Source organism: Cygnus olor, chromosome 14 (assembly GCF_009769625.2).
Source record: "Cygnus olor isolate bCygOlo1 chromosome 14, bCygOlo1.pri.v2, whole genome shotgun sequence".
Taxonomy (NCBI): domain Eukaryota; kingdom Metazoa; phylum Chordata; class Aves; order Anseriformes; family Anatidae; genus Cygnus; species Cygnus olor.
The window spans coordinates 627564-697176 of NC_049182.1; the positions used below are offsets into that span (position 1 = coordinate 627564).

Sequence of the window (69613 nt, forward strand, 5' to 3'; positions counted from 1 at the left end):
TAGATCCTGGAGGGCAGGGAGAGGGGGTGCCACTTACATGCTGCTACAAATTATAGATCTGATGCTAACAGCTTGTCCTCCTACCACCCACCACCCAGGCACGCTGAGCGGCTGTGGTGGCTGTGAGGGGAGGCGAGCGGCAGCCCCCGCTGCCCCCTGCCCCGGCGGCAGGGACGAAGGTGCCGTCCCAAGGCACTGCCCTGGCCTTGCTCGCGCTGCTGCGCCCCGTCCTCGGGCAGCGGCACCGGGGCTGTGGTGTGGCTGCCGCACGGGCAGTCCTGTGCTGACGGAGAGAAGCTGCTGCACGTTTAGCAATTGGACATAACGAGGCGGTGTGAATCTGCAGGATCTGTGCAGCGTGGGGCCCTGCAGAGAGCAGAGCAGAGGCCACCCCGAGGTTTTCCACCCCCCATACCGTCCGCCTGTGCTGCAGTGCCGCCGAGGCAGCGCGGGGGACACAGGGTGCTGCTGCCCACACAGCGACATGGGAAGCGCGGCTCAGCCCGGTGTGCCACAGCTGATGGAGGAGCACCAAACACCGAGGAGCTGCCTGCACCGGTCAAGAAGAGTGTTTTAGAGCGCTGGTCATTAATCTTAGGGCAAGTCAAATGATGTCATTTGTACCTAATAGCCTTTAACAGGTTTGCTGCTGGGTAACATGAAGCCTTCAGCCCATCCAAAAGTAGCTGGAGCAGAGCGGTGCCTATCTAGAAATGGAGAAGTATTCTTAAGTGAAGCTCGGATGCTGATTTTCCTTAGGATAGGCTGCTACACACCCGTTGAACCGGCGTTAGCAGCAGCAGGTGGTGCATGGGCACCATCCCGCGCCCCTGGCCCTGGCCCCCTGCAGCCAGTTCCCCGCACGGGGCCGAGGGCAGGGCCGGCCTGGCTCAGGTCTGTGGTCCTTCTTTCCCTGCAGTGCACTGAAGGACCACAAAATGCACAGCACTAAATCCTGCTTCACTGGGATTCGCCCAATGAGGTCTGAATCTGCAGGGATGCAATTTCCATTTTTTAAGACAAGAAGAAATAAATGTTCTCGAGTAGCAATAGACCTGAGCACCAGCCTAATAGGCCTTTGAACATTGCTGTGAGTACTACTCAGCTGCTCTTCACACAGGTCTGACCACAGAAAATGTCAGGCTTCAGTTACCTAATTAAATACAGATGCAAATAGCAACGCTACTTGCAACGATACATCTCCTTTTAGTGTTCCCAGGTGCTTCTGGCCAGCAGGAAGGCAGCAACTGCCGCAGCCCAGCCAGGGAGGCAAGCTGGGTTATAAATGTACAGTGAGCACCAGTGTTGGGTGTGGAGTGTGGGGGTGAGGCTCTAGCAGCCTGTGCAGAAATAAATCTGCTGAAAATGTGCTTGTGCCTTGCTGAATTAAGGAGCAACCAGTCCAGCTATTTGCTGCCTCTTCACTGGGTCGTGCTGTGACTGGGGGCTGGCAGCTGGGCTTTGCCTTCCTAACAGCCCCTGCCTGAGCAGTGCTGCTTGTGGGAGGAGGTTTGGGGAGTGGGAGCTGAGCATGGCAGGGTTTTGGGAGCAGGGCTGCTCTGTGGGGGTGCACCGGTGTGTGCCCCCGGGAGAGCCCGGGGGCTGCGCCACAGTCCTGCTGCAGGCTGGTGTTAGCTGTGTGCTCACCTCCCATGCGAGGTGGTGATAACAGGAACTGCGGCTCCGTGTCACCACCTTTCTGGGAATGCTCACTGGGAGGTAACAAGTTCTGTTGTTTGTTGTGTGCGCTTTTTTTTTTTCCCCCTGGATTCCAGCCTCATGCAGATCAGTTCACGCTGCTCCCAGGAGGCAGCCTAGGGAGGTTTGCTTCTCAAGGTAGAACTCAAGCCCTGGGAATTTCCCTCTTTGAAGCACTTTTTCCTGGTTTTTGTTTCCTTGTGACTTCAAGATTTTTATGCTTACTCAGGACTCTTCCCTCACCTGCCTATGCACAGTCTCTCGGGCTGAGGTGGGTGCTCAGCGAGCTGACTTTCATCCGGAGCCTGCACGGCTCCTGGAGGTGCCAGGCATCCTCCGCTCCTGTTGACTTCAGCCTCCAGGAATGCGTGGCAGGCCCTGCCTTGCATGTCAGCCAGGAAGCGGCCAGCCAGGTGAGGCGTTCCTGGCTTGTTTTCCTAGAAAAATGGAGTCTTGTGGATTGGCGGTGTATGAGAATGTGGGTATGTGTAGCTGTGCCTGTCTGTGCACCCCCACACCTTGTGAAGCCAGTTTAGTGGGGAGGAAAAGCACCCAGAATTTTAAATATCCAGTAACTTCTACGAACGTGGGAGGCTGGGCCCAAAATGGAGACCCTGTTAGCCCCTTCATGGTAGGAATGATGCAACGTGACCTCGTGAATCTACTTTGACTTGAAAAGCAGGCGTCAGCCTCAGCAATGTCTTCTTCAGGCTGGTGGTGCGACGGTCTGCTCTCAGCCACCACCTTCACCAAGCACCTGCTGCGGCACTGCAGACGGTGCAAGATCCCTGTAGGCACCATCGCTTCCGAAGCAGTCCAACATCAGCGTCCTGTCCGAAGGGTGAGTCGCCTCTCCCCATGCCTGGCCCACCTGCCTGGCCCCTCACACCTCATCCTTGCGGGCGGTCCCCAGTTTGTGCTGGCAGACGGTGCATTTAAAAGGGAAGTAACTTGTCACCTTGAGTTTATGAGATCAGAAATATGAGGATACTTTTCCCCTGGGGTGAGAAGAGAGATGGAGGCAGGCTGCTGGGCAGTCTTCTTGTGTGGCAACGAGCTGTGGCAGCTATTCTGCGTGGTGCTGGGTCCTTGTGGCTGGCAGCTCAACGCAGCGAGTCCTGTACAGCCGATGCTGCTATGGGGAAGCTGTGCTCAGTCTGTTCAGCAGGGGATGGAAAAAAACACATTTTGCAATGAGTGATGAAATTAAGCTCCGTCTGTCAGGGCAGGTGCAGCGGTTGCAGTGCTGCTTGCCGTGCCCTTCTGGGAATGCCAAGCCCTGCTGTGCCCGGCTGCCACGTGGCGCTGGGAGAAGTCCCTGCTCACTGGTGCTGTGCCGCCAGCCATCGCACTGCTGCTGGTCCCTCTGCAACCTGGGGACAGCGGGGAGCAGCTAAAGGGAGCCTGGGGGTTGGAATGAGCTGCGAGCACATGAGCTCGTGGCTCTCAGGCCAAGAGCTGAGAACCAGCCTCGGCTGGGTAGCCCACGCTTCTGTGCAGGGCTCTGGCGCTGCTGCTGCTGCTGCTCGCCGTCTGCTTTTCTGCTTTCACAGGGGCTTATCTCAAAGCCTGAGCTGTTGGCTAACAGGCATTCTGCGCCCACCAGCTAAAGGAAGAGAGAGGCTGTGGCTGCTCTCTATAAGTATGTCAGGAGGTAAATCTACCAAAGGAGAAGTGCTGTTACACTGAAGGGCTGTGTTTGTGCAAGCACAAATGTGCACAATTGGCTGCAAACAAACCTAGTCAAGAAACCATAATGCTCCAAACCATGCAGTGAGCAAGGGTCTGTAACAGCCTCTGACAAAGCCGCAGGGGCCAGAGCCTGCAGACGTTCCTGCCTGCTCAGCTCCCCACGACACGGTGCTGCGGTACGGCGGCAGCACAGGCACCACGGGGGTGGCACGGGCTGCAGCTCCCTGGGGTCAGGAGCCCCCCAGGAGCAAGGTCTGGGGCCGGCCCTGGCCGGGCAGGCTGCCTGCTCCATGCCGCCTGCTGGGTGCCTGGGGACGGGCTGCCCCTGCTGTGGGGAAACGCAGAGCAGCAGAAAGGAGGAAAGCTTCCTTCTTCTGCTAACAGACAATTATGGTTAATGTGGCATGCTGATATTTCCTCGTATTCACCACCACATTTACTGTGGTAATGCCACTATCTCCTCACCATTAGGTCTCACAACTGCTTTGTGATTCCTTCCCTTTCCCTTTGTGCATCCAGAAGGTGTCTAAGTGCTGGTGAGTTCTTCCCAGCATTTATATAAAAAAATATATTTCCATAGGCTAGCAGCAAGTAGCTCTGTTTGTGACTTCATGCAGTATCTTTTCTCTCCTGCTTTTACTTCATCTCGTCAGCGCACACACACAGAGCCCTCTTCAACTCCATTAAATTATTGGCTAAAATTATCTTCTTGACCTGCTGATCTGAACCTTTCTGCTTGCTTCTCCCACACTGAAACAAGTTTAATGCTTGTGTCCTTTCAAGCTTCTACCTTGCTCCTTTGCTTCCTTCGTATCTGACCTGCCCTCTGCTCCGTGACCGCCTGCTCCATGGCCCTCTAGCCTCTCTTTGTGTCTGCCAAAGCTGGCTCAGGCCCTTTTGTGTCCCCTCTCCTCCACCTTACTTTAAGGAGCCGTTGCTGTGCTTAGAGTAATGCGACCAGTGGGGCAGGGCTGCGGCATTCCGGCGCTGCAGCGGCTGAAGCCATGACACCTTTCCACATCCCTACGTGTTGCCTACCCGGTGCTTGCACGAGGATGGGCACTGCAGTGCTTGCTGTAAGGAAGTAAAAATGAGCAAAGCACAACAAAACATTTTTCAGCGAAATGTGCAGGTGGAAACATGTCTTCACACGGTTACAGGGCAGTTCGCTATTGCTTTTCTATCTGTCCTAGTTTGTACATACCCTGCTTTGTTGCAATAGATCTAAAACAGCGTGTTGCGCTCCTTAGGGCAAGGGCCGTCCATCTCTTTGTTCTGCAAAGCCTCCAGCACGCTTCCAACAATCAGTTAATATTTCTTGACGTGGAGAGGAGGATGAAGACAGGGTGCATGCTTGAAAGGCAGATGTCATTAAAATCCAGTGGAAAAAAGGCTAAAGTAAAGCTTAGTGCAGTGATAACCTAGATCATGAAACAATGATTTCACTGTTGTATGCAAAATCGCTATTATATTTTTGGTGAGGGCTGACTGGCTGTGAGAAACGAGCCCGGGCTGACGCCTGAGAGCAGAGCGAGTGCTGCTGCTGGCAGGGCTGCGGCAGGCGGGCAGCGTCCCGCTGAGCTCCGGCCCATCCTCACCCTGCTCCCCAGCTCCGTGCTGAGCGCTGCCCACCCTGAGCGCGCTGCGGTGCTCCCCTGCGGGAGGGAGACTGCTGCGGCTTCAAAACCTCTGCCTGGAAAGCCCCTGCTCGGCACACGCCGGGTGGGAAGGTTGGCCCGGGCTGGGGAGCGCAGCCCCGGCAGCCGCAGGTGGCTTGTAGCCAGAGGAAAGCTGTCTGATACTGCTCCAGAGGATGGGATTGTTCTAACACGAAAATTATAGGGCCATGGCAGGTTTGTTGTGTTGTGACAGCACCTGTAAGTAACTGTGTGTACTGGAAGCCACTTTGCTCGTCTACCAAATGTAGCTTGTGACTGTGGTGCTCTCATTGCTGCTTTCAACTTCTTTTCCTGTTTGATTGTTCCCTTAATCAAAAGAAAATGAACACCAATTAAGCTACCTTACAAAGTGTGATTTGTGTCAATTAAGACTGCTGGTGTACCTTTGAAAAGCAGTGATGCTGAGGCCTGGTTCACGTAGGACATGTAAGAGAAAGGGGTGGATCAAGCTTCTCGAGTAAATGCAGTAAGAGCTGAGTTTGATTAATGCAAATCAAAGTTTTCTTATAAAGTGAGATCCTCCTGTCTGAGATAGGACGGCAGCCGGACATGAACATTACAAAAACGTTTTGGAAATGAGAAGGGTGTATCTGGGACTGTGTGTTTACATGGGCAAGTTCACGCAGGTTCTCTTGGCAGAACACACAGCTTGTGCGTGCCCCTACATGAAGCTTCCAGCAGCCCGAGGAACCTGCACGGGCAGCGCCTGCCCCAGCAGAGCCGCTTTCGGCACAGGAAGGCAGGCGGGCTGCGTGGAAGGGCTGTCGCAGGAGGCTTCTTCCAGGGGCCAAGTGTGTGCTCCGCGTTTTAACAACAAACATGCTTCTGAACTACCTGCCTAGCATTTCCTGAACAGGAATTTAATGAAGCATTGGCATTTGAAAGAAGAGAGGTTTAAAATATTGCTGTGTATACTTGATAAAACTAGGTATTAGAAGACCTTTACAAGCCAGCCAGCACTCGCTTTATGGGTGCATTTTGCACCAAGCGCGCTCTTCATTCTTCCCCTCAAAAGGCAAGGGGCACGGTGACCGAGCACCTCCTTCAGCAGCAGGGTGTCAGCAGCGGGCAGGGGGCTCCTGTGCGCTCAGATGGCAGGTGCGCGTGGGGCGGCACGCTGCTGCACGGGCACCGAGGAACTGCAGCACCCGTGGGGCGCTGGAGGAGGAGGCTGAGGAACTGTGAACCCTGTGAGGCGCTGGAGGAGGCCGTCTGCCCGCAGCATGGCTCAGACCTACCTGCCCAGCAGCTGGGCCCCCGCAGCCCTGTGCTGCATTTGTCCCCTGGGAGAGAAGCGACCAAACGGGGCAGCCGCGGTCGGGTGCTCCTGGTGCGCGTGCAAGGGGCTGCACGGAGCAGGGGCTGGGCCGCTGGCCTCTCTCAGGAGGCGGCTGGCTTTCAGAAATTAAAAGCGAACCAGAACGGTCAAAAGGCCTGGAAAGCCGGCAAGAATTACAAATAGGGATTGAAAGCTAAAGAGAGAGAAAATCTTAATTAGATCTCCACCAACCTGTAGAGAAACACATTTGGATTAAAATGAAATGGAGCTTTGTACTCTCAGGGTTTCTGAGCAAGAATGGAAGAGGAATTATTCACAATTGCTATTTGTGAAGCTGGATTGCTTTTTCTGTGAACTTGTCTTTTTAAATTTTCACCTTGTCAGAAAATGTTGAAAAGCTGCTGGGATGCTGTATTTGGGATAGTTCTTATCACAGGACACGGCAGAAACATTTCCATGGCTGCAGAACACAGGCAGGGTTTCCTATTTAATCCTCTCCTCCCCAAGGTAACTCCATTTCTCATTTCGTAGGCCAGCCTGTCCACCTTTCAGTAGAGTTCAGCAAAACTTGCCTTCTATTTCACCACCACAGATATTTTCTCTTTGTGAATATCTATCAATATTTAATACAGTGGTGTCGGTTTTGCCGTAAGATGAGAGGAACTACTAGAAGCCTTGAATTATACATGGTGTGTCTGGGGGAAGCTGAGGAGAGTTTTCTTTTGGACCCAAAGCTCTTTCAGTTGATCTCCAGGACCTGCGACTTGAAATCGTAATCATGGATGAGCACCAGAAGAAGCTCAGCCAAAGGCACGAGGGAAGGCCCCGCAAAGTGAGGTTCAAAATATCATCAGCCTACAGCGGTCGAGTGCTAAAACAAGTCTACGAGGACGGGCAGGAGCTGGAGCCCCCAGCCAAAGAGCAGTCTCGGCGTTTCCTCCGGCACAGCTTTGAGCCAGGGAACCGTCCCTGCGCGGCGGGGGACGCGGCAGAAGGCAGGCTGTGCCCGCCAGCCAAGCTGAGTGCCCAGCGGATCAGCATATTCAAAGAGGATAAGAAATACAGCCTCGCCAGCACCTCGCCTCTCTTCAGCGACTGCCCCTCGAGTGACGGCCACTGCAGGGTGAGTAACGCCCAGCCTTGGCTGCTGCCTGTTTTGTAGAGTAAGATGCAGCATTTCCATGTGTTTCAATATCTATGCAGAGTAATCCTAATGCATCGAGAGCAGTCAAAAGTAAGGTGGATATTATCTTAATTAGTTATATTTTAAACATAGAAGTTGCATGACTTGAGCTGGCAAAAAGGTTCGTGCCCCTGGCAGCCTACCAGTGAGCCTCAGAGCGAGTCATGCGCATCCTCTGGAAACTCAGAATTACCCTCCACCCGCTTTGAAAACCCCGGCTTAGTTTCACTGGATATGTTATTAACATATAATTAACACCACTGATATAGAAGTGTCCTTTTAGCTGTAATAAAAAGCAAGTACATGTGTAATATATGTTAAATTGATTCACATACAGGGATTACGTTCATTTTCTTGCCCTGTCAAATTAGACTTATGTTATTTTTTACTGCTATTTGGTTTTATCAAACCTCTACATACCAGCCAAACAACCCATATAATAATGGTGGTGTATCAGTACTGTTGATAACAACCATGTTACCCTGAAACACAAACTCCAAATGAAGTGCACTATTGATATATTGATATAATCAGCAGATTTGTGAAATTCAAGGTGAGTCTGCTCATAAAAAAATGATAAAAAGGAAGACAGCAAAAGGTAGCTAGCTTGTTCAATCAATATATCAGCCCTTTCCCTGGTAGACACCTCATTTCAAATCCAGTTCAGATTGAACAATGAGCAGTTGTTATTCAGAGACTGGTCTGTCCTTTGCCCAGGACACACCTTGCACACACCATCCCAGTCCTACACTGGCTGTTTGGTGGTATCGCCCCAGTTGCTAGCAGAAAGGTCAAGAATTAAGAATGTCTCCAGGGAGAAATTTGAGTACACCAACAGCTGAAACATACAGAAAGTTGTACTGTCACCTGCTGTGGTCTCTTGAATAGTCACTTTGACCACAACTAAAGGGACTTGGGAGTGCTTTAGAAAGCATTTTATGTCTTAGTTTAAACATATTAAAAGTCTATTGGTGCTAATCAAGGTTTCAAAGTTGCATGTAGGAACACCAGACTGCTGGTACTTGAACTACACTTAGTTGATACACCGGGCATCTATAACCGAAAATATCAAACCACTATGAATGTCTTTTGCCCAAAGACAGAGCACTTATGTGATCCTATCTCTACCATTAATTTGTTCTGCATTCTTGGGTAATACTCATCTCTATTCCCTAGTCTCCCTAACCATAAGTACTTTGAGTAATCGTGCTATCCAATATCTGTTTTGTTTTGTATCAACATGCACTCAGTATTTGGAGACACCACGTCTGCATAAGAAATACAAGGTGTTTAAAGCCTTCTGCAAACGGGCAGGGTTTGAGCTTGCTGCCCCTCCATGCTTCTGCTGGTACAAAGCAGCAGGTGCCCGGTTGCCAGCAGAGCCATCAACCAACCTGCATTGGATGATGTGAGTCTGTCACGGCATTTTCTTAGGAGAGCATCTCCTTTTGCATCGCTTCTTGACACTTATACAGAGCGAAATATGAAGAGTGTGTAAAAAAAATAGGCTATGGTAACTGCCGTATGATACCTGGTAAAATGCTAAGGGAAAGAGGGACCAGGTAAGCAAAATGCTGCTTTCAAAATGTGTTTGACCAGACCGAGGTTAGTTTAAAAATCATTAGAAAAGAATGCAAATTCGAGTGTCCCCATGAATGGTTATTTACACTGGCTGTTAGGAACAAAATTTTGCATTAGAAAATCAGATTATTTTTTTAAATCATCTGACCGCTTTGCCAGCATTAATAAATGACAAAGAGAAGTTTTCTTTTAAATCTGAAAAACCCTACCTATTCCAGTGACATTCAGTTGAATGTCACAGTCAGGATGGGGAAAGCTTTCCGGGATGTAAGGTCTCACTTCAACCCATCTGCAAGAAAGGAAGAGTGCACAGTCCTAAGGGCAGTGGAGCTGGCATGTAGAGAAAAGCCACCTCTGCAGTTCCAGGTGATGGTTACCTCTTTGGTAGCATTCGGTAGGGTTTGGAAGCTTTGACCCAAAGCCTGGGTGTGAGCTGGCAGCCCAGTCTGTCTGTCTTTCCCTCTCTCCTCCCCTGTGTGCACCGTGCTCTGGAGGGCTGTGGGAAGCTGGCCTGTGGGGCAGAGCCAGGCTAGGGGAGGCCAGGCAGGAGGGATATTCTTCTGGGAACCCAGGGATCGTCACTGTTTGCAGAGCATATTCATACAGGTGAGACATTGATTAAGATCCTTCTACAGGCTTCCCCAATCATAGATTTTGGCAAGATCATCATCTACACAAATAACCTGAAAATCGTCCGTGCACCAATGGACCAGAAAGAGCTCATGAGAAGAATCGTCCAGACTGAGGGAATAAATGACTGGGCCTTCATATACCAGGAAAGGAAAGGCAGAATTGGCACTGGACATAAAAAAGAGGTGGAGAAAAAGGTTGCCTGCAACCAGTACATGCAGGTAAGTGATAATGGAAGTTGCTTTTGTTCCCCAAGGCTTTTGGGTCTAGCAGTCCCAGTCAAACAGCTCAATATTCCCATCCAAGCCCCATCTATGTCTGTATCTGACACTTCAACTAAATTTGGATTAAAAGCATCACTTTGTTCCTCTTCCAGCATGGAGATAACTAATCAGTGCTGCAGCACAGTTTGCACTCTGGGGACAGCTGCTCTGTTTCCAGCGTCCTCATGTCTCCCACTTGATGTTTCCCTCGGAGATCGCTGACATTTATGTAGTTTGGCTTAGGTCCATCTTTCTTCACTCTCTCCCAGTGGAATAAGAGCAGGCCTGAGTTTCTCCAGCCTGACAAGGCTAAACACAGCTGCCGTGTGGCTGAGACTGCCTGGGGCTAAAATTTTAATATCAGCTGAAATAGGATTGTGTCTTCCCCGTATTTTCTCACGGGTTAGTCTTTGTTGGTCAGAATCCCAATTAGTCTGACCATAATTTGATCCCACAAAACAATGCTGTCATGCAGGGTAAATACCAAGCATTACAAATTTACCAACCTGAAACCAACCTCCTGTGCATAATGCAGGTTGCCTTGGATGCTCTGCAGCCATGAGCCTTGCTTGGGGCTCACTTATAAAGTCCCCGCGAAAACTGAGAACAACCCTGAGAAGCTAAGCAGCAATTTTTTCCTTTGTCAGTATTGAAATAAACATAATTTTCAGAAAGAGGGCTTTAACATAAAAGCCAAGATTCATCTCATCTACTGGCAGAATTGCCTGTCTGAGATATTTGGGAACAAAGAGTAAAATCTGAAAGTACCAAGACTGTGGATTTTTTTTTCCAGAATAGTTTTGGATTCTTTATGCACTGGTAATAGAAATATTCAATAATATGACCAAACCACAGGAAGGTTGTTCTCCTGAGAAGTCAACTAATTTGGCCTATCAAATTACCATGTAGGCACGATGTAAAGCATACCTAGCACTAACTCCCATTATCTTAGTTAAGGCCTCGTTCTGTTCTGCTGGGTAAGGCAGCACCGCTGCGCAGGAATGATGTGGGCCACTGAACTGACACCGAAATGGTGAACCTGTGCCCGGGTATGTTCTTCCTGGTGCAGATATTTAATCACTTCTGGGCTCTGTGGAAGTAGTGAATTTTAAGCTGAGATTTGAAAGAGGCTGGCAGCTCTGGAGCAAGTTGCAGGCACAAGGGGAAGCCTGAAAGAAGCCACGCGTGTGTCAGTGCTGGGGGACTGGCGGGGGCACAGGGTGAGGAGCAATGCACGAGGAAAGGAAGCGTGGCTTAACACAGAGCTGGTAAAACGGCCACATTAAGAAATGACAGGAAGATGGGGGAGCTATGCAGGCCCTTGCAAGAGGAGAAAAGCTGAATTTCGAGGTATTGTATTTCAAACTCAGGCATGTTAACTTCTCATTTTGTAGAAGTATCCACAAATTGTCCGCGGACACACAGGAGCCTTTACCTTGGAGATCTTGCTATAGAGAACCAAATGCTATTGGCAGAGTGGCATGTCAGGAACCATGATTACTTTAAAGACCAGAGGAGAGAATTTCCTGCTTTCAGCTGTTACTGACTTTGATGTCTGATATTGAGTACAGATTTTGTTCATGATCTTTCTGTTGCAGGAAGGCGATGCTGAACACACTTGTTCCCAGTGTAAAGGATCAGGCTCTGCTCCTTGCTCGCTGTGCCATGGAAGCAAGTTTTCAATGCTAGCAAACAGATTCAGAGAGTCCTACAGGGCTCTCCGATGCCCAGCTTGCAATGAAAGCGGCCTGCAGCCCTGCCAGATCTGTGCTGCATGACCAGAGCTGCAGCAGTCTACAAGCACCGCACCGATATTTTGTTGAGAACTTTGAATTATTTCATCTTCAAGCAGCCTTGCTCTAATAGAAAGATTTTTAAAGATGAGAAAGGCGCCTTATACACGTCTCACCGTAAATGCGAACACAGCACCTCTGCTACCAACTGTTCCTCTTGTTTGTTGCACACATCTGTTCAACTTTTTAATCAGCCCAGACCCCGTTTTGCAAACATGCTGCTTGTAGCCCTGTGGCGTGAACATATCCAGGCTGCTACATGACACGATCTGCGCTTAGATGTAAAGAACCTGTGTAAATGTCTCCTGCATCAGGAGCTCGGCCTAGATCTGCTGGCACTGCCCGTCAATGCTGTTGGGAGCCCAGCACAGACGGATCCCCGCCAGCAGGCACTGTGGTAGCACAACGAAAAGCAGCAGCAGAAGGCGCAGCTTGGGCACATCGTTAACAGTCAGGGTGTGAAGTCTGTTTGTATGACAGCGGGGAAGAAGCAGAGTGGTGCCTCCTCTGGGTTTTAATTTGCTGAACATTTTAACATTACACCATCTTTTGTGATTAACTCTGAACTTGCCTTGCAGTGTCACAAGTGTTTCCTGAAGACTTTGCTGATTCTTACATCTGCTTTAACGGACACGATGATTCCTGTGGGGTCTGATTTATGGGGGGAAACTGAAAACTCTTCCCAAATCTGGAGCTATAAAAATGCACAGTAATTTATTATTATAAATAGAAGTTAATGAGTTTTTAGCCTACTTATGAGGAAGTGCTGAACTAAAATTCCCCTCTCCAATGCTCAGCACTTTTCAGCATCAGGCTGGTGGTGAGCAGGATTTCTGTTGCTTAATATTAATCCCATGTTGTAATCTGCAAGAGGTAAACTCTAATTAGTTGAGGTGAAGCAATGATGCTGAATACTTTGCAGGCTGCCACTGGTGGTGCAGAACACAAGGGCTTCAAAAGGTGGAGGCTAACAGGGGAAATGTTTTTTTTTTTTTTTACTTCCCATAGCCTTAAATCATTACATTTCATATTCATGAGTAATGGTAATGCAGCCTTAACTCGCATATTACCTCTGAGACTGACGAGTTAAGAGACTGCTCGCACATTCTTCGTGCTGAGGTTGCAAGCCTAGGCAGGGTAGTTTATGGCCAAGTTTCTACTTCTCTGTGGTAGGCTATAAAATTTCTCCCCAATACTTAAATTACTAGAAATAATGCCCTTATAGCTCTTAGACTTCCATATGTCTCCTACCGAAATTTTTCAGTGGGTACCAAGGGCTTAATTAAAAATAAATATAAATATAGCAGATACTTGATTTGCTTCATTTATCACACCAGGATCTGCAATATGCATAAATGTGGCCCTTTGGGTATTAACTGAGGTCAGATGAGACCTCAGAAATCAGGAATTGATGTCAGGCAGCTCTCCCCCTGCAAGCTGGCTCGTTTGATCTCAGTCTGTCGGTCTCATTTAAAAGTTTGCCAGCTTAAGATAAGAAAGAAGCAACTAGGCAAAGCTGTTGCCCGATACTTGAATGTTTACAGTAAAACTAGATGCAAATACGCATTTACGAAGTCAGTATTTATTGTCCTCCAGCAATTACATCGCTCCTCGGCCACCAGCACTCCTCCCGGCCGCACCAGCGCGGCGGAGGCCCGGGGGCAGGTGCCGGCGCGGGCCGGGCTGGCCGGTTTTCCAATAAACGCTCTGATTCCACGCGGGGCTGTTTGATCGCTCCTGGGGCTGCTGTGGGCGCCCCCGGCTCCCCGCAGCACACCGCCCCCGGCACCGCAAAGCCTGCCCGCGGCGGGGCCCGGCGGCTGCCCCGGGGCCGGGCCCGCAAGATGGTGGCGGCGCGGGGCGGGCCCTGCGGCGGGCCCGCGGGCGGGGCAGGAAGGGGCGGCCGGGCCGGGCCCCGCCATGGGGGTGACGGTGGAGGTGCACCGCGTGTACCGGTACCCCTTCGAGCAGGTGGTGGCCAGCTACCTCCGCAAGGTAACCGCGGCCGCCCCGGCCCCGCCTCCCCGCCTGCCGCCGGGGCTGCAGCGCCTCACGGCGGCGGCGGCGGGGCCGGCAGCGGGCAGCGGGGTGTGCCCGGCCCCGCCTCGCTGCTCGGGGCGCCGCCGCGGGGCTGCTCCGCGTGTCGGCGGCGCTCCCCGCGGCCCTCGGGGCTCGGCTGCCCCGAGGGGCCCGGCGGTGCGGGGCTGTGCGAGCCGGGGGCTCGGCCGGGAGACCCGCGCTGGGTTCTGCCCCGGCCCCCGTCACAGCTCGGGGCGATACGCGCGGGCCTTGGCCTAGCGGGGCAGTGCGTTCGGGAGGGTTTGCAGTGAGAGTGTTTTGCAGCGGGGAAGGCTGCGTTAGTGCAGGTAGGTAGCGTTCCCATGTGGGATCCGTCCTCCTACATTTTCCTTTTGAATGCTGCTGTCTCAGACCCAGCCTCCGAGCTGTGCATCAAAACTGCCCTTTCTGCTGGTGTTTTCCTTGAACAATAGCACAGAAATAGGGATGAGGTGTAATCTTTATTAAAAACTGGTGCTGGGCTTTTGCCCTCTGGCTGCGACCAGTTCTTAGGAACACCGAGGTGAAAAACAGAGCAGGCCCCATGACGTTTGGTTTGGCCGCGGGTGTTTAAACATTAACGATAGAAGTGAGCGGCGGTGTAGCACGGGGTGTTTCCTTGGCACAGAGCCCCGAACTTGTGAACGTTTTTGTCAAGACAAGATGTTTAAACAAATGCTGACTTTGGGCTGAATTCACCCTTGTTGCAGCCGACGTACAGGCGAGGAAGGACGTACCTGTGCTGTGGGCAGATGCCGGTTCCCTGTTGCCCGCTGGCAGAGGCCAGGGTCTGGCGGAGCCGATGCCGAAGGGAGCCCAGAGCGTGTCCATCCCTGGCGGAGCAGAGCCCACGCGCCCCGCAGCAGAGGCAGCCCCGGCGCGTCAGCGGTGGGTGACGGCCGGCAGCACGCTCCTCGCTGGCACGGCGGGCAGAGAGCGCCTCTTGCTAAGGAACTTTGCATGGGAAATTGTCAGGCCCTTAACAATGGGATCGGTTTTATGGGTTGTGGTTGGAGTACAAAGCTTTTCATCCAAGAAATAACAAGCTTTTTTTGCTGAAAGCTTTTGAAGACTGCATTGAAACTTGCTGGGGTCACCAGGCTTTTGCAAGTGGTCTCGGTGGGGTCGGTTTCCTGTCTTCATTGCCAGTTTCACGGGATAATGACTGACAAGATACATAAATCTCTAAAAGATGTGGTGGCATGTTTTTGTTTCAATTGACTGCCTCTTTTTTTTTGGTGTTCAGCTCATTATAAAAGGGAACTGAATCCCTGTAGTGGTGTCTTGGCCTGTAATGAGAACCAAATATGTTTTATGTGGAACTCTTACAAAGGAAAAAATTCAAAATTTCTTCGCAGGCTGAAATGCCAGAATTTTGAGTAAAAATGCTTTGTCTGGACTCTTTCTCTTCTGTTTCTCTTAATCATCTACAGATGTTCTTTTCTTGTCCTAGTACAGGACTTTAGAAAGATGCATTTAAGGTTTCCTTCAAAAAAAGAAAAAAAATGGCAAAAAAAAATTTTTTTTTTTGTTTTTGCCCTGCTGCAGAAAGCCTGAGCTATATATTTGGCAAGCTTGGGTAGTCAAATTTACTAACCATGTAGTTTAGACTGCCACACTATGGCTGACTAATGGATGTGCTTTGAAATATTAATTCGAAAGCTTTGAATGAACTTGGAAAAGAAAAGGCAGGAGGCATCTTTTGCTGGTTTTCATGAGTGTTTGGGAGGTAGCCGTCAGAAGAGAAGCAGAGTTCGTGCTTTTCATTGTGAAAGATACAAACCAGAGTAAAAATACACATAGAAATTGTATTCGGTAGTATATGTCTATATGACTTAAGAAGGGCAGTTGGAGATGAACACTGAGGCTAATTATCAACACCAGAGGCGTAGAGCAGAGGTTAAAATAATCCTCGTTTGTATGTGCCAGCAAAGTGCATCACTTGCTTTTAACCAGGAATTCAGTATGATTGAAGGATTGTCATAGTTACTCATAAATCCCATAGTTAAAGTTGATTTTCAGTGCTCCCGATCCTGTTCTTTCTGTCAAGGTCCTGCAAGTTGAGCCGCTGAGTGTTGTTATGTTGCAGAACAGGGTGGGAAGGTGCAACGGGGCTTGCTCTCAGAGGAGACCACAGTCAGGGTTCTTCAAGGGCACGTTTGTGTCAAGTCATCTCCTGGCTCACAGAAGTCCCATGTATTGCCTGTACTGGGGCATTTTCTGTATTGACTGCATCTTACAACCTCTCTCGATTGATCACAGAAGTCACGAAGATCACTCAGACTATGGAAGGAGTTGGTGTGTTTTGTTCCTCACCCCCCTCAATCCTCTTCCCCCTTACACACCTTTCAGGTTAGGTTTAAAGCTCTGCTGCACTCCGCAGTAAAGTTTTCACCCAGCTTCTCTGAAAGTGTGCCCTTACTGCAGAATGTTTCCTCCACTTTGATTAAGAAATCAGTGGTCATCAGACGGACAGCCTTCTACATCAGATACTGAGGTATATATTTGGATGTCAGTTCACAAGTACACTGGAAAACATTCTGCCTATGTCATGTATTTCTTGAGAAACAGGATCCAGGTCCTGCAGCTCACGGCAGTCGTGGAGCACTGCTGGGCTCCATGGACGATGCTGCCCACATTTCCAAGCCCTGCCGTAGCTCCTGATGGGGAAGGGCAGGTAGTGGCCCAGCTCCATCCCTCTTCAGGGACGTGCTGAGTGAGGTGGACACACGGTGGTCCGCAACGACATCTTTCTGTTGTGTTACACCTTTTGGACACCTACAGCGTAGATGAGGGAAAATCCCACTGGAAAGGTGTGAAAGAAGTTAAAGCCACAACTTCCGATGTGCCTGGGTTCTCATGCCCAGTGTCCAAGGCAGAAATGCGGCGTTCCTGGACTGGCAGGGAAGGGCGCGCTTACTGTGCCTCTGTAGGGTGCGGGGCCCGGGAGCTGTGCTCTGCTCTGCCGCAGGGGCCGCTTGGTCGTGGAGACCTCACCTCGGACTGAGCCCACGAACAGTAAATCAGACTCAGTTCAAGTGTGACAGATTGATTTGTATTTGAAATAAATGTATCCGTATGTGAAAGGCTTATGCATTTATTGATTTTTATCGCAGTAAGTAATCTACGCAGTGGGTTTGCTACATTTTTTTTTAATTCACGTTTATTCACAACCACCACCTTTCCAACCCAGTAATAAAGTGAAGGAATGTGGAAAGGTTTAGCTGATTTTGCAGTGTCACCAGTTCATTTCCTTGGTGTTGAAAAAGAATCAGAATATTTATGAATTTAAATATTATTATTTTTTGCAAGTCTTTGAAGCTGTCATTTTGATTTATGTGGGCTCCATTTGATCTTGCATGTAAAACCAGCCCTTCATTGCTTTGAAATATTTCATTTTTATACAAATCATTATGTGTAACCTGCAGTGATTTCTCTCTGCTGCTAAACACAGTGCTGCTTTTAAAGGTCTGCTATTTCCCTCAAATAACTTCTAAGAAACATCACTGTGGTTAGAAACTGCTGCTTTTGATAAATGATCTTATGCATTCCAGTTAGGAAAGGCATGTAGGGTCTTAATTCCCTGGATTCGGAGTGATGACTAATGGAATCAATTCTGTTTGTTGTTACTTATAGAAAACAATCGATACATTTGCAGGAAGACTGAGTAAGGGCACAGGAATTACTCCGTTTTTAATTGGCAGTTTTTTGCAAATGGGGAATGGAAAGCTTCAATTTCAGTAAGCAGTGAAATGTGGCAATAACTGTGGTAACTGCTCAGGTACCGTGCTGGAAATGCGGAGGGATTTTCTGGATATGGGACTCAGCTTCTGAAATGCTGTTCGCGGGTGCCACGTTTGTAGCTCTAAGTCTCTAAAATGGACTCGGCATCTTTGAGAAACACTCATGACTGGCAGCCACAGCTAAAAAAGAAAAAAAAAGGCTTTTTAAAGACACTGACGAAGTCAGCTTCACGGTTTCTGCTGCTGATGATTTGTTTGGGGTCTCTTTAGAACGACGGAGGGACGGACGTCTCTGAAATAAGCAAATCGGGAGTCTCCCTCCTCGGAGGTGTTCGGGGCCTGTCTGGAAGTGGTCCTGGGTGGCCCAGCCTGAGACCCCCCCGGGGTCCCCGCCAACCTCAACCCTTAAGGCGTTCGGAAGTCACTGGAAGGCAATTTACTGAGGGAACTCGTTGGAACTACCTGTATGTGCGGCGTGGATACGCAGCGGGGTTCCAAAGCCCGAGGAGCGGTGGTGGTCTCTGTAGCGATGGCAGCGCCGGGGCCGTGCCCGGGGGGCGGCCTGTGGCCCCGCGGGGCTGGAGGGAGCCCTCAGCGCGGGGCCGGGCCGGGCACGGTGCTGGGGTGCTGGGAGCAGCCCTGTGAGGAGCGGGTACGGCAGGGCTGGGGCTCGCTGTGCTCCGCTGCCCTCAGCTGTAAGTCCGCGGGGAGAGGAAACCTCGCAGGGAGGCTGGGGCTGGCTGGCAGGTCTGCTCCCGTGCGTGGCAGGCTCGCCGAGACGTTACATCTGCTTGTGGACTTCTAATGTTATTTCCTTTTCTGAGCCGTGTAGGAGATTGAGTCTATTTCTGTTTAAGTACTTGTGTAATAGAGCCTGCTATTTAGTGAAAGATTTATGTAAATGGTTCTCTGTTTCACACGATTGGGCCTTACGGAGTGTAAGTTACGTTGATAATGCAATTATGCCAGTACTGCCATTTCAAAGCAGCGTGTTGTAGGGAAGACTCCAACTTCTGTGTAGAACAGGACTTGAAAACCTTGCGCTTTTAAAGTCAACTTTTGTTCTGCAGCGAGAAGAAGCAGGAGAGCTGGGCTGTAGAGCAGCCTCTTCTGGAGTTGTCAACCTTTTTAGCTCAGAACCGAAGATTTCTTTTATGTCAGAATTTTGGAGCACCTGTTGTTACGCATTGTAATTGCATTACCCAAACTGATTTGGTCTTAAAATGCAATTTCTCCACCTTTTCTAAAGCTCCCTATTATGTTCAATGCTGATTTTAATTTGATGTTCAGTATTTCTCCAGCCTGGCATTTTTATTACCATGGATGCTACGGTAACTTTTGAGTATTATTTGAGTTCAATAAATTTTCTTGTGCTTTGAATTTTAGATTTTGTTTTTGACATAAGTGTTGGTTGCTTTGTGTAGTGGAAGTAAGGTCCTTGTAGCCCTGTCTGTCTCGTTTCTATCCAGAGGGGTTTTATAAGTTCCAAGATAACCGTACATCCTTCGCAGTCCTGGTCTTGTGCATCCATTCCTTGCATAGCATACTGCCCTGCAGGCAACCTGCACAATTTTGGCATAATTCCCGTGCGCTGGGGTCCCGGACTGAGAATCTCTGGGGGCAGCTGTGAGGAAGGTGAGGCCGCGGCGATGCCCTTGGTCCTGCACCCAAGTGCCGGTGCCCGGGCGCTCGGCACGCTGCCTCTGCTGCCTCGTGCTCCTGGAGCTGTCGTGCTGCCGAGAGGCGTGCAGGGTGCGAGGGAGGTGTCTGTGTGCGGCGTGTGGCACCAGCTGGAGCCTCCCCTTCAGGCGTTTTTATCCTAGCAGTGTTGTGGGTTTTCTCTTCTGTTCTAATCTTACTAAGCTAGTCTTACTAAATTCTTCCTAATTTGAATGGAGTCTGCAGACTGTTAATGTGAAGCAGCTTGTACCTGCTGAGAGAAGCTATGAGACTGCTTTTGGCTCTACGAGTGACGTTAGCCGTTTGCTGTTAGCCACGTGGCGAGCAGTAATGTTTACCCTGTGCATTTTTATCCCAGTACCCCAGTCCCATGGATAAGCACGTCATGGCTGTAGAAACAGTGGAAGAGAAAACAGGTAAGCTGCCTGACTTTTCTTAAAAAGCTAACTAACGCTTCTCATAACCTTCAGTGTTAATTTTTTAATAGCTTTATTTCAGTAGATGCTGGGCACTGCGCACAGCCAGCACATCCAGCATGCAGGAATCCTAGGCATAAGTGAGACTGAGAAAATATTTAACCTGCCCCCAAAAGCATGCGTTTTAGCTGGATTAAGCATTTGGATTTTTAGCTTATTCTGAGGCTGGCAGAGATGACTTGCCTACTTTTTCTGCAGTACATTCTTCTGCTGTGCGGTTCCCTGGCACTTCTGTGACGATTTCCACCCGCAGTGCTCTGCAGACCAGATGTAAGGCTGCTGGAACTGAGCACGGTGAACGCTGGGGTCAGGCCTCAGGCGCTCCGCAGGCATTTCGCTGCCTCGCTTTGCAGGTTCCTGCCCCTGGGGACGCGTCGCTGTCCCACCGCGCGGCGAGGCGGTTCCAGGACCCAGCGACCTGCGCAGTGGCCCCGTAGGGTGCTGAGAGCCGGTGCACCCGGACCCTCAGTCTGCCGCTTATCAGGGTTCCTGGAATACCAAAAGTTAGACGTTACCACTTCCCAGTCGTATTGACAGGAAAACAAATGTGCTCAGGTCGGAGCATGGTTACCAGATAAAGTCCAGTGGTACTGCATGGGGCTGTTTCCCAGTTGCTGAGGTTGCAAGATCTGTTTGCAGTTAGGCGCTTAAAGTAACGTGCCTGTGAAGAAGTATTAAACTGTTATGCCACCACGTGGGAATCAAATACTGTAGGACTTAGCATAGTAATTATTCCCTTCTTCTAAATACTGGATAAGGGATTGAATTCTTATTTGGAATGAAGTAAGAACTTGTCGACTCTTAAGTCTTACTACCAAATGCTTGTTGGTGCTGTTTGTCATACATTTGGAGATGTCTTCTGTCTTGCAGCTCAGGGTTAATGGTGGCCCTTAGTGAGGTTGCTCTGAGATTAAAGAAAACAGAAAATTAGTGCTGCCGTGGCATTTTTTTCAAAGGGAGTAAACCACTCGTCTTGGAGAATGCTTTTCTGTTCTCTGTTGCATGGAGATGCTTCGTGTTATTTATGTGATGTGTTTGTTCCAGTCCTGAGAACCAAACCCCATGAAGTTTTCATTTCACAGACCCAACCAAACGCTGTTTGAGAACACACTCTTTTATCTCTGACAAGTCTTTAACCTGGGCTGCCTGCCAGTTGGGTTCTCGTGTGGTACTATCCTGAGGTTTCTGTTCTTGATCTGGGTCATTAAATATTAAAAGGCAAAGTGGTTCTAAAAGCCAGCCATTTTTTGAGATAGTAAATAACTGTAATTTGTTTCCTAATAGATAGTTTTGTCCTTGTCGCTGGTCCAATTCAATACAAAAATAAATGTGTAACGAGGCACGGCTGCTCTGTAAGTCTTGCGTGCAGTACGTTTGCCCGGAGAATGAGCTTGAGAATATAAATCGGGGCGTGGGTAGGAATAAAGGGAAGCTTCAGTCCGCACGTTGGCCCGGCAGCTCAGGGGCCCGAGCGCCTCCCTCGCCCCAGCCATCAGTCGGTGTGCGGCAGGGCAGGGCAGGGCAGGGCGCAGCGGCAGCGCCTGGGGCTCCCTGCGGCCACCGGGACGGGGCCCTGAAGGCTGGCACCGGCACCGGGACGGGCCCTGAAGGCTGGCACCAGCGCTGGGATGGGGCCCTGAAGGCTGGCACCAGCCCGGCGCTGCGTGCTGCGGGGCTTGGCCACCCGGGAGCATCGGCACGGGTGCAGGGAGATGTTTGTGCCACGCGCTGGGTGAGGGCGCCTGGGTGCAGCGCTGGGTGCAGATGCCCTCCTGAGGCAGTGCCCGTAGCAGCCTTGCTTACAGCCCTGTCTGGCAAGCAGCAGGCGTACTCGGTTATACTTAAAAAATAAATAAGTAAATAAATAAAAATCCTACTGCATTGTTAATTTGCCAGCATTTCTGCTTGCACATTTGCTGTCTGTGAAGTCTCACAACTACTTTTTTTTTTGAAAAATGGTAATATCTGCTGCTGTAACTCTTCCCTTCTGACTGACTTTTATCAACAGATTTGTCTACAGGGATTATTTACCGGAGGAGAATTGCAACGTGCAAGAATGTGATTCCTGAAATCCTGAGAAAGGTAACTACTTGGAGAAGTTCAGTCAGGTTGTGAAACCTTAATACCTGCCTGTGGTTTATCTTGTTTAACGGGATCACCTTTCTTAATGATATTTTCTTTTTGTTAGAAAAGTTACTTTTAAAGAGAAGTTGAGAGAAAAAGGTTCCCTAAGAACAGATGTAACTTGAATGGACAAAATTGTAGCCTTGAGTACAGGAAGATGTAAATGGTGCTGGTGGTTACCTTACAGGTGGCAACGGGCTTTTAACTTCCCTACCTGGAAAAAGTAAACCCACTTTAAACTGTCACCTGGGCCTCGGTGAAAGTGCAGCTGTTCCCCCGCCTCCCCAAGCAATAATCCTATTGCTGCCAGCTGTCCCGATCCTTGTGTGGTAGATGGTATTTTTGTAAAAGCCCAGTCTCCCAGAACTCAGGAGAAAACTGCATCCGCAACAGAACTCAGAAACTGCACCCGAAGCCTCAGTGAGAAGAAGGCAGCTAATAATAAACACCGGGCAATATTTCGGTGCTGAGCTCATGTTGGATGTCTGATCCATGACTTGGGCCGCACTGGGCTGTAGTCTCTTACAAAAAGCCACTCTGTAAGGGAATCCGGAGGGAATTAAAACAACACTCAATGTGCCTCTAGTGTGTTACAAGTTAAACGTGGCATCGTAGTGTCCCTATAGAGAGGATAAGATGCAAGTCCTTAAAGGCTGTAGGAAGCGTAAGGACCTGGGGTGTGCAGTCCCGTGGTGTTTCGCTCCTGTGCCTGTTGAGTAGCGGTCCTTTCTGCACAGTTCGTGGGAGAGGACTAACCTCGATTTATTATTTGTTTGTTGCAGAGTATCTCGCAGCATACAGCCTGTACACAGAAAAGTATATTTATGTTTACGCGTGGGTAAATAAGTGTTTTTCAAGGCCTGCATGCTTCAAAGTATACATACCTATTTTTTCCTGATACTCTGAAGACTCTGTATGTTTCTGCCTCTAAACTTGTGTTTGTCTTTTCCAAGCCTCACCCGCCAAGGAGAACATATCATTGCCCTATACATGCAGAATGTAAAATAAACCGATGGTGAGATTTCCTTCCCTTCCGCAGCCCACGTTGCCAGATAAAAGTCTCGCCGGTTGACGATTGGGCTCTGGAGGAGGCGGCTGGGCAGGGCAGGGCGCCGGCTCGCAGCGCTTTGGGAGCCTGGGGCCGGCTGGGGCAGGGCTGCCCAGGGGCGTCGCGCCGCCGGCCGGGGTGTGCAGGGGGGCAGCGCCCGTGGCCCCCCCGTGTCCCCATGGCCCCCGGGGGGCGGCTCGCAGGTAACCCCGCGGAAGTGGGCTCTGTCACCCCGGCTGTGAGTGAGCCGTCGGCAGCAGGGCAGGAGACACGAACGGTCAGGTAACTCAGTGCTGAGTAGTCCTGCAAGTCCGGCTGGGGGCTGAGCAGTCCCCAGGAATTTTGGAGCGTTTGCATGGCCTTCAGCGGGTGCTGAGGAGGTTGGCTCTGCTCGTCAGGGTGAGCCAGAGCTGATGTCCCCTCCTCAGTAATCCTCAGTCTTACCCTCTGAGGCTATGAGCGTATGCCAAGTACTGAGAAGTGCTTCTACCCTCTCAAAACACTTTTTTTTTTTTTTTCTTTTTTTTCCAAAGCTCCAATTCTTCTACTTCCAGGTCAGTGCCTTAAAAGTGCCCGACATCTACCTGGAAGAGGAATCTTGGCTTAATATGCAGAAAAGAAATATGTCTATGAAAACTCACTGTCTCACATGGACACAGTATGCGTCCCTGAGCGAGGAGTCTGTCTTCAGAGAGAGCTTGGAAAACCCGAATTGGTGAGTGCCTGCGTGCCTGCTCCAGGCTGCTGTGGTCCCCTGGCCCTGAAAGTGTTTTCTGTTGCCTTTTGAATGCTTAGAAGGGTCTGAATAACAATTCTTTGGTGACTCTTGACTGTGTTTAAAGCAGCTACTATAAATGTTCTGTGGCTTTCCGCTGGCTTCTTCAGATGCTGGGTTAGGTTCTCTGGCCAGAGCACAAATAATCGTCGGAAATTAATTTTCCATGTGCTCCTCTGCAGTCATAGAAGGCTGCCCCGCTGTTTCTGCACAGCAGGCACAGCCAGAGCATTCACTTTGCTCTCATGTCTACCAGCAGATGCTTGGCTAGCAGTTTAAAAATTATCAGCTACCTCCTGCTTGCCAGTTGTTGGCATGGAGCATTCTTGCTCCCAGACAATTTTTTTTCTCTGGTGTTTGGCCTGCCATGACCCAAAGATGTAAGCTGGCATGGGACTTTGCCTGGGAGAAAGACAGAATTGTGTTTGTGCTGAGTGGAGCACAGAAATGTCTTAATGCATGTTTATGACGAGGTAGGAGTGGAATTTCTAATTCCTGCAACAGTGAAATGAGCAGGTATGTAATACATGCAACTGTCTTTAAAAATAGATCTGTTTCTAGCTGATGTCAACCCCATTAGTTTTTACTGTGCTCTGGTGTCCACTGTAATTAGTCATTACTTCTGCCTTGTGATGTTCCCTGGGAAGTGTGGCAGGGTTGTCCAGCAAGGTCTGCCTGGCTTCTGAAAGCTCTAAGGATGCTTAAGAAAAAAAACACAACTTCAGACAAAATTCAGTTTTGGGGGGTTCAAGCATTTTTGAAAGCCCAGTGCTGGGACTTTGCTGTTCAAGGATATGTTCCTCTTGCTTTTAAATCATGCGGTTTCAGAAGTTTGCTGATCTCCCCTGTCCTTGCACTGCAGCCTTACAGAGGGATAGAGCCTGTCCCACAGCTTCCTCTGGGGAAGACGGACGTTTCTCTGCACCAGCACTGCCTTGCAGCTATAGGTGTTGGTGCTGCTGGTGCAGGAACTCGGGCTGCCTCAGCCGGTCAGAGCCCCCCGCCCTGTTTTCAGGCCTGTTCCAGGTTAGGAAGGATGCTGTCCTCGGCGTGTTGCTGCCTCTGCAGGCTCGTGCAGGAGAGCTGCCCCCAGAGGCAGGCGCTGCTGCTTGCTCTGACCGTGAGGCGCCCTGGCACTCGGGAAAGTGGAGAAGTTTAAACGGGGTTGTGTAGCTGGGCTGCCAGCAGCACGGTGCAGCCTCAGCAGTGACGCAGCCTCTTCCCTGCCTGCTGGGCGAAGCTGCCCCTGGAGGCAGGCTGTGCGCTGCTGCAGGGCCCCCCGGCCCCCCGCAGTGCTGCCCCTCCTTGGGCATCGGATGTGACCAGCGCTGGCTGGCGAAACGGGCGGGTCTGCCATGGGAGTGCCAGCTGCGTGCGTGCCTACAGCGATGGTTACGTTGCGTGTGATGCGTGAGCGGTGCCCTGCAGCACGGATCGGGGTTAAAGATCTCCCGTACAAAAGCTCCCTCTCGTGAAGGGCCAGGCACTGGATGTAACTTCTAATTTAGTTTTGAAAGCCATGCAGGCTTTGGAGACCCTCCTTGACACTACCTGAACAATATCGCTAGACTTTTTGTACTAAAGGCGCTTTAATTAAACTCCCATCACGAAAACAATTAGACCAAATTTGCCGTACTTAACTAGTCAATAATTTAGTAGTTGGGTCTCATTAATAGACTTCACCCTGTGACTGTGTTGTAACGATGCAGCATTGCCAGCTGTGTGCTACAGAAATCAATCTGAGATCAATATTTTCCTTGAGCTGCCCTTTTTGGTCTCCGAGAATGGTGAAACAGCAAAATTAATAAGTCAATCCCGGCCAGCATAGCCGGGCTCAGGGGCGCCCAGTATTCACTGCTGATGTGCGTCCTGTGCCTGGGGGGAGGCTTCTCATCTGCACCAGCTCCTTCACTTGAGCTCCGTGCACTTTTCTTCTTGATGGCTTGCGTATATAAAAAGTGGTTGTAGCCTGCTGGGGGCGTCGGCGGTGCCGGGCTCACGCGAGTGCTTCTGTGGCGGGAGTGGGAAGTTGTTCACGTCGGACCTCTTCCCGCTGTTATCACTGCCTCTGTCCAGCTCGATGTCCCGAGGACCCGTAGAGTCACACAAGCTTTGTTTGCTGTTTCTGAGGTGGCCTCCCGTGAATTAGAAGCCTGCGCTCCGTTGCCCGTAGGTTAAAGCGCCTTGCTGGTTCAGTCCTGCCTCACGCGAGGCGCGTGTCGGCCGGAGCTCGCTGGCGCTGCTGCTCCCCGGCACTTGCAGCAGCTCCCGTCTCGAGCTGCTCCGGGAGCCGTGCTGCCCGCGACTGGCACGCACCTCGTGCTGCCCCGTGCGTGTGCCTCCGAGATCCTTGTACAAAGTGGGGGGGGACGGGGTGATGCCTTGCTTGGGAATCGAGACAAAAACGTTCTAAAGGAGGTTTATGTTTAGTGTTTACTAAGTAGGCAGAGAAATAAGTTGCTGTTATGTTCCCGTTTTGTAGGACAGACTTCACACAAAAAGGCAGAATATCGGTTACGGGGGCCGGTTTGCTCAACCGTGTGTTGGAAGCTTTCGCTCAGTCATTCTTAAAGCAAGGCGTGAAGAAGGTAGGTTTATCTACTGCCTGAACCTCTTCCTGGAGTTACATTCTAAATGTTTTCAAAGCACTGCATTGTCTGGGATTAAAACTAAATTGGTGTTTTAAGCCTGGATTCCTTACATCTTTTAATTGTTGAAAAAATATTTGACCTTTTCTTTTGTCTACAGAGAACAAGCAGAACAAAAACGGATTTAGTTTTATTATGGTAATAGTTTTATTTCAAATACATTTTAAAGCATGGTATATATGTCTGTATCAATTTCTGTAATTCATTCTTATTCCTGATTTCCCCTAGGCATTGAAACAGTTTTTCTTCCTAATGTCTTATTGTACCAGCTAATACTGTAATAATAATTTGCAGTTCTGTAGCACCTTCACGCTGAAATAGTCAAAAATAGGCAACATGAATTTATATCATGTCACACATTTTTCTCCAGTAACATTAGATATTTTTTTTTTGGCAGCTTGATGTATTTACAATAGCCACAGTCAATCTCCCTGTAGCAGTTCTGTATACTTCAATAGTTCTGTCTTTCAGCAAGAATTATGAAAGAGGATAAAAGCTATCCAGTAGTGCATCCCAGAGGAATTAGTGTTCAAAGGCCTCAGTTTCTGGGAGCTGTGTCATATTGAGAAACTGGTTTTAACGGCAGTGTCTCCTGTAGCGCTCACTGGGAAATGCAGTTACATGGAAGTCCTGGTTTTGGATATTTGTGACTTGGATAGGTTTGGGGGTTCAGGTTGTGATGAATAAAATGTTTAAAATTTGTACCTGCTGAAAAAGGAGCAAGAGAAGTAGCTGAAAGGAGTATTTAGTTAAACCTTTTTGATGTAAAGATGAGATTTTTTTTTTTTTTTTTGCCTCCCACACAGTTTGTATATTATTTCAGATGAGTGAAAGCATATGCTTGAGCCTGAAAACATGGCAGTTTCACAGCTGGGCTTATGAATCTTATGTGTGCGAGACCATAATGAACCTACACTTACCGTTATCCCATTGTCATTAGTTTTTAAGTTATCTAATGGAGAAATTTGTTGTTCAGGTATACTTAGAAGTCCAAAATCAGATCATGCCTTATGCCATTCTTCAATTTTTCATGGGGACCGAGCGGTTAGTACTGGTAAAAGTTCTATTTTAAAAATGTATTTATTTTTATTTTTGATTTTAATGTGTCCGTACCGGCGTCCTGTCTTTCCTCCCTTTGGTTCAGTGGGTATGCGAGCACGCAGCGTGGGCAGCAGCCTCAGCCCTTCCCCGAGCATCGCTGGGAGACTCCTCGCTGGCAGTGCGCTGGGCAGGCAGCTCAGCCTCTCCCTCCTGGTTTTGGAGTCTGTGCCCCAAGAGCTGTGGATGGAAATGTAGTTCAAATCACAGCATGACCATTTGTTCATTTGCTTATTCTTGATAACAGTAAGATCCCTGTTGTTGCTTTTTAAAGTGGGGGGGAAAAAAAAAAAAGGAAAAGCAGACAACTGTGCTGGTGTAAGCAATGAAGCAATAGCTGGGTAATGAAACCCGTCCTGCAAGCTTAGGGCAGTGCAGAGCTAGCAGATGAGACAAACTAGCTCACAGTATATCTCAATGCCGCATTAGAAATCCTTTAACAATTTTGGCTATGTCTGCAGAGCTCTGAAAAACACAAACGGGTGTCTGGTACACATGTACGGACTTGCCTGTATTTGTTTTTTTTCTCTGTAACTTCGGTCTCTCTGTGGCAACAGCTGTGTGTATGCATTTCATTTCCTTTAAGCTGCTAGATAGGGTTTCTTTTGTGGCTTGGCCATAGAGTAATTTTGAGATGCATTTTACCCAAATGTAATAAACGGCAACGCAAAGGTATTATATAAAGGTATAAAAGAAATGTCGCGTGAGTGACAACGCTTGATAAACGTTCTCTGGGCTTCCATTGTGGCTGGTTTACTTCTTATCTTCGGAGCCCGGTCTACATCCTTCCTAACGGTCTGATCAAACAGGTGCTTTTCTTGCACCTGGTACGCTTGGTTGGGAAAGGTAAGGATGTTGCTTCCAAAGCCAAACCATTATTCCTGCTTTAGCTCCTCAATCCGGACAGCAGTGCGCTTCTCCATCCCTGTGATGGAGTAAGGGTGTAAGAAAGCAGTGGGAGGCAGCAACCAGTGTGGGGCAGAGGAAATGGAGAAGGGAGTGAGCTACCTGGAGAGCAGGAGAAAATTGTGTAGTAATCTTAAACTTTGTGAATGAATACAAGAAAACAAATATATTCACACAATCGGTGTTAAATGTCTCTGTGTTATAGAATGAGAGGAAAAGTTAGGATTAATAGAGCTATTCTTGGACGTGAAAGGCAGTGATCTTTTTAATCATTGTGTTTGTTACTGACATGGGTCTATTCTGTAGTGGTTTTTTTTAAGGCATGATAGAACAACCGTGATGTTACTTTATTCCAACTGTGAACAAAACAAACAAAAAAGATAAAATTCCCCTTCCCTGCTTTTGTTTGTAGAAGTCATGGTGTGTTTTGGTGGAAATTGCAGCATTTATGCTTTTTTTTTTTCTTGCCTGTTCAGAAAAACTATTAATGAATGATACGCACCCAGATAATGGCCAATAAACCTTTCCTCCTGAATAATTTAAATGTCTGAGCAGATATGCCAGTAAACCCCAGCTGCCAGGACAGCCTGTTCTGGGTCTGTTGGCGCGGGTTCTGGCTCCCTTTGGAAAGGGAATCGCTCTGCAGCGGGCGAGTAAAGGCTGGAGGAAGCTTCAGGCCAGGGGGGGTGCTGGAGACCAGCAGTCAGCTGGTGCGTGTGTGCGCGAGGGTTCGAAGCTTAAAACACGACCTGATCATCCCATTTTTCTCTAAGTTATGATGATCTCTGCTAGTGTTAAGCAGTACCAACGGCAAAATTAGGAGTGATTTTAAGGCTGCATAATGAAGGAGCATGTCTAGCAATACATTTTTGTTATATTGATATATGTTTTATCCATTGCCTCTTAAATGTTGCAACATTTCTGTCATTTTCACTTTTTGATTTCTTTTTTATATTCCTTTTCCATTACTCAAATATGTAAGGGGTACAAAGTAAAGAAAGGCTGTAACGTACTGTTTGGTAAATGGAGCTGAGCTCAAATAACAATATTTAACTGAAACATGTTTTGTCATGGTTACAACAAGAATGCAAGGTATTAGGTGCTCTTTTCAGAGGCAGCAGAACATTTTCTGTTAGTCTGTTAAAACGTTACCCTGCTTTTGTGCTGGGAATGGAAATGGGCTGTGCGCCCGTGTGTATTGCCTTCACATTAAAACAAGCCACTTACACTTTCCTGCATATCGCTTAACCTCTTGCTTAAAACTGAGTGTTTGTAGGTGTGGAGCACATTACAGACATAACGTGTGCTCTCTGTCCCAACCAGCTGGGGTTCCAGTTTGGCTCGTGGCATATATCTGGATACAAACATAAGCTTTTCAAAAGGTCCGTGGTGCGGCAAGCTCCTCAGACTGCCATTTCAGGTTGCCCTAGCTATGCTGTCACCCAGCTGCTGTGTCTCTGTGCCCGCTTTGCTGTGCAGCGTGCTGTCGGCAGTGGCAGGGCGGCCCTTGCTGGAGCAGTCACCCAGAGGCTGGGCTGGAGTCCGCAGCGCTCCGGCTGCGTGGGTGCTTCGGGCTGCTGCTGGGATCCGTGGCAAAGCACGGAGATGCTTACAGCGCGTTGGCTTCTCAGAGCAGAGGAGTACCTCCACCTTTGAAAAATGGAACTACTTTATGGCTTGTCAATCAAAGAAGCTTTTAAGCTGTAGCTGTAGAGGTGCAGAGTTTAATGGGTAGGCAATGTTTGCTCTGCATTTCGAGAGCATCATTGCACTCTAAGTAGTGTAAATTTAGCTCCTTTAAGCCTGATCTCCTGGGGCTGAGATTTAAGTGTTTGAACTTTAGTTGAAAGGAATATATTGATTAAGCTTTGATTTAGTCATTCCTTGCCGAAAAGATACTCGGTAATGAGTTGTACCTGCCCTTTTGTATTTTTATTCATTTAATGGATTCCCCTCTCATTGCCCTTTTCTTCCTCAACACTTTTCTGCCTAAAAGTCTGCAGTGCTACGAGGAGAAATAAAAGAAAAAGCAGTTGTCACACTGTGAACATAATTGACTCAATAAATAACATTTTTAAATTCCCTAGGCAAACCTCAGTCCTCACGTATGTCAATTAGTGCTTTATTCTGCAAACAGTGGCATGTCTGGTTTAGACTGATAGGCTAAGGTAGTCAGCTCACTGCCTTCTACAGAGAGTAGCCATGGAAGAGGAACTGGTTTTTGTAGATAGATCTTGTCCGTCTGTTATGGAGATGTGGAAAGAAGTTCTCCTGACCTGTTTGTTAAAGTTAATTGTCTTTTTTTGTTTTCTGTCATGATGGCTCCAACTGAGAACCCCCTTTTCATTTATCTTGGTAAACAAAGAACATCCTAGGGTAAGCCTTAGTCCCACTCAGGTTATAGCTAAACTCCAGGCTTGCTTCTTGTGTCTGCAAGATCTGACCAAACATTAGAAGCAGGGCTGGCAAATGATTGTAATTGTCGTACAAGGCACGGGGGAGGGAGGGATGTTTTAGATTTTCTTCTCTACAGTGACTGATTTTGCTTTTCCACCAGATGCGAAGCTGCTTTTTCTCACTTTGTACTGAACCTTGAACTTGAATTCATTTCAAAATAGGGAAGAACTTTGTTGTGGAGCAGTTTCTAGCCCTGATATGGGAAGAGCACTTGGTACCATCAAAGCTTCCCCCAGATTTTTAGGTGGCTGCTCTGTTGCCAGCACTGTAGTATACCCAAACAGTTGTTGCTGGTTGGTAAGCACCTCGGGCTAATCTGCATTGCACCACCCCACTCCAACAAACAAACAAACAAAAATCCGAGATTCAACCTAAACTTTGCTTTAATAACAGCTTAATGTTTGACAGTTCCTCTTCCATTCACAGATCAGTCCTTTAGAAGAAACATTCGCTCTCGTGGTCCTCTGATGGTGTTTTTGACTGTGTTCAGTATTTCTTTCCTGCATTATAGAAATACTCATATGTAGAGCTTTGATTCTCGTGTACCCGATCACTTGCAAAGAATACAAGTGACAGTATTTCCATTTTAAAGGAATTTCTCATTCTCATTCCTAACTGAGTGCCCTGGCTTCATGCTGCCTTGCCTTGGAAAAATGTGGAAGCTGCAAAGAGTCTTTTGTCTTCTCCAGGTTCGTGTCTGAGAAGTCTGCGTTGTAAGTGCTGTTTGTGCTACATTGAGCTAGTACAGGATCATAAAACACAATTCATTTTAGGGTTTTACTGGTATATTGTGGGGCCGTTCTTTCTAATGTATGAAATAGTTATATTGTGTGTAAAGTTGGCATTTATTTGTGCTTTTTTTCAGGGTATTAAAATAATGGAGACACTTCTTCAGGAGCAGTGTGGTTGATTGCATTCTTTATGAGCTATTGTAAGTGCAGCATCCATCTACAGATGAGGAAAATTGTTCAAAGCTTGTGATAGCTATTGCACATTGTGGTCTTTGTAATTCTACAAATAAACATTTTTTTTTTGTCCATTATAAATAGCAGGCAATTTTTATGGAATTTTCAAGAAAAATAGTGATCTACTACTGTGTTAGGCTTAACATAATTCAGAAACTTTGGAATAGTATTCATTAAGATGACTCTTGTGTTCGGTCTTTTGTCCTCTCCGCTCTGTGAATATATGAGTGTGGAAGTCTTGGTAAAATAAGATGTTGTTTCTATCTAAAGATTTCCTCCTGAAAAGTAGTATCTTCAAGGTTTATCCGTGGAGGGAAAGTTTGGTCAACTCTTTAAGTAGCTTCAGAACAAGAGCAAATGGCTGTTGATTACCTACTAATAAATGTTCTAAAACCTATTTTCTCTGCTTTTGCAGGAGAAAATGCATCTGTGTAGTTTCCTTGGAACAGCGTATCTTCATTGCCATCGGAATTCTGTGGCTGTTATCTGAACTTTGCTGGTGCCATTTTATTGAGGAAAGAGAATTTAATGTGCATAGGAGAAAAAGACTGTAGACTGCAAACCTGTTACAGAAGACTAAGGAATCATACTATTTAAGGGAATGTTGATCTTGAAAATCATGGAGAAACAAACGCAAGCTTGGAAGCAGCAGCATCTTGTGAATTTGTTCTACAATCTCTAGAGACTAAGCCTTCGATAAGGGAACGCAGAACAATAAAATAAAATAGCCCTTGTTGCTATGAAGAGACCCTTGTCTCGTCAACCAGTTGCTTTGCATCTTATCAAGGGAGGTGCAAGCACGCCCCGTGTGCTGTTTATTTCACAGCTTAATTCTGTGGGGTAGAGACTTCATTGTACAAAAATGAAGCTCAACTTCAACAGCGGAGTAGGGTTACTATTCCCTGCTTGAGTCAACATTGCTCATTATTTCAGCCCTGCTTGCTGTGTTGGAAATGTTTGGTTATTATGCTCCTGCCAGTGTGATTATTTTCACTTGTAAGACATGCCTCAATACAAGTTTTAAATTACATACATCTGAATTCTTTCAGGAAGTATTTTTCTCCTGTTGCATCTGAACAGGGGAAGAAAGTCGTAGGAAGACTGGTGAAGTGCAAGAAAAGTTCCCAACAGTGTCTCATTTGCTTTTCTTCCTTTTGTTATGTGCACTGCAACAGAATAGTTTTATTTCTAAACTATCTTTGAAAATTCAGGTAAGCACAGACCAGCTTCGATACCTTTACTGAAGTTGGTTGACACCACACTTGAATTCAGATGCCTTGAATTCAGTGTTCTTTGTGGAGATTCGAGCCCATTAGCTGACTGCCATAAAGCAGAAGGGCCAGCTTCATTTTTGGGGGCAGGTTGGGTGTTGTTTTCTCAGATGCGATGTGAACCCTGGCTGGGCTCTTCCCTTCGCTGCACCCGGGTGCGGTGTGGCACTGCCAGGCGTGGTGCCGTGGGCAGCGCGTGGCTCAGCTGCCTGGCCCGGGGGGCTGCGGCTGCGGGGCGAACGCTGGCCCCTGCCTTGGGATGAACGAGATGAGACCTGGGCCTTTATGATGGACGGATTTTTTATTGGCACAGCAGAACAAGATACTTCCCTTTTTCCTTCTTATTTTGGTTGGTAACTGGCTCCTGTGAGTTTAGACTCTGGATGCCAAATGGTACATATTTATGAAACGTAAAGGCCAAGACTAAATACATTCATTAACATATTTATTCTTCTTGAATTACTGCTTTGTGTGCCTGAGGAAACTATCAAATTACTTCCTTTTTAGTTACAAAGAACAATTTTAGGAGTAACCTTTTTATTCTTGTAGTGCTATGGATTTTGGGATTAGGATAGTAAGCATATGCATTCTCCCTCCGCCCTGAAAGTCTGAGTAGTATGTGAGTAATAAAAGTCCAATGAAATCCAGTCCCTGTTTCAAAGACTAAGTTACCCATCCGCACGCTGCTGGGTGCCTCACACAGAAGGGTTAAGCCTTCACCTGGGAGCAGGCTGCTTTTGGGGAGGCTGGGGATTCTGTTCAGGGTGGTGGATCTGTCCAGACGTCGCTGGACGTGGAAGGACCACCTTGCCTCACTGCTTCTGGACCGGCTGCAGAACACCCATGGTGAGCCTGCTCCAGGTGGCACGCCAATGCTGTGGGAGGCTTTTGATCCGAAGCCTTCCCAGGACCGTGTCCCTTGTTGAAGCGGAAATCCTGCTGCAAGCAGCTGTCCACCCCTGCCTTCCCTCCCACAGCATGGCGGTGGGTGATGGGAAGAGCCAGGGGCCATGGGCAGTGGGGTGGACGGGTCCCGTGGGACCCCACGGGGCAGGCACGTTGGGATTTGGTGCTGTGGGTGTGGGAAGCCCCAGGACCTAACCGGAACTGCTCAAACCATGAGAAAGCTCGTTGGTAATTTTTATGTAATTTTTCAAATGTTTGAAATTTTTGTCAGCTGCAGTCATGACTGTTTAAGTGGTGGCATGAGTTATTCCCGGGGCCCAGATGGTGCTGGGGGACTTGAGCAGCTCTGGCCCTCAGAAATCAGTCCCAGCACTTCCACAGACCTGCTTTTCTAAATAACAGGATGGCAGCAGAAAAAGAAATACTTTTTTTTCAGATTGTTTTATCAGAGTAGTTAATACACACTTGCTTAATTCTAGGAATTTAATTAATTCTTGCTTAATGTGTGGACTAAAAATACACACAGGTAACTTTGGTCAAAGCCCTGAAATGACAAAGTTAAATTTAAAAATTGAGAAAATTAGTATTTTATTCTCTTAATTATTGTACTAAAGAGACTCTATGAACATTTCCATTAAAAAGTCATCTTCTCTGTCTGCTCACCAGCTCTTGTCTCTGGTAGATGAATGCCGGATGTCAGCTGGAGTTCATTTCTCTGTTTGCGGTATGTTTGTGAAGCCAGCCACCGCGGCTGCCCAGCTCGTCTCGCTCAAGATGTTTGCTGTCTTGCTGGGTTTCATTTCGCCTCACTGCCTGAACCCCACGTGGCTCTCTTAGGAAAACCTTAGGGTGCTTTAACTTCATGGATGTAGCAGAGCATTTTCATAATGCGCTGCATTTATGAACAGTTTCTTCTTCAGACATCTCCTGCTGTGCTCAGCCTCTTGGGTGAAGTCTCCAAAGCCCCCCGACCCTCGCTGCGTCAGGCTGGGCCGGGTGGGGACGTGGTGAGGACGTGTGAGCCAAGCAGAGAGCGGGGACATGGGAACCTGGAGCTGGCTTTGGAAGGCAACAGGACATTTAACGATGTAAAAGAAGTGCTGATGCTCCTGGCATGACACCACCCCTGGAGTCACCTAAAACCCCCTCGGCTCCAGGTGCCAGCCGAGCTCTGGGGGCTCGGCTTCACGCGGCCAAAGCTGCCTCTGCATTACTCCTTCCCTTCTTTCTCAGCTGCCTGCTTCCCTCCTCCAGCGGGCCAGATGATTCGGATTTTCTAGTCTATTTACTGTAAACGTGTGCAGGTGCCTTAAATATCACACCCTGGCTGCTGGCTGAGGTTTGGGAGAATCACCATAAATGCTGCAAAAAAGCCTGTAAGTTTTCAAACCCTTCCTTGCTGTGACATATGCGCAGCTCTGTGTATCCAGAAAGATGACACATTTTATTACATGAGGAAATCCAACAGTTGGCTGAGGAAAATAATTTCACTAGGAACAGGTTTCTGCTCCAGATATTTAATTGTAACAACAACAGTGTCAGGATCCGATGGGCTGCTTTTGTTTGGTTTAAAAACAACCCCTTTGTGTGTTCCAGGTGGGAGCTCCAGCGAGCCCCACGTGGCACTGAGGGGGGCTCCCGCTGCCCCGGCCGGGCTGGGGGCTCCCTGCTGCCCGCAGCTGGGCTCGGGCTCCGCGCTCCGTTTCCTCAAGAGTCTGGGACGCTACTTGTGCCCGAGCACAGTCACCCGTGTGCTCTAAAAAGTGACTTTTACCCCCAGGGGAGGCCTGTGGGTGCTGCGCGGCCCTGCACAAGCCGCTGCGCGGGGTCGGCCCTGCCTGGCTCCTGGTTTGGTTGCCCCTGGAGGCCCTCCTGGGGCTGGGCACAGGCACGGCCATGGCCGGGCGCCACCTCTGTCTCCCGGGCTCACACAGAGGGACCGCTGGGGCCTGGGGGAGCCACGCGGGGCACCTGGGGACAGGAGACAGGAGGGGTGGCAGCGCCTGGCCCCGGGTGGCCCTGGCTGGGGGTGGGCCCCGGGGAGCGGCATGGCAGAGCCGCAGAAGGTGCGAGAGGGGAGCGCGGCGTGAGGGGACTGCGAGGGATGAGGCTGGGCCGGGGGGACCAGGGCGTGAGGATGGAGCAGGGGAGAGGCAGAGCCGGGGCCTGGAGGGCTGTGGCTGTGGTGGTGGCCCAGCGGTGGCCGTGACGCAGGCCGGGTGCTGCAGCTGCTGCTCCTGGCCGGCGCCTGCGGGCCTGGGAGGCTGGAGGACAGCACCCGAGGTTTGTCCTCCCCGAAGTGGCCGCTCACCTCATGCTGGGGAGCTGGCGGCTCTGAAGTATGCGGATTAATCAGACCCCGTGCTTTGAAAAGGCTCGTTCCCAGTTTTCAGGTACGTGTTTTTTTTTTTTTTTTTTTTTTCCCCCGTTTGTTTCTTGTTTTGTGAATTCTGTTTCATGTTTGTCTGCCTAATGATCCAAACACTTCTGTAGGAGTGGCAAGATTTAGAGCACTTATCTATTTTAACATTAATTAGTTGCCTTATTGGGAGCACTAACGGGGCCCTGGGGAAAGCCAAGCTTGTAGCTACCTTTGCTGTGGGAAGAGCTTTGCCCTCTGGGGAAGGAGCTGAGCAGAAAACCTTCCTTCAGTAAGCCACGGTGCCCGTCTGTCGCCAAATGAAGGACGTTGGGGTGGTGGTCCCCCAGGGCGCAGAGGGAGCAGGCAGAGCCCAGGCCAGCGGTTTCCATTTATTTCCCCTTTGATTATTGCACAAAGTGCCTACTTTTAAGAACAGGAGATGGACGAGCCCCCGATGCGGTGAGCCTGGTAAACGCTCGCCGTGCTGGCGATGGAGCCTGCCTGCCCCCGGGGACGTTCCCGGGAAAAGTGGGAGCCGCGATCCCGCGCTCCTCCCGTGCAGCCAGGCAGTGCCTCAAGCCGTGGAAACGTTTAGAGCGTGTCCAGCAATTAAAGCTGTTTTAGGGAAGCCTGCTTAGGAGAAGAGGAAAAGCGGGCGAGGAGCTGGTGTGGATTTGGGGAAGGGGTGCGGGGGGTTCATGGTGGAAGGGGCAGGGATAGGGACAAGATCCCGACCCACCTGGGGAAGCGCGGGGTTCCTAGGACTGCCCGGGCATTTTTCTCCCCGGTGCTGTGGTCGATGCCCTGTGCAGAGCACAAACGTGGCAGGGCGCGGGGCTCCTGGTGCCACGCACCTGTGCCAAGATCCCGCTTCCCACTGGTTTGATTTTTAAAACTTTTATGTCCATTGGAAATTTCTCAGTATCTTGCCTCATGGTTATTTATGCAGACAAAATCTTTTTGCTGAATTTGACTGGAACTATATTTTTTTTTTAATTTAATTTTTATTTTTTTCTTCCAGTCAGTAAACTGCTCTTCTTCACTGCAGACCAGAAAACCTGGTTTGGCTGGGAGCCTAAAACAGCAGACATGGGCAAGCAATGAGCAGACAAGAGACCAATTAAATGCAGAACACTCTAAATCCATCTAATGCCATTATGCTTTGTTTTGCATTAGCTGAAGAAACAAAGTGCCCAGATAAAAATGGACTCTGCAGACTGGCACTGATCTTTTGTGCTCTTTAGAAATCAAGTTTTTAAAGTGCTGAATGTGTGGTGAACAGTATTTTCCTTCAAAAAAAATCAACAGAAGTTCCATTATACTTTAGAAGGAAATAAAGAACACGCATGATTCAGTCCTTTCAAAGGGAAAATAATTTCATTTGCTCCCACAATCAATTAGGAACGCCTTGTGAAAAGGGACATTGCTATTGAGAGGCAGGATGTGTTTCAGAGCGTGGCATTGAAAAAACTGTCACATTTGCTGCTGCCTTGTAAACAGAAAGTGTTTTAAATGTTTCTGACATTTGGAGGGACATCACTGTAATCTTAGGTCACTAACACTGTCTTTGTGGGGAAGAGACAGTAAATTTCCACTGATTTTTTTTTTTTAACTGCCAGACGCCAGGCGCATGAGATATAAATTGTTCCAAATGTCAGGAATGGCTCTGCTTTGTGCAGAAATCGAATGATTTGGCCTTTAAAGGCACAGGCCACCCTCCCATGGACGTGGAGGATCTGCCGCCCGCCCGGGCTCTGCAGAGCTGGGACCTTTCTTGGTGCCCGAGCTGCGCGCCAGGGCGACCGGCACGGAAACCTGGAAATTGCCGTGTGCCTTTGGTGTCGCTGGGGCTCGCTGCCGACGGTCTTGAGAAAGTGTTTGTGTACCTAAAGGCTACGGAGGGGTTCCCAGGACCTTGGCTGGGGTCCTGCTCCGGGGATGCGAGGCGGCTGCAGCACATTGCTGCCTCCTCCTCCTCCTCCTCTTCCTCGGCGGCTGCTGGGAGCGGTGGGGGCTCCCCCGGAGCTGTGCTGGGGGTGTTGAAGGACCTGGGGCCTGGGGCACCTCCGCTTCAGGCTCCCATCCCGGCAGGAGCTTTTCGGCTTCTGTGTTGGCCCTTCCCTACCGCTTCTGTCCCATTCTCCCTCACAGATTTCTGGTTTAATAACAGACTGTGCTGGGGATGTCCGGACCCAGGCTCTGAGCACAAACTTTCCATTTCAGTGGCACGTTCTCAGATTTCTCTGTAGAGTTCCTTCAAACCCATTTTTCACTTGCTTTTGCTTTGATTCTCATTTGTTTTAAACATCAGAGTCTTCTGCCAGAGAAGCAGACTGGACTCTCTTTGGCAATCTTGGTCTTTTCCAAAGCGATGCGGAGAAGCTGTTTAAGTGCCAGGATTTTATATGCTTTTTCCATTCACCGCTCAGAAAGACCTTGCAATACGATTGCCCTGCCTTGATTGATTCATTCTTATTATCAGCCCTGAATTATTTGCAGAGGTAAATGACAAGTCTTTATTTTCTCATAGTGCTTTATCTTTTTACAAAATGCATCCAACAAAGTTGCTAATGGAAAAGCTTTTAACCTTCCGCGGCAGCGGGTGATCTTTGCCCATTTGTGCTAGCGTGTGACACGTGGAGCTGGCTAATGCTACATGCCGCAGAAAAACCCTGCTAGCCGCCTTGCAGCCATCCCTGAGGTTATTGGCAAATTTAATAGACAGCCCAAGGTGACTGGCACAGCAGCGCGGATAAATTGTTTGCTTCAAAAATTAAAGAGAATAGAAAGGACAAGTGTATTCCCTCGCTTCGGAGGCAAGGATGCTTAACTTGTGTTTCCCGACTGCACGCATGGCTTTCCAGGGAGCCCGGACGGCAGGAGGGGTGGTGCCGGCTGTGCCCCACACGGGAAGGAAGGCAGCCGGGTCCCCGGCCCCGCAGCACCGCAGGGCACCGCGCCGGGGGCTGGCCTGGGCACTGTGCTGCCGCCCGGCGTCCCGCGGCGCTGTGGGTGGCGGGGGCTGGCCGGCACTGGGCTGGGGTCCGGGGGTGCTGCCTTCGGAGGAAAACAAGTCGGTGTGCGTGAAGCAGAGCGGCCAGAGCAGTGAGTGTGTGAAGCAGTGACAGATGTCAGGCCTGTGACACGTATATTTATATACAGATAGAAACGAAAAAAGAGAAAAGCCAAAGACTTTGTTTTCGGAGTCTGAGGAATGCATTTCACCTGTCCCCAGCTTTGAGACCTGCAGTTGCCGAGGCGAGCAGAGCTCCAGGCTCTGTCCTTCCCAGGACGCAGGCTGAGCACCCAGAGCAGTCCCTGCTGCACGCGGGGCGAGGGACGGCACCTGAGAGAGACGGAGCGGTTTGGTGCGCCTGGTGGCGGGCAGCGCGCCCCGCTCACCCCGCTGCTTCCCCGCTCACCCCTCGCTGTTGCAGAAGTTTTCTCTCCGTGTGCAGCCCCTGGCTGCTGTCAGGGCTCTGCCCAGGAGGCTGACGGGCTCCTCACCACCAGGTCTCTGCGGGCACTGACTGGTACCAGGGCAGCTGCCGACAGTGGTGCAGAGCCGGTGCTGGTCTCTCCCCAGACTCAGCCATTTGTACGAGCGCATCGTTTTCCCGGCCGTTTCACGCAGTTGCTGCATTTAAACAACAAGATGAACTCTAAGTATAAATTATAATAATCTCTAGCTATGGCATTTCTCTCTGTCCTTCACTCGCAGGGTGACAATTTGTCCTGTAATGATGGAACAGATGGGGGGGAAATATTAGGAAAATTAGATCAAATCGTGGTGTAATGCCACGAGATGACTCAGTTCTATTATGGTGTAGTCTTACAAAAACAGGATGTTGAACAAAATGTACTTTTATAGAAAAGGTTTTTAAATGTTGTTATTTCTTCCAAAAAGCTGCACAAACACTCTTCCTGATCTATATCCGTGTATAATGTTGCGTTTCTTTATTTGGGCTCGTGGTATCCTCAACGACTTGGTGGGAGGATACCGACAAAGGGATGATTGTGGAATGGCCCCACCAGTACCAGCATTTACGTGCTGGACGTTTTCTGGGATGAAGGTCAGCGAGGACAGCCCGGAGCACCGTCCCCAGCTTCTCCCCCTGCTTCCCCAGGCGCCGTCCAGGAGCTGCTCGCAGCCACGCTGCTGCCTGGCGCCGTGGGCTCCAGCCCGGTCCCTCACGAGCGGGTGCCTCGTAAATTTGGGCAGGTTTGGGTACGTTCACTTTCACTAGGGCAGCAGCACGGCCACGAGCAGCCAGACACCCACGTTTCGGTGTTGTGGCACGGCAGGTTTCATGGCACGACACCCAGCCTACAGCTCGTGCCACAGCCAGAGTCAAGGCTGGCATTATTCACTCTATAGCAGGCAGTCAGCTCCCCGCTATCCTCGTCCATCACGGGGGAAAAGCCTTCCCAGGGAGGCACGGAGCCGTGCTGGGTCGTCTGCCCGGCGCTGGGCCCGCTCTGCTGCTTGCCGGAGGAGTGGGGCAGGCGGAGGGGCGGCAGCAGGCCGGCAGCGAGCCTCCCGCCCCCGTGAGCCTAACGCGTGAACCGCTGCGCTGCGATGCTCTGACAGCAGCTCTGCTTCCTTCCCCAGCTGGGGGAAAAGGCCTGCCTCTTCCCTGCTTCTGCCCTCGGGCATGGCAGCCTTCCAGGAACGCTGCCTGCTTGCAGCGACGGGGCCGCGGCCCTGAAGCCCGGCGCCTGCTGCGAGCCCGAGCCCTGGCGCAGGCAGGTTCTGGCCCAGCTTTAGGCCAAACGGGGCTGGGACGTGTGCGCGTCCTGGGAAACTCTTCCCTCCCAGCCCGCTAGCGAGCGGAGTGCCCGCAATGAGCCCTTGTCAGGGGCGCTGCTGCGCTCGTAACGCTGCTCGCATTGCTACGCTTTGTTGCTCTGTATTTTTTAAGCCTACAGCACTTTCTTCATGGTTAATATGAAAAGCAGCCAGCTTCCTGAGCACTCGGGGAGAAAGATGCAACTCTTAGGAAGAAGATAAAGAGCTTCTGCAAATATTTACGCACAGAAAATCGATCAAACTGTAACGTATCTCATTTAAAAAACAATTGTATTTGTGTGGTTGTAGCTCCTGCAGCTGGTGTGAGAAGGAAAAGCTATTCATCTGTCGCAGGTAGATGGGGTGAGAAATTACCCACCAAAACGCTTGTCCAGAGGCAGCGTCAGACAAGAAGGGACACTTCTTGTGCCACGCGGCAGTGATGCCACCTGGTCCTCAGCCCACCAGGAAAGCACTGGGTGCTGTGGGAGCGCAGGCTTCCGCTGGTGGCTGCGATGGAGACACCTGGGGGCGTCGCCAGGATTTTATTTCGTACTCAGTCGGCTGCTGGGAAACAGGTGGCTGCATCTCCTCTGGGGCCTGAGCCTCTCGTGGCAGCTGGGTGCTGCTGCAGGGGCTTGGAGTTTGCTTCGTCCTCCTGCCGGCTGCTGTGGCTCTCTGCCTGCCCCTGAGTGCCGGCCTCAGGTAGGAGCCTCTGGCTCTCGGGTTTTTGTGCTGGAGGGGATGGTGGTGCTTTGCAGTTTGACCTGAAAAGTGTAACTGCTGTTTGAAATCAAGCTGACTTAAATCGAGATTCTGTGTGAGGTTTATAAGCAAGCTTTACTTTCCTTCTCCGTGTTCAGCTTTTCCCTTTGTAACACCTCAGAAAAAAAAGATTTTAAATACTAAAAGCTGGTCAGAGAAGCTGTCGTGTAATGGCTGTGAAGCTTCTGAGTTGGTGTGCTACAATAAAACAAAGTACTAGAATAAATCTCATTAACAAGTAAGCATAATGTATATTGTTCGGAAAGCCCCATAAAATCTCTGCTACCTGTCAACGACGAGGCTGTAACTGCTTTTCTCCACAGGTATTGCGGAGACCCACAAGCTGCCCTTTACTATGAGGAAATTTAAAGCAAAGGCAGTAATTAATAATAACCCAGCGTGATGAGAAGTGTTCTACCAGGCAGGAAACTGTGTTTAAATACAGATGAGCTCTTTCTGTTACAGCAGCTGAGCCTGAGCCTCCAGGAGAGAGTACTGCGATTGTATTCAGAAGCACAACAGCAAATTGCTGACAACTTTTATATACGTGTGTGTGTGTGTGTGTGTATAATCATGGGTTTTATGTAGTTATCCAAATCTTTCGTTAGTCTTTGACCTGATCAAGTACGTCTGTTGTTGTTATTGTATAAACAAACAAACAACCTGGCCACCAGCTTCTCTCCCTGTATGAGGAGAGGAAAGCAGGCTCGTGCCCGGGCCGGAGGAGCACCTTGGGGGTGCAGGGCGGGGGGCTCGGGCTGTCGCCAGCAGGTCCCTGCACCAGGCCCCGCTCCCGGGGGGCTTCCGAGCGCCCGGCCCCTGCGCTGTGGGGCTCGCAGCAGCCAGGCGCGGGATCAGGCACGAGAGCCGGTGTTTGGTGGCTGGGGTTTGCTCGCTGCGTCGCCGTCGTCCTTCTGAGCAGACGTGCCCCAAAACTCGCTCCTGGTGTCCCAGCACATCGCTGGTGGTGCCGGAGCAGCCGTGGGGCGACGGGGTGGAGAGGGCAGAGCCGGGCGCTCCCCGTCCCGCTGCTCAGGATGGCCGGGCTCGGTCTGTGGGGACACTTGCTCTGGGGCAGGAGCGAACATCTCACCTCTCGTCTTCTTCCTGTCGGGTGAATAAATCGCTTCTTGGCAATTACTTCTGCCAGGAACCTAACATCTCTTTAGAGAGAGGGAAGTAAAAATAGAAACAGGAGGGAAATTAATGTTTGGGGAATGTGATGCAACATCTAGATTCTCAATGCTTTTCTTTGCTTCTAAATCCAAAGAAGGATAAAAAATGTAAGTGTGTTTGAATACGATATAAAGGCTAGTACTGAAACCGCAGGCTTTGGACACAAGGGAGATCTCTTAGAAGCCGTGCTGCCGGTTCCCCTGCTGGTGCCGCTTCCTGCCTGCCGCATCCCTTCCCGGCTGCCTGCTGGCACCTGGAGCAGCCTCCCCGCAGCGAGGGAGCCGGAGCCGTCCTCTGCTGGCTGCGTCCGCCTCTGTGCCAGAGAAGGTCTGAAAGAGGGTGCTGGGCTGCGGGGCTCTGCACAAGCAGTGCAAATGTAGGGACGGGATGGTGCAACACGGGCATCCCTGGAGTTGTTTGTATGATCAGGTTGAACTCTGATCCCCCAAAGCTGCTTCCTACAGAGGCTGATGTGTTTTCTATTGCCATACATGTTTAGATTTATGTCAGCAAGCACAACAACTTTATCCTTCATGATATGTCTTGGGAAAATGGTTTCACTCTGATGCCTTGGTTCAGGGTCAGCTCTGTTCAGGGCCTGTTCCGCTGCTCCCCTGCGGCGGGCTCTGCTTGGTGCCCGTCGCGGCCGTGCTAGCTCCTCGTGGCCGCTGTTTTCCTCGTGCTTGTAAGATCAGCGCAGAAGCTTCCAGGGTGTTTATGCTTGAGTTAGGGTAGATGCGGAGCTCTCACAGATAAATGCTCCCCTTGATCTACCTGACGGAGCTCACGTAACATCAAGTCATGCAGTCTGACTTTTAACATGAGAAACCGATGATTTTTTCCTCAATCAATCTTGTCAGGTGTATTATTTTTAAAATACATGAGCACATAGGAGCCAATAGTTATATCCAAAAATCTGCATGTATCCGATCTCCGTGACTTTCTGCAGCCATCGGGTCTCTTTTTTTTTTTTTTAAATGTGATAAATAAGGTATCTTGTTGCTGTTCAGTCATTGCAGTGCCTAGAACCCCGCTGCCCTCAGTAGGAGCTCCTGGCTGCTCAGGCTTGCTCCGTGAAGAGGCTGGGGCTGACAGCAGGGGCTTTCTGCGGTCGGGCAGAGCTGGGGAAGGTGTGGGGGTGAGGGGGGCTGGCGGGGCGTCCCCTGGCCCGTCGCGCAGGAGGAGTGGGCTGGCAGCTTTACGGCGCTCAGCCCCCTGGGTCTGTGCCCGTGACATCTCGGCTGTGTTTGGCCGCTCCAGGAGCGGGCTTCCCGAGCAGACCACCAGCCAAAAGCCACCTTTCATATTTTAAGATGTCCCTGAGCCCGTTTTTCACTCGCAGTACAAGTCCTTCCCCTCTGGTGTTCACCTTTATGTTAGGAGGTGCAAATATCTGGGAAATTCCACGCCGTATGCTGACCTACTTTACAGCAGTTTTTTAAAGTACTGGGAAAAGAGCCAGGAAGCGAAGTCTTAAATTTTATTTTATTTTTTCGAGGTTGCCCGTTAGCTTCTGTCGTTCCCTACAAAATGCAAAGCAGGCGTTGGAGTCGCAGCTGCAGCCTTGCTCCCCAGCTGAGCCCGGAGCTGTGCGGGCTCGTGGGGCATGGTGCAGCGCCCGGGGGGGCTGTTGTACGCCTGGGGCTTTGAAATCAGTTCGTCCTTCCTCAGCCGGGGCAGCCTGTACCTACTGAGCTGCAGGATGCAGGAACAGCTGGTCAGGTTTTCTGAGAGGAGCTGGAATTACAAGGATGCAATTTTTATATGTAGAGAAACCCGGGGCTAGCTGAGAAATATTCCTGAGCGTATGGGAAATCCATTTAGTTTTCTCTAAGATCAGCCCTGTGTGTTGCTAGGAGGGGGAGTACATTTGTGTACCAGATGCCGGTATCTACAAAGTCCATCGCTTTATTAATAGGTCTGGTACGGAGTTTGAGGTGGGGGAAAAAGGCAGTGCGCATATTCCTGGTTTCTCAGAAGCAAAACTTTTTGGGAAAAAGCTTAAACCTTAAACCTTTTCTACCTGCAGTGGCCCCCTCTATGAAGGTCATGGGAGAGCCTGGATGGGAAGGACCCGCTGGGGGCCTCGGGTCCCCAGGTCTTGGCAACGCCCTCAGTGAAGAGGAAGAGGCGCTTGGATAATGCCCTTAATATGCTTTAGCTGTTGGTTAAACCTGGAAGCAGCCAAGTGGTCATCAAGCTGGGCCTGATGAACGCTGTAAGTTCCTTCCAACCGAACTCAGTGAACCCGCCTACTCTAAACCGATATTCTTCTTTCATTTATTTTCCCCCTCCCTGGGCCCTGCTGCTTCTGCGTGCTCGCAACTTCCTGAGGCTTGTCGGGGTGCTGAGGGTTGCTGCATCACCTGCCGACTGGTCTCAGAAAATATCAGCTGTAACGATAAAATCAGAGGGCTTGAGCTCCTACCTTCTGTCGGAATGGCAGCAGTTTGCATAGAAGTCTTGTACTTCGGCCAATGGATGTTTTTCCAGAAACAAAGATTTTTACTTGGTGCATAGAGATTAAAACCAGAACAAGCACAAAATCCATTACAACGCACCTCAACATCCTCAGGGAGTAAAGGGTCTAACAAGCGGCTTTTGGTAGCAAAACAGCGTTAGTAGTTACGTTTGTTGGTCTGATGTTAATTTACAAGTGAGCAATGGGTTTCTGGGGGGGAAACTTGTGCATTTTCACTCTCGCCTTTGCTTTGCTACGGAAAATCACGTTCCAGCTCCTGCTGCAGGAGTTGAAATCTTCCCATCCGTTACGGTGGGGAAAGGACAGAGGTGCTTCAGCTTCTAACAACAGGGAAGTGTTGACTCAAATCCTTTTCTTCCCATTTAAAGTTCCAGAGGAGACCACACTTCCCCGTTCCTCCCCAGACTGCAGCAGCAGCTCCATGCAGCCCTGCCAGGTCTTCCACCTGCTGATTTTAAAGCAGCCTCTGGTAACGAGCCCCAGCTCCTAATTAGTGCCTTACCAAAAGAGCCGTCTGCGTGGCGGTGGTGGGGATGGTGCTGCAGGCTGTGCCGTGCGGGGACGCCTGGCCTAAGGCAGGCAGCAGGAGCCAGCTCGTGGCTTCTGGCTTGTGTCCACGCTGTTTGCTGAAGCTCTCTGAGCATGCTTAAGGCACAAGCATGCCGGCTCATAGTCAAATGACTTTTTCCTGGGTACGCTTTATTTTACTTTAAAAGGAAAGGCAGGAGTTACACTGAACTGTGCAACTAACCTGAGTTGTTTTCTGTAGCCATCTTTGAATACCGCTGGAAACACAACTGAGCACTAGGTAAGAGGTTGCCGTGCCGTAGTTGCAATTAGAGTGCCTTCTGCTCAAGTTCACGGGCTGCAGGTAATTTATACAAAGTGCTTGCAGTACTCTGGATGCTTGCGCTTGATGGGGAGGGAAAAGGAGGTCGGTGTTCACCTGAAATATGCCTGTTATTAGCTGCACTTCTTGGCGTTTCTGCAAGGCATAATTTAAAAACAATTTTTTTTCTGAATTGCACCGTCTGGAGGAGGAAGAAAAATCAATAATGTATTTACATGAGGCTCAGTGGCCCTACCTACCGCTCTCACACCAGTGGATGCAGCTTCTGTTGCTCTGCCCCTTTCTGGTTATGGATCCGGGCGCGGTGCTCTGCCGGGGCACGGGGCTTGCAGTCCGTCTCCCTGGGTGGGGGTGCGTGGGCACTAGGCTCTGCTGCACCGACTGCCAGGGCTGGCGGTCACTATTTGGACTTTCTTTTGTCTGGAGAAAAAAAAAAGGATTGAGAACTTCCAATTCCAGTCATGTTGGTAGAAGAAGGAGCGCTTCCTGCCTAACGAGATGAGACCCAGGCCCGATGACGTTAGCTGCTGGGAGAGAGGGCTAGGTCCTGGTTTGATGGCAATGAAGTGCACTTGTCCATGGCTTTTTTTCACTCCAGAGACCAGGAGCATGGACAGCACACTTCTCTGATTTTATTGATGAGTTGATCCCCAACCGCTTGTTGCCTGCTGCCTTTGTTAGCTGGAGGAGGCTGCAGGATTTGCTGGATGATTTCAAATGCTCTTTTTTTAGATGTCACCAAAATAACATGTTTGCTCTGTTGTTTGGATCTCAGTTTTACTGGAACTGCAGATAAACCAAAGGTGAACAAAGAAATCTTTGCCTTTTGCTGTGTCCCAGCATGGTCTCTAACACACAGCTGGCAAAACTGTAAATCTGAAACCTACAGCCATAATTATCTGCCTGGGAGCGACTCTCTAAGCTGTAAAGTTGGTGGTGAATTGCATCTTAAAAGAAAGCTAGGCTCAACTAATGTTACAAGTGGCCGAAATAGCTTATTCTAGAAACAAATTGATGACAAAAATCTTCCACAGTGATTTTGTTTTTTGTATGGCACTCCATCTAAATACATTAGAATTTGTTGGTGTTTTGTACTGCTAGTGAGAAGAAGGAAAATGCAGCTGTTCCCTTAGCAAGTGGATGCCTTCCTTTGGCTCAAAGAAAGCTTCGGGGTTAGCTCTCTGCTGCTGTACTCTGTGATCAGGATAAAATTTCAGCCTGCTGTTGGAGGACAGGGCTGTGCCTCCCTGCAGCGTGGGGAGGATCAGGGGCCCCCTCCTCTTTGGTGTTCCCTATCCAAGCAGTGCTGTGGGGCTCCTGGCCGGGCACCGTGCTCAAGCACCACGAGTCGTGCCTCCTTCCCACCTGTTCCGGGTGTGGTGGTAGTACTGGGGGCTCTCTGAACTCGTGAGTCCGTGGGATGCGTCCAGCTTGCATTTCAAGCCTTATCCTGCAAGGACACCCAGCGCCTGAGAGCCTCACGTAGTTGTGAGACCCTACAGTCTGGAGCTAATGAGAAGTGCTTGTGTTGGCATCGTTGTTGACTGTATTAGAAGCAATCGATGGCTTCTGAATCGTGTTTTCACCTCTAGTCCTATTGCTGCGTGGCCTGAGTCAAGTGGCACTGCCGTTGTCCTCCCCGGCCCTCCGGTGCTGCGCAGCACGTCCCGACGGGTCACCGGGCCCGGCTGCAGCTCTCCTGCCAGCTGGCTGCGAGCAGTGAGAGGAATCAAGAACCTGGGGAAAACCAGCGGCTTGGAGCTCAGTTCCTCGGCTGTACGATGGGATCGGGTGTCCTTGGGCCCTGCAGCGGGCTCTGTCTGCTCGGCTGTGCCCGCCGGTGAGAGGCTGCCCGCGGCCGGGGCCGCGCTGCGGGGGTGGCAGCAAGCGCAGGTCCCGTCCCCTTTCTCCTGGCTGCCCGCAGAGACAAATGCAGGGTGTCGGTTAACAGGGGACAGGCAGGCTCAGGGACAAGTAACAGGATAATCCCGCTGATGCCGGATCAACAATTAGGGGATTTTCTCCGGCGTGCTCTTGCTTGGAGCAGCACCTCGGTGCCGCCCTGGCGCTGCTGCTCTCTGCTCCCCTTCTTCCAGGCAGAGCTGGCTGCGGGTGACCCCCGCTCTGCGGGGAGGGCAGGGCAGTGCTGGGCAGCTGCCTCCTGGTAGATTAGGCTGTAATTCATGGGCTTTCATCTCCGGAGCCAGGGGAAAATTCTGCAATTTGGAGCAGGACTTCTTCTTTTCTTTTTTTTTTTTTTTCTTGCTATTTCATCTTATGTTTCTTTTGTACTTGTTGCTGCTTTAGACTGTAATGAACTCTTTTTTTTTTTTTTTTCTTTTAGGAGGAATTCCCATCACTTTGAAAATATTACTTTTTTTTTCTTTATTGGAAGATTTTTCTTCTTAATATCACTGACCGAGGGCCCAGAAGATCATGAATTAAATAGTAATTCTTCTGTCTTCGCTTTCCCATTTTCCTTCCATAAAATCCCTTCCTAATGACCAGTGATCGCAGCTTAGCCTGTAAGAGCAGGCTCTGTAAAAGCGAGCCCGTGAGCTGGGGGTTACTTCCAGCAGTAGCAGGTGATCGTTCAAAATCCCATTAAGCATGCAATTTCAGAGTGAGCTCGAAATGCGTGAGCAAAGAGCGAATATCGGGTAAATGCTCCTTTGTTTCACTTGCAGGGAAGCGTTCCCAAGAAAGAACTACCTGCTCTGTTCGGTGTTACCTGTGATGATCAACTGATTGAGTTTCATTGACCAGGTTAATATCGAGCCCTTGTGCAATTACTGGGAAAGAACAGAATGTGATTTCTTTTTGCCTTGCTTTTGTGATGTGGAAAGGAAGGTTTATATTTCAAATGATCTTTTAATTTGTGCAAGCAGTCTCTTGAAAAAGACTTACTTAATTTAGGCCAGGTTAGGAAAGCAATTCTTGAGGTCATTCGTAAAGTAAGACTTTGTTATACCCCTCCACCCCCTCTTTAATGCAGAGCTGCAGGAGGCTGTTAATCTTCATTAGGGAATAAGTTTGAATTAAGGCTGCATGGGCTCTGCAGCCAGAACGGTTTTACCTGCGTAGCGCATGGAGCAGGATCGCAACGGCTGCTGGCAGTATGGGGTTTGTTCTCATTCTTTGTTTTATGTCTGTTCAAAATCCGATGGACCTCTTACAGGTCCAGGTTTGTTCTAAAAATCAGAATAATCCCTGCCTACAAAATGGTTGATGGGAAGTCTGTAAACAGTTCGGGCTCCTCACGGGGCAGGGATCTGCCACGTGGGGCAGGTGGGACTGAGCAGCACGATGGGGAAGGAGTTCCTAAAAGTCCTGGTCCTGGTTAAAAGTCCCGTTCCTGGTTACTTCTAGCTCATACGCCTTTCTGCAAAGGGTCTCAAATGGGATCAGAAATCATATATTTTGGCATTAAATTTAACTGTTGAATTCACGTGAAATTTTGGAAATCTAAGATCAATCAAAATGTCTTTCTGTGCTGAATCTGCCTTGTATTAAAAATAATAACAAGCTTGGCAATGGAAAACTAATATTAAAATGCCTTGTTTTGACACTTCTGACAGTATTTAATGAAATGTTGTCAATTGGTTATTTAAGAGCCTTTAATACAGTAACACTTTCCAGTGGAAAACAGGTTTGGTGTAAACTTTCTGTAAATGTTTTCAATTAGCAGGGCTGGCACAGAGGCAGAAAATGTCTTTTCATGCACGGGCATATGGAAGCTGGGGATGTTGCTAAATCCCAGCAGCCGTGTCAGCACCCGCTCTGTCTAACGAAGAGGAAAACGATTGCGGTTCATCTCCGTAGGAAACGAACAGTCAGTGGCTTTTTACGCCCGTTAAGTGAACACAAAGTATTAATCGTAATACGTCTACACAACTCAAAGTAGTCCATCTGCTCTTGTGACCTGTCCTGCCCCTCGGTGGCTCTGGGGTGGCTTCCTGCCCGCGTGGCCTTGTCTCCAGCCCCTGCCCACTCGGACAGGAGTAAGCCACGGTCCCCGTCTGCTGCCAGAGGGGGGCCAAAGGCTGATTTTTAAAACCTTGCTGCTCTGCTCTGGACCTTGTGCTCGTGGCACCGCTCTCACAACTGCAAGGGCCCTGCTGTGTGTGGAGGGGAAGGCCGGGCAGGGGAGGCCCGAGCAGGGCTTCTGCCTGCGGGCAGGGGGGTGGCCGGAGCCCCGCGCAGCCGGCGTGCTGCGGGCGCGTGTCCCAAGGGTGGCTGGAGCAGGGCGAGGGCAGGGTGCGGCGCCGCGTGTCACCTGCCAGCGCTGGGGCCTCCCTGCCTGCCGGGGCTCCGGGGCGGGAGCTTCTCTCTGCATTGTGTTAGCCTTTGCCCGTTATTTCCACAAATCTATTCTATCGCTTCTGTGCAGTTTATCTGTGTTTGGTGTTAAAAGGATCGCCATCTGTTAGTTTAACTTCTTGCTTGTCACTTCATTTCATGCCTCCTTATTCTTGCATTATGAGAAACAGCAATCACTGAATTCCCTGGTTACGTCCTCTGACGCTCACAGCTTGATGTAGCTGCATCATAGCTGTCCTTCTGCAGTCCCTGTGGGCCAGGAGATCCTGGGCTTCGTTAAGCTGTCACTGGAGCTTTTCTGCAACTTGGTTCGCTATTGTCAGCAGTCTGCACCTCTTCTGAACTGTATTCAGAAGCAGCGGCCAGAAAAAAAAAAAGCCAGCAGTTAACAATATCAATTAGTCTTTTTTTTTAAGCTACTAGCATGTGCACAGGAACACAAGTGAGCTCAGGTGGTTGTTGTGGTGTATGGGTTTTTCACTTTTAATTTCTTCCCTGTGATCTGTGCCCGCTCCCGTAGAAGCAGGGCATAAGGTGTTTGGTTTATTCTGCAGTATGCAAAGGGTGGCATGATTTCCGACTCCTCTGCACAGATCAGAGCGTCCGTGGGCTCTGGCTGTGCTCATGAACCCCTCATGTGGCTATGACAAGTTGGCAATGAGGAGCTGGGGGGAAGCAAGCCAGGTGTTGTCTTGTTGGGCAGTTTAATACAAACGCCATTGTGCTGGCAAGGTAACACTTCCCCAGCTCCGACCTCCTGTCTGTGCGAGATGCTGCGCGGCTGCCTGCATGCAGCACGTCTCCAGCTGCATCGCTGCTGCTGCCGAGGGGCAGGGCTGCCCCTTGGGTGGCAGGGGAAGGAGGCTTCATGGGGATCCATCTGGCGAGAGGGGAGGCATCTTTGTTAGAAAATGATCGTAACTGCAGAAGAACTGCAGATGGTCAAATCTGCTCTTGGCCTCACGCGTTCTGTGACTTTTATGGAGCTTCCTTGTGACGGAGGTTTGGAAACAAAACTCTGCGCAGGGTGAGACTCTGATCCTGCCTCAAAGCCCGTGGAGCCTGATCTCTTGGCGGCACGCTTCCAGGCTTGTGTACAGAGTTTAAAAACACCAGCGCAGGACAGTGGGTTAGCTGAACTCCGTACTGATGGGCAAGGGACGTGGTGGATGGGCGGGGGAGGCAGCACCCGCTGGGGCGTGGGCTGGCTCCGTTCTCGCCTCCCCGTGCTCTGCTTGGTGCTTGCTCCTCTTTTAGAATGTCAGGATCTGGTGCAGAGAAAAAAATGCACCCCTCGTGTTATCAAGTGGAAACCTGCCATAGTGATGAATGTCTCTTCAGAAAAAAAAGTCAAGAGACCAGAGCCTGCATTTTTCTGTATGGTGCAGAACACAGTCTGTGTGTGTGGTGTACAGCAGGGTCCATCGCTCCCCTTGCAGCATGGAGCATGAGCCGTGTTCTCCACAGGGTTTTCGTGTGGCATTTAGGACTGTTCTGCCTGCCTTAAAGCACCTCTTGGACAGGAGTCTACAGTCCAAGCGTGCCCTGAAGGTGTGTAGGATTGGAACAAGTCTCCTTCCCAAGCCACTGGGTGCCTTTCGTGGAGCACCACTAGGGTAGCGGGCGGTTAAGGTGGTCAGCTGCTGCAGCTCAGCTCCTGCTGTGTTGCAGGCTTTGGTAACTACGTGGTTGCTTTGTGCTGAATTTGAAACAAACCAGTCACGGTGCTGGGTGCGTGTTTCCTGCTACAGGATTTGCAGATGAACAAAATGGTATTATTGCAGTTACAGTTTGTGCTGCCAAGATAGCCAGCTCATAGGATGCTAGTCTCGCAAATCGTAGCTCACAGATCTATCTGACGCATCAGCGTGCAGGCTGGGGACACAGAAAATGGTGAAAGCTGCAGCCATGCTGCTCATGTCATGGTAAGGCCTGGGCCTGTTGCGTCCCGCTGCAAGGAACCAGCTGTTCCTGAGCCTCAGGGCACTGCCTGGTAGTTCCGGACTTTGGCGATCGGACCTGAGTGTCTTTGGTTGTTGCCAAAATACCTCTGCAGTTCTTCAGAGCTCTGCTGCAGGTCACTAGAGATGAGACTTCCTCCAGGCACGAGATCATCTGGGTTCTGAAGTCAGAGGTGATGCAGACACCTGGGAGCCTGTGCTCCTTTGGAAGCCTACAGGAGAAGGGGGGACAAAGATCTCCGTTTCTGGGAGGCAACAGAGCCCAAGAAATACAATGCAATGCTGAAGTCAAAACCAAACTTTCAGAATGGTGTATCTGGATGATAAAACTTAGTAACTGGTGAAGATTTTTCTACCATTTCCACAAAGTGCTCAGGTTTCACGTTGCTCAGATTCCTCCGCTGGCAAGAGCTGTCTGCAGCTGCTGGCTCCGGGGGCTGCAAGCACCTCCAGCTCCTCCCTCGTCCTCACACTTTCTGAGATTGCTTGGGACCAGAAGGCAAAGCCTCTGTACCGCAGCTGTTTTCCTTTGCCCATGTACACTGCTCAGAAGAGGTAGGTAGGGGGTTAATTCAATACCAAGTGAAAATTGTTTCCCCCGTTTAGAATGAAAGTGCCTAATGAAAACGCATTAATCGTTCTGCCAGAGCGGAACGGAGCGTTTAGCGGAGTAAGCAGCAGTTGGGTCACTTCAGATCAATCTTCCCCTGATTTCTGTGTTAACCTGAAGCTGCAGTCAGGCCAGGCAGAGCTGTGCTGCCGAGGGGCTGCTGGCCCCGTGCTGTGCCTGGCCGTGGGGACGTGCCCCTGGCAGGGGCGAGCACGGGAGTGGGCGGTGAGAGCCGGCACGGGGACGTGGGGCTGCGCTGCGCCGGTGTCCTCGGAGCTGTGCAGAGAAAAGGCCGCTCGCTGGATGCCATCTGCACTGCACGAATTGATATGCCTCTGAGAATATGTCAGCAGCTTTCAAGAATGTGTGTTTGAGGCAAAATGCCAGTTGTTTAGATGGAGAAAATCAGGGGGGTATCTCTTCATTTCAATTAGGCAGCCTGCATATTAACATTTTCCCAGTAGAAATCGGGCTCGTTTCCTCCTTGGAAGCCAATCTCGGTTCCTTCTGTTATTGTTTACTGTTTTAGATGTGCATTTCTTTCTGCCTGCAGAACCTGCTGCAGATACGGGGCTCCTCATCTCTCTCCTCCTGGGCACAGACAGGAGGAAGGCCTGGGGACTGCTTTCATCTGATAGCACATTTCGAGTAGGAGCTGGTCCACCCTCTATTGCTAAACAAGGACCAGCGCGGTGATGGCACAAAGCTCCTCACGGTATTTAAACAAGCAATGAAAGGTTACTTTAGCATTTAGGAAAGGCCTTAAAGATATTACTTTTCTGAGGCTTTTTAAATTGCTTCTACGATGCGCGTATGTTTGTCCTGTGTCTAAAGCTGATTATGCTTTGTGGCTACCAGCTGATTATCCTATTGTGGGTTGAACTCCTGTTTTAATACGTCAGAACACTGAAACTGCGCTCTTGAGCTCCTGGTGGCCGCTCAGATCAGCTACTCCATTTCAGAAAGGGCTGTTCACTTTGGTTGAGTGAGCTGAGATATTTCTGAACTGACTTCTGTGATCTTTCTGCCACTTTGTTTGCAGCAGCCGAAGCTGAGCAATCAGTTGATCACATCTGAAATCAGAACTGCACACACCAAGTAAGCTTGTGGTTTTTTTTTTCTGCTCGGTGTTCTGCAAATGTTGTGATCCTGGGGCAATTCTGTGGGTTTTGTTCTGGAGTCAAAGAATGCAAAGGACTTAACAGAACTCTCTCTAAAAATGATTTTTCAAGTAGCTCCACTTACAAAGCGTTTTGAGAAGCTGGTGGGTCACAAGCTCCTATTACTGTTTTTCCTGCTGTGGTTTAGCCTGGCAGGCAGCTCAGCACCACGCAGCCATTCGCTCGCTCTGCCCCTCAGTGGGATGGGCAGAATTGGGGGAGGAAAAAAGTAAAACTCATGGGTTGAGCGAGAGACAATTTAAGCAACAGCAGCTTCCCAGCCAACTCTGCTCGGTTTTATTTCTGAGCATGACACCATGTGGCATGGAACATCCCTCTGTCCGGGTTGGGCCACCTGTCCTGGTCCTGTCCCCTCCCTGGCAGGGCGGCGTGAGGGGCTGGAAAGTCCTTGGCTTGGTGTAAGCACTGCTCTGCAGCAGCTGAAACACTGCTGCGTTATCAGCATTATTTTCCTCCTAAATCCAAACCACAGCGCCATACCAGCCACTATAGCGGAAATTAACTCTACCCTGTTCAAAACTAGGACAGAAGCATTTCTCTTCCTTGTGAATTTAGACACTGATATCATTAAGCTAGCTCCTGGAGGATGGTTTTCCCGTCCGGTTGTTTAGCTCAAAGTAAATGACACGTCTGAGTACATGTGAGATAATGTTTCCCCATGGATGGTCTTACGTGCTGGACAGAGAACCCGAGTATCTAGTAATGTGCTTGAAGGATTTCAGGCCTATTTTATGTTCTGAAATGCAATATCCAATTTAGGTGATTTTCAAATGGATGTGGCAGCATGGAAATTTCAAGAGCATCTTTTAGAGCTTTACTGATTTTAACAGTATTGGGCTTGACAGCTTTAATGTGCACCAATGATGATGAATATAAAAATTTGTGATGCTTCTTGTAGTAGTGTCGTTGCTGCATTTTCTGTGGGTAGCAGCATCCTATCGCGGCATGATTGGCACCAGTGAAGTTTCTTTGATGTAGGTGCAATAAAACACCTTTAATTACTGACACAATTAGTTCTGCTGATGTTCATGGTACATTGTACAATTCACTGAATGCTTCATGAATATTTACGCCATCATCCACAAATCAGAGGTTTAAACCAACTTCTATTGGAGTCTGTTATTTCATCTACCATAAATGTCTGCTGCTCTTCAGAATATTCTGCTTATGACGTGAAGAGCTGCAGTTTCCGTTCTTTCATTCTGGGTGAATTCGTCTGGGTTTGTGAACGTTTCGACGTTTTTTTCAGCCATTTTGAAATATCAGGATACGCTCTGCCTTCGAACAGAGCAGTTGAATAAAATTATGATCGATCTCTCAGTTTAAGAACGTGTTTTCTGCTTTTCACTGTGATGGCCCTTTTGAGTACAACCCCTTTTCTGGCAGTGTAATGTGGGCTACAGTGGTCTTCAGTAAGCAGATGCAAAAAGCTGTCTGGAAACTCTGGAACTAAATAACACGGCATTAATGAGAGTCAGCTGGGACACTGAGGATGCAGCCTGAAGCCCCCAGGTGGTAGGACGAAGACTGCTTGCTGTCTAGCTTTGTCTGCAAAGCAGGTCAGGCAGTCCTGTCGGGGATGTCTCGCCGTACAGTGTCACTGAAAGCACCGATCTAGAGACGACGGTGCGAAGGCTGTAAGAATGACAACTGCCCCAGGTTTTAGGGAGTATTGGTACTTCTAGGCAGGACAGCTCTGCTGTGACCATACAGCAATGAGCAACGTAGTGACTTCCAGAGAAGAAAGTGACTGTGCGCCCCGTACAGGGCAGCAGGACACAGCCCGTCCCTGTGGCTGCTGCATCTCCTGGGGACAGTCAGCGCCCATTCAGTGCCGACTACAGTAAGCACGCGTTTGAAATGAATACCAGGCTGCATATAGATGAGCTGAGGATGGCTGAGGTTTCTTTCCTTGCACAGTAATGGACGTGTAAGCTGAAAGCCACTGGAGATGAAGACTTTGAAAGAAATTAAACTCTGTGCCCAGAAGACTGAAAGCTCCCGAATTCATTAAAGAGTAGTGCTAGAGACCTCAAATCGGTCATTTGGAAGTGAAGACAAAATCAGTCCCAAGGTAGTACATCTGCTCACCCAGGGACTGCCATGATGGTATCAGCTTGTCGAAAAACTCATGAACCCAGCCACCTTCTGTACCTGTGCTGCTTGTGATGTAGTTTCCATTCAGATGGTGGGAAGATTTGTAAAAATATGCTTTACATGCTTTGTGTGCTGCTGAGGGTTTGTGGAGTAATGCAGTGCCTTCGCGTACTCCTGCATGTTCTGCAGTGAGGAAGCAAACGACCCTGGCAGCAACAAGCTCTGCACTTTGCACTTGTGTGCAGTGATCTCACTGTAGCCCTCTGGAAGGAGGAAAGCTTGATATGGCTAATAAAATGGAAGCCCGTTCTTGGGATTGTCTATATTTCAACAGTGATGGGTGCACTAAGGTGGAAAACATATTAGTGTGATGTATGCACCTCTCTGCCAGGGTTAAAAAACAAAGAAGCAAGCCCATTCAGCTGTAGGAGTATTCCCCCTAATGGTCTGTGGAGCTTCCCTAGGGTAGAGTTCTTGGTATAATTAGTTCCTTATTGCTGGCCATTCACTCTGTCTCTGTGCAGCCTCCCCTGTAAGGTCTGAAATGGCAAATTAACCAAGTTAAACAAGAACCTCTGTGCACTCTGTGATATATAATCACACTTCGGAGACATAGCAAAAGCCCTGTGAATACCAAATGTTAGTTACTAGAGGGAAGGTAAAGCCCAGACAAACTTGAGACCCTGTAACAAAAAAGCATGCCACTCTGGCTGTAATGTCGTTTTTGGCATCTTACTATTAATTTTCTGAGTATCTGTGCATTTCTCTTCCAGGTGAATGGTTCATGGAGTGGGTCACAGCCCCGTTCTCAAGGCCTTTGGATGTGTGTGGCCTGCTCGTCCTCACAGAGTAGACTTTAAACAAAATGACATCCAAACTGCACCCAAGTGCTTCCAAACAAGAAGTCGTTTCCTTTAACGAATTGCTTTGCTCGGTAACCATTTTTGCAGCCACCTCAGAAATCTTTCCTTGTTTGCAGCTCGGGGCTGCTGCTGGCTGCTGCCTTCCCTCGCGCTGCGCCTCCTGCGCCAGCCGGGGCGATGCCGCTCGATGGCAGCACGGCTTGCTTACCCGCGGCCCCGACACCGGGCTGTGTGCTCACGTGCGTGCACACAAGCGCCGAAACGCTTCAATCCAAAGCGCTGAAGGGATGCCAAGTGCTGTGCTGATTTCTGGTGGTGACGGTAAAAACGTGCCAGGCGCTTCAGTAGGTACCAGATCCTGGCTAGTGCAGCGCGTTGCCCTGTGCCTTCCCAGTGACCCCGGTGCCTCTTTGCAGCAGTAAGCTCCTTTTGGTGTGCACACAGTGACTGGTGCCTGAATTGCTCAGAAATAAAACCAGCTGGCTGCAACAAAAGTTGTTATTCCCAAGGCTTCATAATTATTTATGAGTCAGACCGTTGAGGCGAGTGCTGTAAAAGCACAGTGGTAGTAAACAGCATCTTAGTCTCTGAGAACTGCTGACTTACAAAATGCAACACCTCCATCTCCCTGAAACGGAATCACTAATATGTTTATTTTCACATTGTTGTATTTACGTGGTTATCGATGATTAATTATGTCATAGTTCAGCCCATGCAAAATCCAATTTGAAATGTACTCAGGGTGATCTTGCAATTTAATTATCCAGTCTGCCCAAGTTTGGGTTTTGGTGTTTTAACATTAACGTGTTCGTCTGAATGAGGTGTGGGTGGCCCAGTAATGGGGTAAATAGTTTTTTAATTCCATCACTGTTAGTGTTATTGGTATTTGTAATTGCTAATATGTACAGTCAACAGCAGGCCTTACCTGGGGAGTGCTGCTCCAAATTCTTGTTTGGTGGAAGACCTTTCTTTTCTTTTTGTGATGCATGTCTTACTTCTACTTCTGCAATATTTGTTTAACTTCAGCTGTCACTAGTTATATAACACTTCACTTCTGTCTGCAGTTTTCAAGGTCAGGCCTGAGATTTACTTGAACAAGCAGTAAGTGCCTGCATGGGGAATAGGAGAGCTGCAGACAGAATGTGTTCCCAGTATAACGGCAATGCCTCAAAAATCTGGCTGCTAGAATGGGCTAATGTAGTTGTCTGCCTTACGTGTTTTGGAAGGATTACTTTAGAGGTGCTTTTATTTTTTGCTTATGAAAGATAGGTTAAAATCTTAATTTGCTGAGTTGTCTCCTTTGGTTAGTGTGTCTCTTTATGTAAGCACATCGTGTTGTTTTTATCTGCTCATTGTCTTCAGTTTTCTTTACGTTCAGAGAAGTTAATGAAACCTGTGCTGTGGGTTTTTTCCTTTGTGAACACTTAAATTTGGAGTCAGCTGATTTTTTTTAAATTATCCACATCCATTCATCTGCCATGAGTTCTGTCAAATTCTGCGGAACTGTGGGACAGGCTCTCTAATTCCTGCAAGGTCTGGAAGTTGTTGTGGCGCTGAAGACTTTGGGTACCAGAGCTGATCTGACACCAGTCCCCGTATTTCTCGTTCTTCTCTCAGTGCTCCTGTCCCCCTTTGCTTCCTGCACAGGGTCTTCCCCAAAATGAAGTCAAAGCTGGAGAAGGCCGAGTTACTCAGAGACACTTCTAGGTGGTTTCCAGTCATCACGGGATAGCACGCCAGACAGAAGAGATAAGAAGCACAAAATGGACAGTTTTGATACTGGCTCAGAAATCAGGACAGGGTAAAAAGTCAGTTTGGGAGCTGGTAGACTGGGTTTGAGACTGATTGCAAATGTAAGTGTGGAGGCACCCCTAAGCATAGTTCATCCATTATTTCAAAATGTCCTGGCAAGTAAGCAGAGGCCCTGTTACAGCTTCCTCCTGGTCTCATCCTGCACCAGAGGGGTCTCAGCGGTGAGCACTGGGAGAGGTCTCGTCCTGCAGAGCGCTGAGGTTACTGCACACGGAGGCACTCCCGGCACTAGGAAGAGGTTTTAAATTAGTCATAATGGGCAGCGGCTATTTAAAAGGGGTCTGGGAGTTTGTATATCTGACAAAATCACTTTATTTTTCCAGCTGTACAGCTCCTTGGCCAGCTTGCTGGAAGTTGATTGACTGCCTAGCTTGAGGGGAGAAGACGATTAGGTTCTCTCCCACCCATCAGCCCTAAAGGAAGAGTGTGATAGATGGAGCTGAAATTATTTTCAATAGTGAAGTCTTGATTTCTCTGTGTGGGGAGCTTGCAAAACATCTTTCCTTACCAAGTGTGGTCCCTGTCACCAGAGCTGCTCTTTACCTTTGGGAACAGCAGGGTCCCAGTTCTGAGGTGACTCTGTGAGAGTCAGTCCGAGGCAGGATCAGGTCTCCATCTTCACATTCGTGTAAGGAGAACAAATACTGCATAGTTTAAATCTCTGAAGCTCAAATATCTTGGAAACCTGACAAAATGTATTGCTGCCGCCTCTCTTTTCTGACAGATAATTTTGTTCTGTTATAGCTGACTGGATAGCTGTAAATGCTCTGTACAGTGTGGATTAATACTTCGAGTGTGGTACCAGTCTTGGAGGGAGAGAAGGAAGAGCATGAACATCGTCAGCTGTTGCTGATTGGCTTTTCATTTCCTGGATGAAGAGTTGTAAACCACTTTTAATCTAAGTAACATAGCAAGCGAAAGCTCTACCATTTTGTGTTTAATTTACTGTTTCTGTAGCTTGTTACTTTGGCCTTAGAAGAGGCTCTCCCATCGTGCCCAGGGAGGGTGGATCCATTATCTCTGTCTTACAGGTAGAAAACTGAGGCGTGGAGAGGCAGTGACTTGCACAGGCCTATGAAAGATTTTAGTAGAGCTAAAACTTCAAGATGGATTTCTCAGATCCCAGGCTGACACCATAGCATAGTCTGTTTTGGACTTTGTGTTATAAAAACACCAGTTCTTTTTTCACTACTGACTTACTAATTGAAATTAGTTGGAGGAACACAAATCTATGACGCATGTGTAAATTTAAACTAATTTCACTCGCATACTTTCTGCTGTAGCAGCTCAGGCTCTCTGACTAACCCTCAGGAGCAAGGTGAGGTTAGAGCTGAAGGGATATTAACATGGCATCAACAAACAGGGCATTTTCAACTAGAGATAAAGCTATTTATTGAGGCTTCAAATCTTGTGTATAAGAGGAGAATTTCTTAGGAAAACCAAATCCTTTAACTGCAGTGTTGGCTGTTAGTTATTCATGGTGTATGGCTGGGGAGCAGGCAGGGAACAGAGCTTCGAGGGCAGTCAGACAGTGAGTAGAGGTGAGTGACGGCACCTGTCAGGGGTTTGTAGCCTTGGTGTGTAAGGAACAAGCCAACCCCAGATGGCTCAGAGCCCTGGAAATAGGGTATCGCTTCGATTTGGAAGAGTGAACAGTCACTGCGGAGGGTGAGGCTCTGCACCACGCGTGGTGTGAGCGCTCAGGGGCGCGGGGACCTCCTGCTGCTGCTGCGCTCCCCCCATGGCGCAGGCTGTGCGCGCCTGTTCCTGTGATCGGCGCCAGCTGGAGCTGGGGGAGGCTTCTGCTGTGTTTATGGTCTCAGCAAAGATCCGAAAGGCAAGATCCCTCTCCTGTTAGGCTTGAACAGATGCATGAGCTGAGATACTGAAGCTGTCATCCCGTGCAGTGTTGGTGATCTGAAATGGGAGCCTGAAACCAGGCATCAAGTGTCCCTGGGTGAGGTGGGGTTCATGTGTAGTAAGCTCACCCAGAGGCTACCCTGGGTGCTGGACCTGTCCTAGTCCTTTGACAGCAGCCTGGACCACTGTCTTTTGACTTGTTACTGTCTTTCAGGACTTGTGTTTTTTGAAACCTTTTTCCAAATATGGGATACTGAACCTCCCCACTTTGCCCTTGCACCTCTTCTCCCAGCAGGCATGAGCTGTGTAATCTGAAATAATCTGAAATCATGTCAGACTGTTTCTGTTGAGGGATTGCTGAGGCAGCTTGTCAAGCATGATAACATCTGTAGGGCCTGAATTTCCCAAACATTCATAGTTTCCCCGCAACACTTTTGTTTTTGGAGGACATTAAGGTGAAAAGAAGTCCCGTGAGGTCAGTGCTGTTGAGGTGAAATGGCTGGTGGACAGCCGCCTCTGCGGGGATGGCTGTTGATTCATGTCAACGTGGACTGGAAGAATCTCCTGCATGAACACAAAAGGTTAAAAATGCATAATAAGTAATAGCAAAATAATGGGCTCTAATATATTCTGCCAAGATACTGTACTGTTTTCAGTACTGTGCAGCTGACAGTTTTCTGTTTTCAATAACTTAAAGTGGAGCCATAGAATTTCAATCACCTTCCATCTTACGAAGAGCCTAACTCCTCCAGAATAACTCAGAGGAATTGACTCAACCATATTTTTCATGTTTCCCAAATGAGCAGTGCTATGGCATGGAAATGAGGGTGGAACAGGAAATAGCTGCGCTATCTCCATCCTTCTGAGGAGATGAAGGTCAAAGACACTTTCCTTCTTCTCAACACTTTTCCTCCCAAATGGGTTGTAAATAAGATCACAGCCCAGTGCAGTTAATTGTGAAGAAAACCAGTTCCTCTTGCCTCTTAAAAATATTGAGTGTGAGGAGTTCTGATTACATTAGGCACTGTATTTGGTAGTGTTCTCTTCCTACCATATCTTGGACCTTGAATTGATTTACATAAGTGATAGCAAAACTAAAAGTTTCTTGCATGCTTGACCCTAATTTACCTCTACTTTTTTATTTCCTCTATTGTGTATTCTGCGACATGAACAAACCCTCAACATTTCTTAGGTAGTCAGCCTGGAAGAAAGCCTTTGTTCCCATGGTATATGGACCTGTCACTGACTTTCTGCCTTCAATTCCCAATGCTGTATGACAAAGTTGGAGATAACCTCAATGATCTGTCATCTTCCTGTTCCCTCCTAGATATAGCTACCTTTTATTCTTTTCTATGTAGTTCAGGAGATCAATCCTTACGTTACGCAAAACTCTTAAATTTGAGTATGGGCAACTAAAAATCAAATGCAGGCATCGCTGCATGTGTCAAACAGAAAACAACTCTGTTTTCTAATGAGGGCAAGTGCAATAAAATCTTGGCCTTGTGTTTCGATAAATCACAGGTACGTTTTTTCTGAAACCTTCATCTTCTGCTGTTTTCTTATCTGAAACATTACTTTTGCTTGTGGTATCACTTTGCTTTCCACAGCCGCTAATTAGAGAGATTTCCACTTCTTCACATATAACACGTTTCATTCTACTTTTGTCTGAAATGGCACGAATGAATTTTCCAGGAAATAAAATTAAAGCTCACCTTCACCTGTCATGTAACAAACATCCAGTTTAGATCTAAACCGTGGCCAGTTTCTATATCTTTAGTCAATGTATTTTGTCTTGATTCTCACAGATAATTGAATGTGTTAAATAATAGACACCTACATAAATACTCTATATTGATATTTTTAATGTACAATATTCTCCTGATTACCATTGAGGACATCACAGTGAATGTACCCGTCGTTAGCAATGGGAGGGTTAAGGCTGCTGAGCTCACTAAAACCTCTTTTAAGCCTGTGCTTGAAAAGTAAAGGAGGATTTCTAAGTAATATACTAGTTTGGCTGAGGGCTAAAATGAGCTCTTCTTAAGGAAAAACCCATCAACTGCATTAGAAAGTATACATACTGGTCATTATTGAAGGATTTTAGGCTTCCCTAAGGAGATGTTTAACTAATGAGAAGGTTAACTGTGCATATATACTTGTCAGTCAAGCGAACAGTACTCTACAAAATCCTCCCACAAAGCAGAACAAATAAAGAAAAAAAAAAAAAAAGGAGGGAGCATGCAATTTCCCACATCCATAAGGCACAATTTCTCCTCTCACTGGATCATTCTGTTTTGAGTCAAAAATCCTACGAAAGAAACTGTTGCTATTAGTGTGACCTTAACCGCTTAATGCGACATGGTGCCATCTGCATTATTTCTATGCCTTCTCTGCTATGTAATAATCATTCTCAGTTTAATTTAAGCAAATTCCTGTTTACATGTTATACATAACTGGAAGATAGCAGTAGGCAAATGGTCGTTGTGTTTGTTAGCCTTTAAACATGCACAGTAGCATTTAATGATTTTTCTAAACCAAAGTTGTTGCATCTCCTTTAAGGACTGCAGCCTTCAGAAATTTAAGTAAAATCGGTTGCAATTAATTTAGTGACAGAAGGCTCTTGAACTTGCTTATACTAAAACTTGAAAGCAGTCCAAATAAGGATTTTCAAAGCAGAACTTGTTTTAGAGGAAACATTGCAAGTAACTTTACACTGTGACATTAAATCTACATTAATCTCTATGTATGGAAGTTTAATCAGCTTCCAAAATTCTTAATATGGGCCAAAAATGTGTGTGTAGAAGCATACTACTGACTACACAGTCTTTCATATAGTTATTAACGTGAACTGTTGGTGCTGTTTGGGAAGGCTCGTTTTAGTAAATGGCAAAAAAAATTTTAGTAAAAGCACCAGTGGGTGGTTTGTGCTGCAAAACTTTCCTCCACAGTTTGTATTTTCCCTTCCTCTCTCTGTCCCTGGGAGAAAACGAAAATGTGGAACCACATTGTTCTGATAACATTTTGGCTTCTAAAATTGTCTGTGAAGAACTTAGTTAAACAGCAGCATGTTCAAATTGCAGAATTACTACCCATATTCATACCTTCCCTACCCCCGATTTTGAGCAGTTTTCAATATTGGTTTGACAGATGGAGAATACTAATCTAAGACTTGAATTCTTCAGATTTGAAATCTCCCAACATCCAGTGATCCTGTCAGAAAAGGGAATAAGGGAGTCAGAAATAGCCCAGTAGGCATCTCTCCTCAAAGCCCAATGCTTCTTAATCTTCTAAACAGGCAGTTTGCTGTGGCCAGGGTAAGTGGCACCAGTGAACAAGCAGAGCTGCTCGAGTTTGTCTCCTCCGATGCTTCCCAGGGAGCTGTGCCCTCCTGGGTGCGGATGTTTGTCTGCTTGGGGCAGGGGGAAGCCCGTGGGTGCTGGTGCTGCAGGGAAGTCCTGTCTGAGGAACCACAACTCCGTGTTGGTCAACAACGCAGTTCTCCTCATTGCTCTGGAAGCCAGTCCTGCTTCACCGTCAGCTACAGCTGGGGCTGCCACTTGCCTTGATGGCCACAGCGGAGAGCTGTGCCAAAACATGGGTCTGCTCCCAAGGGAGGTGGAATAGCTGACCCTCTGTCTACCTGTGAAAAATCCTTCTGAACGTGTGGTCTGTGCAGATCGCTCTGTGAGAGCAGGAAAAATTTTGAAGAGAACGGAAAAATATCATAGTCCCAACGTGTGGTACAAAATAGCTTTTAATAAATAATGCCAAGGTTTAGAGGTGCTGAAAGTATGAAATATTTTGCAAGGAGACTCAACAACCTTTCTTTCCTTGATGTCAAACCATTTGGTTTCAGAATGGTGTCATCTGCCCCGTTCATCACACTGGAATAACAAACTGTGTGCGGCTCTGTCAGTACGTGGCCTAGTCGGCACAGCACTTGAAAGGTATTCACTGTCCCAGCCTGTTATCTTGATGGGACTTCGTCCATGGATAGTTCTGGGAGCAATAGCAGTCCTGGGAAGCAATTCTTGTGTGGCAGAAAACACAAAATGGAAATACAAAAGACCTACAGTGGGACCCTCCGTCAAAGTAAAATTAGAAATTCCCAAGGTGGCCGCTTCTGCTAGGTGCGTGATTGAGGAGGCAAAAGGCAGCCTGTAACGGCTAATGGAGCGCGTGCAATGGAACGCCAGGAGACTGTGAGGTGTGCTCGTGCAAAGCTGTATCGGTAGGACGTAGTTACACAGCATTTCAGTTTAATGAAGTCATCGGGTCAGTGGACATGCTTTCAGTTTCCTATCAGTGCATTTGTATTTGTATAAAAGTTGTACTGCTTCCTTTTGATTTAACAGCCTTAAAAAGATGCGCAAGAGCGCTCCTGTTGGTGCTTATTGCTGGCATGGTTCCCTACATGTTTGCAAAGCGAAGGGGCGAACCCTGCTGCGAAACATTCCTCATCCCTGCTGCTTTGATGTATTGTCGGTGTAAAATCATCAATTACACAACGCATTTTCAATCCCTGTAACATCATGTTGCCAAACTACTTAATAATGGCATTAGCAAACTAGAATTGAATTTCTTGTAGATGGTTTGAGCCAAGTTTGTGACAGCTGATTTACATCTGATTCACTCTTATTCACCACTTCCTAGACCCTTGATAAATCAAACTCTTTAAAAACATCTAAATGTGTGTAATTTGCATCTATGTTATGAAAGTGGGAGGAATTCAGTTCCTCATAGGATGGCAGCACTTCCCAAGAGATTGTTTTGTGTATTTTGCAGAAATTCACACTCACATTCTTAGCTCCAATCCTTTCCTTTTTTCCAAATCTGACAGTGTGAGAAGCCCTACTGCCACCTGACATGTGCCAGGGAATTATTAGACTGGTGCCTTTTCAAAAATGTATCTTCTTGTAGCTTTTTTGTTAATGGCCCTGGTGGTTATTCCTTGAATTCTGCCCCCAGAAACCAGGCTCAGATCCCTTTCCTCTTGACTTCGGTGCCCCTGCCTAACCTTCGCAGTGGCACAGTTGGCATTAGCTTCCTCAGACAACTGACTGAGGTACATGGATGGTTTTGTGGAAGGTGAAAACTACTAGACTGTAGCTTAGCTTCTTGCTTCCAAAGCAAACAACTCATACCTGACCCCTATCTCCTAATTCAGCTGCAATTTCACATGCAGGCGAGATCACAGCTGTCCTTGGGGCCACACTGCGGTTAAGGAGAGTGGCTGTGGAGGCAGGTGTGGGGAAGGGCCTGGTCAAGGGGCCGCATGAACATGTTATTTTTGAGGAGGAAATGTGCGTGAACAGGTAATGACAGGGTCTGGGGGCAGGACAGTACCTTCCTCGTAGCCCTCCCAACTTGTTTTCTCCAGCTAGTGAGATGTGCAGGTACAATTACCAGGCTTCTGCGGGAGGATTTGTATCTTAATGCATAAAGGAGTGCTGAAGTCCTCTAGAAAACCTGGATGCTTTCCTTGTATGAGCTTTTTCTTGATTATAATTACCAACTGCTGTTTTAAGGTGCTCAAGAAACAGAAACATATTGCATGTGTTGATATCTAAACATAAAGCAAAAAGCTACTGCTGGCTGGTAAATATGTCAGCCTTCAGAAGCATGAAACAGCCTGGCTTGCTATTGCATGTCGTGTAACTTGTAATATGGCTTTTTCTTCCCTGCTAGTCTACTGTGCTGAGGTTTGCTTTATTGTACAATAATGCCAAATTCAGCAATTTACATTTCTCTTAGCTTGAACAACTCTTTCCACTGCTTATTACTTTGCAGATGCCATAAGGTATCACTACACGGGCAGCTTTCACTAAGGGAGCCTATTGTGCTGGTATTTCCTTGATTACACTATCCTCTGGATCCTCTCTGTGCTGCTTGTTAAAAGAAAAAAGCCCTTGGCATGTCAAATGCAGCTGGATCGGCCTCTTGCCTTTGATATGGAAAGTGCACTTAACATTTTCAAGGAGAAGCTGCAGCAAAAAGGTGCTGCAGGAGAGAAAAGAGTAGGTTGTTGTTTTCCTCAGCTCCAGGATGAATTTTCTGCTCCGGTGAGCAGGGATGTGGCTGGGTGAGGAGCCTCGGGTGCCCAGCAGCTGACGATGTGGGGGTTTGCTGCTCGTTCATGCCTTCCCCATGCCGTTTGTACATGGTGCCCCTGCATGTGGCATGAGAGAAAGGGGGGGTTTGGGGAGAAATGTAAGTTGCAGCGCTCCTTCAACAAGAGCTGTAGCAGGTGTCAGCGGAGGAGGCAGAGCTGCCCAGCCTCTTCCTCACGGCCACGCTGCCACCCCCAGGTTTCTGTGAGCGCTGGATACAAACCGAGTGCGGGCACTCCTCTCGGCTTTGGGAGGCTTTAGTAGCGCTGTTGTGGTTGGATTGGAAAATGGCACGGAGGGAATTTAGGGCTCAAACTAGATGAATCAGGTTTTGAAGTGACCTTTGGTGAGCTTGGTGTAGCGCATGGAGGATCCATTGGCACGAGACACGTGTGAGGTGTCCACCTGAGGCCATGAGAAAGTCAAGGTGGAATAGGATGTGAAAAATGACGATTTGGAGCACCTGTGGGGGAAGAAACCTGTCAGAGCACGGAGTTTTGGGAGCTGCAGGCCTGGGCACTGCCATGAGAGCGGGTGCAGCCCCAGCACTGTGGGAGGCAGCTGCTGGGAGACTGTCTTTTTTGAGCAAATGGAAAGTGTCTGAAGCCTGGTGGCCTCTGGACAACCTGTCCACGTTGTAAGGGAATCAAATTGTTCAAGTGTTTCCACTTTTAATTTCATCTTCTTGACCCTGGGTGAAAGAGCAGTAACAGTCAGCCTACACCACGTGGTGTTGTCGCACAGAGATGTATGAGCTCGTTCCAGTGCTGGAAAGCTTTTGGCTCGATTAGCTGCTGAGGTACCTCACAGGGGACACAGCTGACAGACCCTCCAGCCCTGCGCTTCTCAGGGATCCGCTCCCCAGCTGGCGAGGTCCCTGCTGGGCACCCTGCTCTCTGCCCATGGCGCAGCACCCGGGCACCTGCTGACAACGGGGTAAGGCCGCCTGCCGAGATTCCTCTCGATGGAGACGTGCCGCCAGTTACGTGAACTGTGTTTCATAAAGCAGCTGCTGTGTAAGGCCAGGTGCTGTTACGCCAGCATTTAACAGCATGTCCTAGAACAAGTTGGTTAGTCTTCAGTGATGTACTCGAGAAGCTGCACGAAGTAACCAGCTCTTACCGTGGTTTTTGTTCTTCCTTTTGGCTTCTTGATGCATGAGGGGCACATCCTTTAATCTTGTTTTATGGTTTATTAGTTTCCATAACAATATTTCTATAGCTTTTAACTTCAGAGAGACTAATTGCTTTATTGCATCTCTTTCACTGAGTGTTTTGATACCTACCTCTTGATTTCTTTTTTCTCTGCTCCTTTTTCTATGAGAGAATGCAGCAGTACTGGTATCTGTGCATTGATTAAAACATCTAGGCTCCACTTAAGCTGAGTGGCCCAGGATAATGTTCAGCGATGTTCTGGCACAACCAGAACTGCGCCTTATTTTCTGTAAGTGGTGCTGTGAGCGTGAAATGGCCTTTATGAAATGTTTTCTCTGTCAGGAGCTTTGAAGAGGCTTTTTAGTTGAGGTTGCAGGTCAGATCTTCATATTTATTATCCTGAGAGGTTAAAAAATAGATGAATTGTAATATTCTTTCTTCTCAGGTCATTATATAGTACTCTCTCTACTTACTTACTTAGGAGGGAGATGCTTTTTTAATCTTTTCTGAGACTGAAGCCAAAGGCTTTTTTTGCAATAGAAACATAGTCAGAATGTCATGACAGTGATTTTTAATAAAGTTATATAAAATGGGTAGAATATATTTACTGTATGTTTTATGCTGAGCTTTTCTTATTAAAAATGGGCAGAAATGTGTGGGATCTAATGAACTTCGCAAAAAGCATCTTAAGATCATTTCATTTTTTTGACTGTAGTTAGCAAAGACTGAGTTTTGTCTAAAACTTTTAAACAGTGAATTCCAATTTCATAGTTCATTCATATGTAGGGAGTTAATTTGAAATCTGAGCAGCATGATCTGATTAGCATGTCAAGTGGTCTTCCAGGTCTGCATTGGAGAAAATGAACTCAGAGCTGGATTTCAGTATGCATGAAGGCTCATGATTAGGCATTTGGAATTGGATTCTACAGGCCATCTACAGAAAATATTTTCCTTTTATGTAAGCATTTCTGACGATGAATTGTTTAGTGGCGTATTTATTGAAGTGAACGTAAACACAAACAAGTGAAGACACAAACATTAGAAATGAATTAGACTGATTTAAAAAGAGTATTAACTCCCCTCTTTTTGTTACTGTATTGAACGTGGAGTACTGGGCACCAACTGTGTGACAGCAAAGATAAGCAGTCGCGGTAACAACTCACTGCATTCTGATTTCTTCAGGGCCTTTCAGAGCTGGTGCTTGGGATGTACAAGAGTGCCAGCAGTCCAGCAGGGAAACGATGACTTGCCAAACTCCACGAGTCTGC

The 69613-nt window shown here is 48.6% G+C and overlaps 2 protein-coding genes across 6 annotated transcripts; both read left to right on the forward strand.

The window, feature by feature from the left end:
* Nucleotides 1-3718: 3718 nt before the first annotated feature.
* On the forward strand, nt 3719-13592 carry GRXCR2 (glutaredoxin and cysteine rich domain containing 2). Of its 2 annotated transcripts, XM_040573707.1 has the most exons (3): nt 3719-7471; nt 9748-9963; nt 11604-13592. In XM_040573707.1, exons 1-3 carry the CDS (start codon nt 7127-7129, stop codon nt 11781-11783), a joined length of 741 nt encoding a protein of 246 aa, XP_040429641.1. In that variant the 5' UTR covers nt 3719-7126; the 3' UTR covers nt 11784-13592. The 2 variants fall into 2 exon arrangements, with proteins under 2 accessions (XP_040429641.1, XP_040429640.1); XM_040573706.1 differs by lacking the exon at nt 11604-13592 and having other exon boundaries at nt 9748-10640.
* An 84-nt stretch (nt 13593-13676) lies between these two features.
* On the forward strand, nt 13677-33694 carry PRELID2 (PRELI domain containing 2). 4 transcript variants are annotated; one of them, XM_040573293.1, is made up of 7 exons: nt 13677-13793; nt 19638-19695; nt 21764-21837; nt 23482-23642; nt 26185-26290; nt 31677-31742; nt 32192-32290. In XM_040573293.1, exons 1-6 carry the CDS (start codon nt 13719-13721, stop codon nt 31719-31721), a joined length of 519 nt encoding a protein of 172 aa, XP_040429227.1. In that variant the 5' UTR covers nt 13677-13718; the 3' UTR covers nt 31722-31742; nt 32192-32290. The 4 variants fall into 4 exon arrangements, with proteins under 4 accessions (XP_040429227.1, XP_040429226.1, XP_040429229.1 ...); XM_040573292.1 differs by lacking the exon at nt 31677-31742 and having other exon boundaries at nt 32192-33694; XM_040573294.1 differs by lacking the exons at nt 13677-13793; nt 31677-31742 and adding an exon at nt 13950-14164 and having other exon boundaries at nt 32192-33694.
* The last annotated feature ends 35919 nt before the right edge of the window (nt 33695-69613 follow it).

What these genes read in the sequence shown, in the direction of transcription:
- GRXCR2 (XM_040573706.1), top strand. Translation starts at nt 7,127, where the DNA reads ATGGATGAGCACCAGAAGAAGCTCAGCCAAAGGCACGAGGGAAGGCCC. An exon ending in CGAGTGACGGCCACTGCAGG is followed by an intron (nt 7,472 to 9,747) that starts GTGAGTAACGCC and finishes ATCCTTCTACAG; the next exon opens with GCTTCCCCAATCATAGATTT.
- PRELID2 (XM_040573292.1), top strand. Translation starts at nt 13,719, where the DNA reads ATGGGGGTGACGGTGGAGGTGCACCGCGTGTACCGGTACCCCTTCGAG. An exon ending in TGGCCAGCTACCTCCGCAAG is followed by an intron (nt 13,794 to 19,637) that starts GTAACCGCGGCC and finishes TTTTTATCCCAG; the next exon opens with TACCCCAGTCCCATGGATAA. An exon ending in TTCCTGAAATCCTGAGAAAG is followed by an intron (nt 21,838 to 23,481) that starts GTAACTACTTGG and finishes TTCTACTTCCAG; the next exon opens with GTCAGTGCCTTAAAAGTGCC.